General features: G+C 56.0%; 3 protein-coding genes and 1 non-coding gene across 6 annotated transcripts in view; 2 read left to right on the top strand and 2 right to left on the bottom strand.

Annotated features, from left to right (window-relative positions):
* Positions 1–2,774: 2,774 nt before the first annotated feature.
* On the top strand, positions 2,775–25,232 carry WARS1 (tryptophanyl-tRNA synthetase 1; the record flags this gene model as incomplete). Its single annotated transcript, NM_174218.1, is given in 10 exon segments — positions 2,775–2,944; positions 8,467–8,680; positions 9,813–9,921; positions 15,847–15,966; positions 16,919–17,101; positions 17,915–18,015; positions 19,843–19,955; positions 20,122–20,295; positions 22,730–22,870; positions 24,481–25,232. Coding segments are annotated over 10 exon segments (1,431 nt in total). The 3' UTR covers positions 24,643–25,232.
* A 5,062-nt stretch (positions 25,233–30,294) lies between these two features.
* SLC25A47 (solute carrier family 25 member 47) lies at positions 30,295–35,533 on the bottom strand. Its single transcript, NM_001205829.2, has 6 exons — positions 35,506–35,533; positions 33,235–33,278; positions 32,883–32,954; positions 32,058–32,240; positions 30,938–31,268; positions 30,295–30,623 (listed from the first exon to the last, which is right to left on the bottom strand). Exons 1-6 carry the CDS (start codon positions 35,531–35,533, stop codon positions 30,343–30,345), a joined length of 939 nt encoding a protein of 312 aa, NP_001192758.2. The 3' UTR covers positions 30,295–30,342.
* A 10,484-nt stretch (positions 35,534–46,017) lies between these two features.
* MIR345 (microRNA mir-345) lies at positions 46,018–46,108 on the bottom strand. Its single transcript, NR_031357.1, has one exon. It is a non-coding gene; the product is annotated as a microRNA mir-345 (primary transcript).
* Positions 46,109–47,511: 1,403 nt separating this feature from the next.
* The window catches only part of SLC25A29 (solute carrier family 25 member 29), a 13,248-nt gene continuing 3,811 nt past the window's right edge, over positions 47,512–56,948 (top strand). Inside the window, exons 1-3 of one of the 3 annotated variants that reach the window (XM_005222162.5) lie at positions 47,780–47,825; positions 52,936–52,979; positions 55,979–56,948. The exon at positions 55,979–56,948 is cut by the window's right edge and continues 1,057 nt beyond it. Coding sequence is in view for 1 of the 3 variants with exons in the window: in NM_001077871.1 (NP_001071339.1) it covers positions 47,792–47,825; positions 52,936–52,979 (78 nt within the window). In the remaining 2 variants the exon portion in view is untranslated. 3 annotated transcript variants of the gene reach the window in all.

Raw genomic sequence — 56,948 nt, 5'->3', positions numbered from 1 at the left:
TTTAAGAGGCCTTCTGAAGCCCAGATTGGGGGAATCTACCTTAAACTGGAATAAGTGCTTGCAGAGATATTATAAGAGGATATAAACCAGAGGGGGAAATTGAACTAGTTGATTTATGAGATTTAGTCAGTAACCTGTACTCATAAATCGTCAGTCCGTTTGATAAGCTACTCTGTACCAGGTACTTGAAGCACGTGAAAGACTAAAACCCAGGGCTTGCGCTCTCTGTGGGTGGGTTTTCATAAATTACAAATGCAGCGTGAGTGCTCTAACAGCCTCACTAACGAGTCCCAGGGATCGCCAAGGACAGAGCAGCCAACTTGGCCCTGCAGGCTCAGGGGCCAGGAAACCAGGAGCCAAGGTTTGAATTAGTGAGACAGCGGGCAGAGGAGGGCGGGAAACACGCCAGGCAGGGGGAGCAGTAGAATTTGAGGGAGCACGACACGGTCGAGGGGCCTTTGGCATCAGATCCTGGCTCAGCTGCTCTGGCGTGGAGCCTCAGAGGGTGGTTCTCACTTGCCTGAGCCATCTGCCTCTGGGCGCTAATGCAGAGCAGATTCTGTGCCAGCCAGGTTTGCAGCTTGGGAGAATTGGGGATCCCGTGTAAGGCATCTGGACATGGTGTTTGGTCATTTGTGCCTTGAAGTCACTTTGATTGCTCTTTGATATGGGCCTGAGAGTTTCTCCTCTCCAGCGCTTGTCCACGTTCTTTCTCTTTCTTACAGGCCTCCCTTTCCGGGAATTGAGGCAATTCTCGGAAAGGAAAGGAAAGAAACTGGCTGCTGTCCCACCCTGGTTTCAATATTATGGTTTCATTGACTTTAAAGATTGGTTTAAATATTACATATTTTTAAACAGATACTTAACAAATGCAAAGAGTCGAACATGACTGAGCAACTGAACTGAACTGAACTGAACAAATGGATAAGTAAAAATAAATTATCCCCTCAAATTTGTGTGTTTTGTTCATAGAGCTCCTAGAAAGAAATTTGTAGTGAGTAAAGAAACAAATCAGGGACTTCCCTGGTGGTCCAGTGGCTAAGACTCTGAGCTCCCAGTGCAGGGGGCCCAGGTTCGATCCCTGGTCAGGGGGCTAGATCCCACATGCTACGACTAAGACCCAGAGCAGCCAAGTAAATAAATTAAAAAAAAAAAGAAACAAAATCATCCTTCATTAAACCTCTGCTCTGCGGCTGATGCTGTGCTAGGCTGTTTACTTACCCGCGTTATCCCACTTAATCCATGACACTTAATCCAGTGTCATTATTGTGCTCCCATTTCACAGTTGAGAGACTGAGGCTCATGACAGGTAAGTATATAGGGTAACGTTACAGAGTGTGGGCTCTAGGGTCAAACTGCCTGAGTTTGTGTCCCATCTCGACTGCCTACTTAACTGTGTGGTCTTGAGCAAATATTTTAGCCTCGGTTTACTGGTCTGCACACCAGAGACAACAAATCTGTCCCATAGGATTGCTGTAGGCATCAGTGAATTGATTATCAGTGTTACATAAGGTGCTTGCAAGGGCTTCCCTTGTGGCTCAGCTGCTGAAGAATCCGCCTGCAATGCAGGAGACCTGGGTTCAATCCCTGGGTTGGGAAGATCCCCTGGAGAAGGGAAAGGCTGCCCACTGCAGTGTTCTGGCCTGGAGAATTCCATGGACTGTATAGTCCATGGGGTCACAGAGAGCTGGACACGACTGAGTGACTTTCAACTTCACTTCTCACTAGAAGAACACCAGACGCAGGACTTCAGTTCTGGAAGTTAGCTGCTCTGGCATAGCCTTGTTGTCACTGGCATCCTCCTTGTTCAAGGTGTATCAGCAGGTTTCAGATGGGGCTGGGGCTCAGCCGATCTCTGGAGTCCTGACATGTAACACTTGCAGTGGGTTTGTTCCTTGCTTTACAGTCTGTAAAATGCCACCATGTCACTTTTTCCTCCTTTCTTCTCATAACAGCCCTTGAGGTAAGTGGGTTCTGCTTCATAGATGAGGAAGCTGACACTCAGAAAAGGGAAGTAACCGACCCAAGAGGGGCTGATCCTGGCCAGCCTCAGCCCCAAGGCGACCTCAGGTAGCCTGCCCTTGCCCCACCTTTTCCAGGATTAGCAATAAATAATGACTAATAGGAGGCCCAAGGACATCTTCTTCAAAGGTTTGCAGTTAACTAAGGCAGCCTGTGGAGTGAACAGGCTGTACGTGGTTCTTGCCTCACTTGCAAACCAGAAGGGATAAGGCCCTGCCTCCTCCCCAGGCTCCCCTTCTCCTGAGAACAGGACAGCTGGCCAGCAAAGGAAGCTGTTTGTTCAGTAGCATGTGGGTTATGACTGCAAAGGCCTAGGAATTCAGCCCCTAGAGCAATTAAGATAAAGAGGAATTGCAGTTTGCCAAGTGCTTCTAGCCATGGTGGACTCAGGCTTACTAAAGCACTTTGGTATCTGAGTCCTTCCTGCGTCCTGGACACTGGTTGAGGCACACGGACACGTCAGCACATGCTCACTTGCCCTTGGTGGGGAGGGGCCTTTCTTTGCCCTCCCTAAGCCTATAAATCAGCAGTTCTTTTCAACCCCACCATTAACATTTGTTCCTCCTCTTTTCTCCTGTTTCCTGGCTCCATATTTCTGTTTATATTTTTACTAATGTTATATTATCTATGCCCTTTATCACAACTCATCTCCAGCCTTTTTGGAAAGAAGAACCAGGTAACGGTAAAGGGAAAACAGCTGCCGTGGTTTGTTCATCTCTTTCTGTCCCTCTTCTCTGCCCACAGTCTTGTCTGGACCACTGAGCAAATCTGCCAGCACCCCAACCAGCTGTGAACATCTTCCCAGAAGATGGCAGACATGTCCAATGGCGAGCAGGGCTGTGGGTCCCCCCTGGAGCTGTTCCACAGCATCGCTGCTCAGGGGGAGCTCGTAAGGGACCTCAAAGCCAGAAACGCAGCCAAGGTAGGTCATTTTGCCAGTCCTCCACACGTGTCCCAGCCAGTCTGTAGGACAGTCACCTGTTTCTGTTCCCTCATCACCTGAAGTATTTTGGCTCTCGTGCTAAATGTATTTTCTCCTTACTCGGCATTGATGCCTGTGGTCTGAAGGGAAGCCGCTGGGAAGCACAGCCGCTGTCCACCCTTCCTCTCCACATGTCCTGCTTGCGGAAGCAACCACTTTCAATTCTGTTAGCCGATTCTTTTGATATGCAATGCCCACATCTCTTAGAATCACACATCATATTGCTCCTTATGGATGTTCAGGTTTGGGGCTTCCACTGTGAAAGACAAAGGAATTAGCCGTCTCGGAGCACTGCCCACCCGCCAGTCCCCGTGTAAACGACGGCTAACCCCCCTGAGAACAGCACACGTGCTGCTCCTCTCCTGCCCAACTTTTGTTTTTCCCAGGGTTGTTTTAATTGCTCCTTGCTCGGTTTGTCTTTGTTTTGGCCATGCCTTGCTCCCCGTGGGATCTCAGTTCCTCAGTCCCTGGTGGGGGACTGAACCCACACCATGGCAGTGAAAGCCCAGAATCCTAACCATCAGGCCATCTGGGACCTCCCCTGCTTAGCTTTCTGTGTACTGATGCTCATGGACCTCCAGGTGCTCCCCCACTTGGGTCAACCCCCTCTCGAGCCACAGCAGGCCGCTGATCAGGTCCATCCTCCCGAGCACTCTCTCCCAGGATGCCCTGCCCGCTTCTGTCCCGGTGGTGACCCGCCTCCCTCACAGCCCATCTCCGGACCCGCCCTCCCTGTCCATGCAAGCCTTCCACGCACTCTCTTTGGGCTCCCTGTTCCTGACCCCATGTCTCACTCCTCCTTAGTTTATTTTGGCAGAGCAAATCCTCCAGAGGTTTCTGCAAAAATTAGTGCTAAGGAAGTGTTTTTTGAGCTTTTGCCTGGTCTGCAAGCATCTTACTTCATATTTGGCTGAGAGCTAGGCTCAGTAGAGAATTCTCAGGAGAACGTGACTTCCCTCGGAACTCTGAAGCGCTGCTGCATCCTCCCAGCACCCAGGGCTGCGATGGAGAAGCCGGTGCCACTCCTTTGCCCCCTCTCCTGGGCTTTCAGGGCTTCTCCAGCTCTGAAACACCCTGTGTTGGGTGCCCAGGACTCCTTTCAAACTAGAAATACATGCCCTTTAATTCTCAGAAATTTATCATATTTGTTTGATTTATTCTGGGTTGGTTTTTTATTTTTCTGTTTGTGTATTTTCTTTTTAGTTGAAAGACTGTGTCCTCTGAATTTCTTAGTTTTTGATTTATTTTCCTTTTATTTTTATTTTTTCTTCTTTTAGGTATGTTTCCTCAACTTCTAACCCTGCTGTTGTTTTTCACTCATTCTGCCCCTTTCAATTTCTAAGCGCTCATTTGTTTTCCACATGTTATTTCCTCGAGGCTCTCTGTTCTTATTTCACAGGCGCCTAGCCTTCTGCCTCTGAGCTCGTGGTGACAGCTTCCCCGTGTTCTCTCCGCACGTTATGCACCAATCTCCTCCAGCTTAGCTTGTGTTCCTTCCGCCTCTTGTAGTGGACGCCACTGGCAGGTGTTCGGTGACAGCTGTGCACTCAGGCTTTGGAGGGCGCACTCGGAGCCAGGGGGAGCCTAGGGTGTGGCCTTCCCTTCCCTGGACAGCGCCCACAGCACTCCTCTGCCTCAGGAGGTCTCCAGTGCGGGGTCTTTAGAGCTGCTCTTTGAGGCCAGTAGAGTCCCCAGAGAGGACTCCTCGACTTCGCTCTCCAAAGGGTCCCGGTGTGGCCGCCCACGGTGTGAGCTGAGTGGGGCTGAGGAGCTGACCACGTGGTCCTTCGCTGAAGCCCCTGTTCGAAGTGTGCTGCCCCCAGCCTGTCTCCCTCACTGTGCACAGCACTTCCACATGGACACTTGGTTCTCCTTGTCAAGACACTAAACCTCTGGATGGGGCAGGGGACGTGTACCGGCTATGGGTGGGGGCTAGCCTGGAGATCTCAGTAGCTGCTTTTTAGACTTCCAGCTAGTGCTCCTGATCTTAGAGCCCATTCTTACCCTCACTCGTGTTAGTATCTAGGGCCACCGGTGCCCGAGCCTCTCAGGGATCCCAAGCGATACGAGTCCAGCTGCCGCCCCGACTCCCGCGTGGTCTCAGCCTGTGTTGCTCTCCTGTGCTCGCGCAGGCCGCTCACACCTCTACTCTCCAGCTGCTGAGGCTTGTCGCTGCCAGCCTCTTCCTGTTTCCTTTATCTTTGTGGGTTATGCCTTTTTTAAAGATCTCTCTGTAGTTTCTGCGTTGGGTTTCAGAAGCATAACTCAGTCTACATCTATAACCAGCCCTTGCTTTCACTCTGGGTCACCCAGCTTCCTCAGCTCCACAGCTTTCTCATCCATCACTTCCAACCCCTGTTGTCGTCTTTTCAAAATTCTCTTTCTAGGTTCTCACCAGATGGGGTCAACCGTCTCACACTCGTTTCAGTAGTTTACTTTGACTCTTGGGACCCTAAGTAATCCATTACTTTTTAAAAGAAATAGTGATGTCCAAAAAAGAGTTGATTATTCACAGAAAGAGGTTTACACAGCAGATAGGGCTCAATAGATAAGGCTGAATTATTTTGTTTTTTTAATCTATAAACCTACAATAAATAAAGAACTCATTACTCTATAAACCCATCTTAGGAACCTAACGGTGATATTTTTGTCATCTAACATTAAATTTGAATGACATTAATGAATGCTTTGAGTTAGTAGTTCTTAGTGACCCCAGAGAAGGCAATGGCACCCCACTCCAGTACTCTTGCCTGGAGAATCCCATGGACGGAGGAGCCTGGTAGGCTGCAGTCCATGGGATCACTAAGAGTTGGACACGACTGAGCGACTTCACTTTCACTTTTCACTTTCATGCATTGGAGAAGGAAATGGCAACCCACTCCAGTGTTCTTACCTGGAGAATCCCAGGGACGGGGGAGCCTGGCGGGCTGCCATCTGTGGGGTCGCACAGAGTCAGACACGCCTGAAGCGACTTAGCAGCAGCAGCAGTGACCCCAGTCACATTCTGCATTTTAGCAAACAAACAATACTTGATGCAGTTTAGAGTTAAGTCTTCAAGCATAGTCTTTGACTAATGCTAAGTCAGATGGCGTTCAACAAAAGACAGCAGAGGTTACATGATGAAACCATGTGAAGAGTCAAGTGAAGTAAACTTGTACCAGTGTATCATACTAGAAGCACCTGATGTTTTAGAAATTCCCTTTAGGCAAAATAGATGAGCCGCTTGGGCACGGCTGGTCCAGTGAGGGTGCCTTGGGCTCTTCCTCCGCATCTCTGTGCCATCGAGGTCACGGTCCTCAGTGTTCTTCCTGCTCCGTGTGCCGAGAGAAGAACGCCCATGGCTTTCAGAAGTAGCAGCTCAGTAGAGGTTCTCCTGGAGGACAGGTCAGAATCTGGGGGCTCTGACGGGAAGACAGTTTGAGCAGGATTCGAGAGATGACACTGGACCGTGGGGCTGAAGACAGGGAACAGAGCCTTTTTTGTTTTCCTTTCAGTTTAAATAAACTTTTAAAATTGGAGTACACCATTCGTTCAGAGAAGTACGGAGATCACAGACAGGCAGCTCACTGAGTTTTCACAAGATGACCAAACCTGTGTAACCAGCATTCCCATGGAGACACAGCCCAGAAACCATCTCAGGCCCCTCTGCTTCTCGCCTCTTCCCTCCTGAGAGAGGCCTCTCCCTCCCTCTCCTTCCATGGAGAATTCCTGTGCAGGAACTGTATATAATCACCCATAGTGTAGATAGTCTTCCGCGTCTGGCTTTTTTCAGAACATCAACTTTTAAAATCTGTTTCAACGTCCAGGTCCGTGTTAGATTGAGAACAGGAGAACAGACAAGGGAGCCTGCTTGTCTTTTCGGTCCTATTCCAGATGACAGGTGGTCCTTGAGTTGGGACTCTGGTTAGATGTTTGACTCTCAAAGAGCCACCTGGTTGGAAGCTGGGTTAACCAGATAGAGTGTGAACTGTCACGCCACTGGCGACTAAAGGGCGGTGGCAGCAGGGCACTCAGATCAGGGCACTTCTTCCTCAGATAATGGCTCACAGAGCAATAGATCATGCTCTCAGAGCCTGTGTTCTGCTGCAAGCGCTCAGCCTAGGCAGCGCTGAATGAGGGGAGGAGAACACGCCTGCCTGCCTAAGGTGGGCCAGCACCCAGCCTCTTGCATGAGCTATATCCATGGGGCCACTGTTTGCACACTCTGACTCATTTAAATGACAAATTCCAGATGGGTTCAGCTTGAAACACAAACCTGCATCTGAAATCACCCCACAGTAACAGCCCTCTGTGGCCCAGGCGTGCCTGATGGAAGGGCTCTCTGAATGCAGTCTGGGACTGCGAGCGTTGTTCCTCCACTGGGAAGCCCAGCTTATAGCACGTATGTCTAAAGTCTAAATGGAAGTGTTTGTATTTCCCTTGGCAAGCAAATTGGGCTGTGTGTATTCTTTGTTTGCGATCAAATCCAGCAAGGCCAATTATGGGAGTGGAGCTTTAGGGCATAGCGTGACTAATCTGCTTAATTAGGTTTGCTCTTTTAAATGCCAGGCTTCCAGGGATGGCTAGTGTGGGCTCCTGCAAGAGGAAATCTTTAATAGGTTTCCAGCGGACCCACAGATACACTTTATGTTTGTTTGTTTGTTTATCTTATTCTCATTTTAAAACACTAAGTATGCAAACACTTTGGACAGCTGGATAGGACTCCAAATGCTGTGGTATAACTGTTTCCCAGTGAGTCCCCCCTTGTTTTCTGAAAGTCTGTGTTTTTTCCTTGCCCTTATCTGTTAAGTTCCAATGTAGAACTCACTATAATTGATTAATGGAGCATGTCACATATGTTCACTGGCATCAGTGAAGTTTAATATTCAGCCATTAACTGTCATAAATTGTGCAAATTGTGTCACTACACATAGCCTGTAGTGTTTGTGGTAGGAACCCATGATACTTGACCCCCAGATAAAAATAAAATACATTCAGGCCCACGACTTGCTGTGTGTGCATGGGCAAGCTCCTTCACATCTCTGAGTCTCAGACTCTTCAACCAGAAAAGGCCAGTGATAACACTGCCATCCTTGTAGGATTATTCTAAGAGTAAGTGTGAGAGCGTTTAGCACACCGCCTGCCACCCAGTAGCAGTAACGTTCAGCAAATGCTGCTGCTGCTGCTAAATCGCTTCAGTCCTGTCCGACTCTGCTCGACCCCATAGACGGCAGCCCACCAGGCTCCCCCATCCCTGGGATTCTCCAGGCAAGAACACTGAAGTGGGTTGCCATGTCCTTCTCCAATGCATGAAAGTGAAAAGTGAAAGTGAAGCCGCTCAGTCGTGTCCGACTCTATCGACCCCATGGACTGCAGCCCCCCAGGCTCCTCCGTCCGTGGGATTCTCCAGGCGAGAGCACTGGAGTGGCTGCCGCTGGTGGTTGTAAATATTTTCCACCTTCACCCTTAACCCCTGTGTACAGGATGAAATTGATTCTGCAGTGAAGATGTTGTTGTCCTTAAAAACGAGCTACAAAGCTGCCACAGGGGAGGATTACAAGGTGGACTGTCCTCCAGGGGACCCGGCGCCCGAGAGTGGTGAGGGCCTGGATGCCACCGAAGCAGACGAGGACTTTGTGGATCCCTGGACAGTGCAGACAAGCAGCGCCAAAGGCATTGACTACGACAAGCTCATTGGTACGTTTATGGGGAAAACCTCAACTCTTAGAAGTGATGTTATTGATGTTTTCTAATTTGAATTAATCATAAATCCAGTCAAACTTCAATGTCAAGGGAAAAAAGATCCTTAAATCTTTTGGTGGTCCATTATATTCCCAGAGGTTTGTTTTTAATTAACGTAACAATATAAAATATGTTTTAAAATAATAATCTATAGTAGACAGCTTAATGGGCTTCCCTGGTGGCTCAGACGGTAAAGGATCCACCTGCCAATGCAGAAGACCTAGGTTCGATCCCTGGATGGGAAAGATCCTCCGGAGAAAGGAATGGCAACCCACTCCAGTACTCTTGCCTGGAGAATCCCATGGACAGAGGATCCTGGTGGGCCACAGTCCACGGGGTCGAAAAGAGCTGGACACGACTGAGCGACCGAGCCCAGCACAAACAGCTCGGTGTTAGCTTTTTCCTTTTCTTGAGCAGGTCAGAATTCGGGGAAGGTCCATTGCAGCGAGTATTTTCACAGTGGTTTAAATTGTCTTTCACTGAGTGGGTACAATTCAGGCATGGATTGTGTAAGAAGTAAGCCTTCTCACAGGTGGCATGTCCTCGCTCCCCAGCTCTGCCCTGGAGGGCTTCCTGCTCAGGAGCATCCTTTCCCTGAGGTCATTGGTGGCTGTCGAAGAAGAAACAGAGCTAAAGCTCTCTCATCTGAGTCTAAGCCGTTTTCCATGATTTATGCCCAGACCATCAGGGAGAGAAAACTCACTGGAAGACAAACATTAATTTGGTTATAGGCTCTAAAATGATGGTTGTGAGCATATATAAATTATACTGCAATAAGTAATAAGCAGCTGTGTGTAGGAGGCGAGGTGGGGGGCTGGGCGGGTTATCTGGAGTTCCTCACTAGGCTGCATTCTGGATCTGCCCCATCAGAATCCAGTCCCAGACCAGAGAGTCTTTAGCCCTGCATTTATTTTGTGTTCTGCTGGCGGTGACGTCTGCTCTGGACTGATGGAAGGGACTAGAGCCAGTAGCCCAAAGAGGCCTTGTTCTGCTGAGACGGCACGTGATCATGAGTCTTTCCCTCTGGTCTCTGCAGCGTCCCCAAGCCTCCCACCACCTAAGTTCAGCATCTCTTCTTTTCTTCCAGTTCGATTTGGAAGCAGTAAAATTGACAAGGAGCTGGTAAACCGAATAGAGAGAGCCACGGGCCAGAGACCACACCGCTTCCTGCGCAGGGGAATCTTCTTCTCACACAGGTCAGGCGCTTCTCGATGCAGGACCTCCCCCGTCCTCTTGTCTTAGAGAAGGAAGCGATCAGGCCGTGGTCCCTCCAGCCGCCGGCCCTCGGGGGACCTGGCTGCCAGTTGGCAGAAGGCCGGTCCCGCCTCCTGTCCTGCCAGTGACTGCCTGTGGGGTCACACCTGTCCCTTCCCCTCTGGCCCGAAGTTTATTCATCTGTAAACTGCCTGTCTCACAAGGTGGAGGTCAAGTACACACCAGAGGAGATTCATGCCAGATTATGTGCTAAAAGCCATAGCATGTCACAAAACAAAAGAGATGAATGTGTCCAGGCTCAGCATTTCCCGTGAGATAAGCAGGAGGCTTCCTGAAGTTACATACTTCTTCCTCCTATTGTACTGGCCTGCTCATAAATCGTGTCCAGAGAGAAACTAGTAGAGCGAACAGGACACAGAGTATCCCTACCTGAGACCATAAATTCAGAGAATGGGCAGGTTTGGAGCCAGCTTCTGCCTCTCCCACCCCACACACCGCCTCCCGCTGGATTCGAGAGATCTTGGAGCTTGTAGTCCGAGGCAGGGCTGGTCTGTTCTGCCCACACCAGGGTTACGGACAGCACACACAGGACAGAACTCGGCACTCCACTGAACATTTGATTTTATTTTTTTAATTTGAAGGATAATTGCTTTACAGTGTTTTGTTGGTTTCTGTGGCGCTAGTGCTAAGGAGCCTGCCTGCCGTTGCAGGAGATACAAGAGACACGAGTTCAGTTTCTGGGTTGAGAAGATCCCCTGGAGGAGGAAATGGCAACCCACTCCAGTATTCTTATATGAAGAATCCCATGGACGGAGCCAGGCAGGCTGCAGTCCGTGGGGTCACAAAGAGTTGGACTCGACTGAAGCGACTTAGCACACATACAACACTGTGACTCAGCCACGAGTGTGCGTGTGTCCCCGCCCTCCTGAACGTCCCTCCGTCCCACCCCTGGGTCATCCCAGAGCACCAGGTTGAGCTCCCTGGTTACACAGCACACCCAACACTAAATTCTACATGGGGAGAAGGGCCCCCACTCAGCCCTCTTTCCGGGCAGAGTACGCTCACAGTTTTTTCCTTAGTTGAGATTTAGTTCACATGACATAGAATTCACCTTTGCGAAGGACAGAGTTCAGTGGGGTTTTCGGTCTGTTCCAAGGTTGTGCATACATCGCCATGTCTGGTTCCTTACATTTTCATCACCCCAAACAGTAGCCCTCTACTCATTAGCAGTCACTGCCTATTCCTCCCAGCACCCCACCCCACCCTCACCCGAAGCCCTGGCCACCAGCAATCATCTTTCCATGTCTGTGCATTTGCCTGGGATGCAGCGTGTGCCAGTACTTCATTCCTTTTTACGCCTGAAAGCTGTTGAGTGGATGCAGCCCCATTTAACAGCTGACGGGCTTTGGGGGGTTTTCCCTTTGGGGTTAGCACGAGCGCTGCTCTGAATGTTTGTGTACAGGGTCTGGTTTCTCTTGGGTGTGTACTCGGGAGTGGAGTTGCTGGGTCCTGAGGTAACCTTAACAGTTGTTTGGAATTGCCATTGTTTTCCACAGCGAGTGCATCATTTTGCATTCCCACTAGCAAAGTGCAAACAAGGATTCCAGTTTCTCCACATCCTTGCTAGTTGTATTTTCCAGTTTGTGTTTTTCTGAAACCATGCTAGTAAGTGTGAGGTGGTATTTCATCATGGTTTCGATTTGTATTTCCATAATGACTAATGATCTGAGCATCTTTCATGTGCTTACTGGCTGTTTTATGTATTCTTTAGAGACATGTCTCTTCTGATCCTTTGCCAACTTTTTAATTGGGTTATTTACCTTTTTATTGTATTATAATAGTTCTTTATATACTTTGGATACTAGTTTCTTATCAAATACTTGATTTGCAAATATCAGCTCTTTATTCACAGTGTCCTTAGAAGCATTTAGAAGCTTTAATTTTGATGAACTCCAGTTTGGTTTGGTTTGGTTTCGGTTGCTTGGTGTCATATCTAAGAAACCGTTGCCTAATTCGAGGTCGTGAACATATCCAGGTGTGTTTTCTTCTAAGAGTGGTATTTTTTTAGCTCTTACACTTGGGTCTCTGATCCACGTTGAGTTAATTTTTGTGTGTGTGTGAAGGGGGATCCAGCTTCCTTCTTTCTCATGTGAATATCCAGTTGTCCCAGCCCCACTTTTTGGAAATTGTTGTTGAATTTTCTTGACACCCTTGTTGAAAATCAATTGAAAATATATTTAAGGATTTATTAAATATACTACATAGTCCTGATGTCTGTAGCTTTGTAGTGAATCTTGACACTGGAAAATGTGAGTGCTCCAACTTTGTTCTCAAGATTATTTTGGCCGTTAGAATTTAGAATGTTTGGATTTTAGAATCAGCTTGCTAGTTTCTGTACAAAGACAGCAGTCAGGGTGTCGATAGAGATTGCACTGCGTGTGTCGGTCAGTTTGGAGAAGTCTGCACCCTAAGATGGCGTCTGAGGTGGAATACTAAAGCTTCCGGCCCGTGCACAGAGAACATCTTTCCTCTCATCGCTTTGGTTTCTTCATGCAGTGTTTTGCAGTTTTCAGTGTACAAGCCTTGCACTTCTTTTGTTAGGTTTAGGTTTTGTTCTTTCTGGTGCTCTTGAAAAGAGTATTTTCTGAATTTCCCTTCTGAACATTTCACTGCTGTTTCTGAAGGGGAAGCGTACCCCTGCGTGTCTGCTCTAGCTCAGCCTCACTGCAGCTCTGCTTCACTGCTGACACCAGAGAGGTAGGGTTTTCACACATCAGGGGGTTGGTTTTTCACCCATCGGGGGTTCTGCAGCATAAGTTGGGTCTCTTACAGTTTAAACCAATTCTGACACTGTCCACCTGGAGATAGTGTCCAGTCCTGTCCCACATGACTACCCCCAACCCCCTACTTCAGACACAGATCAGAGTCTAGGTTCTTACCTGTGCTTGAAATCCCACAACTGATCTGGAATTAATTTGCTCAAGCAAGGGAAACATTTTACTCACTAGATAGCCAGTTTATTGTAAAGGATGTAAGTCTGGAGCAGCCAGATTGGAGGAGGCATGTGGGGACGCTCAGAGCTCCCCGCCTCCCCGGGCACCACGCCCCTGTCTCCATGTGCTCACCAACCCAGAAATTCTCTGACACTGTCCTTTGGGTTTTTATAGAGCCTTCATTACACAGATTATTTATATCACTGGCCATTGATGGTTAAACTCAATGTCCAGCCCCTCTTCCCTCCCCAGAAAGAGGGACGGGGGTTGGGAGCTGAAAGTTCCAACCCTGTAATCAGAGCTGGTTCCCCAGCAACCAGTCCCCTTCCTTAGGGTATCCAGGGACTTTCCCAAAGTCACTTAAATAACGTAAACTTTGATGTAGTTGAAAGGGGAACTTTTTATGTGAATAACACTCTATCATTCTTATCGCTTAGGAAATTCCCACAATGGTTTAAGGAACTCTATGCCTGATAGAAAATAAAAACAAAGACGAAATATATGATATTTCTTATTATCAACCACAATATTGCTCTACTGTACAGAAATACAACTGATTTTTGTTTGATCCTACATCCTGCAACTTTGCTGAGTTCATTTATTCTTATGAAAAAAAAAATTCAAAAATATAAATTTGAAGATTTAATTGTATAAGGGACATTGGTCTGTAGTTTTCTTTTGATGTCTTTGCTTTGGGTATCAAAATAATACTGGCTTTATAGATGCGTTGAGAAGTATACTCTCTTTCAGAAATTTTTTGGAAGTTTGTGAAGGATTGTTGTTAGTTCTCTTGAAAATTTGATAGAATCCTCTAGTGAAGCCATCTGACCTTAGGCTTTTCTCTCTGAGACTTTTTTTATTACTAGTTCAATTTCTTTGCTTGTTCTAGATCTGTTCAGATTTTCTGTTTCTTTTTGAGTCAGTTTTGGTGGTTTGTTTCTTTGGGAATTTTGTCTGGTTCATCAAGGTCATCTCGCACACTGGCCTGCAGTTCATATTACTCACTTATAATCCTTTTTATTCTTGTAAGTTGTTAGTTGTTCAGTCACTAAATCCACTCTTTGCGACCCCATGGACTGCAGCGCACCAGGCTCCCCTGTCTTTCACCATGTCCCTGAATTTGCTCAGACTCATGTCCATTCAGTGATTCCATCCAACCATCTCATCCTCTGTTGCCCCCTTCTTCTCCTGCCCTCAGTCTTTCCCAGCATCAGGGTCTTTTCCAATGAGTTGGCACTTCGCATCAGGTGGCCAAAGTATTGGAGCTTCAGCATCAGTCCTTCCAATGAATCTTTAGGGTTGATTTCTTTTTTAAGATTGACTGGTTTGATCTCCTAACTGTCCAAAGGACTCTCAAGAGTCTTCTCCAGCGTCACAGTTTGAAAGTATCAATTTTTCCGCACTCAGCCTTCTTTTTGGTCCAACTCTCACATCTGTACATGACTACTGGAAAAACCATAGCTTTGACTAGACAGACCTTTGTCAGCAAAGTGATGTCTCTGCTTTTTAATACACTATCTAGGTTTGTCATATTTTTTCTTCCAAGGAGAATCTTTTAATTTCATGGCTGCAGTCACTGTCCTCAGTTATTTTGGAGCCCAAGAAAATAAAATCTGTCACTAATTCCATTTTTTTCTCCATCTATTTGCCATGAAGTGATGGGAGCAGATGCCATGATCTTCGTTTTTTGAATGTTGAGTTTTAAGCCAGCTTTTTCACTCTCCTCCTTAAGGACTTGATGAGATCCTCTGTGCATTGTCGGGCAGCAGCACCAGGCAGGTGACTAGATCCCTTGGAGCTGAGGGGTCCCTGCTGGGATCTGCCTTCACAAAACTGCACTCAGTGAGGGGGCCTAGTCAGTGCCCTGCCCTCAGGATAGCACCTCGAGTGCTCAGAGACTTCCTGCAAAACCATCCACAGCAGCTTACTTGACAGCCGCACTCTTTTTTCCTTCCATAAGCTGATAAATGTTTGATTTGTTATTTGTAAGAACCGAAAAAGGACTCTTTTTCTTCCAAACTCAGCCATTTTCATCTTTCCTTATTTCAGAAGCAGTGTGTCACCATCAAATCAAAGCTAAATACAAAATCCAGAATAGCCCTAATCCTGTCAGCCCACAGATAAGCACTACTCACCCCTGGTCAAGAATAGAAGTCACTTTCAGAATACTCTTGTCTGGGTTCTCCTACCCAGGCCTCTGGGAAAGGGAGCCAGTCCTCTTATTTGGCACACTTTAACGATACAGACTCCCAGATGCCACCCCAGACCCTCTGGATCAGAGGCTGGGAAGGTAGGCGTGGGCAGGTGTGATGTGGAGACGGCTGGTCAGGTGACTCTGATGCACCGCCCCGCAGGAGGCCCCTTGGTGTGCGCTGGGTACGGGCCCCAGTCCTTGTGGTGGTGCACGATAACTCCCCAGATGGAGAGCCCTGGTCCCAGTGTGGCTGAGGAGCCCAAAGCAGATCTCCAGCTGGGGACATCCCCCGCCACGCCCTGCTGAGTCCTGACTGCGGGGAGCCCTGCAATGGCCCCCTCCTGAGCCAGCGGAGTTGGGGCTGCGTGGTTCTCAAGAAGGACTGGTTGGTGTCGGCCTGGGTCACTCCCAGGAAAGCATGTGAAGCAGACAGTACATCAACATCGAAATTTGGAAGAATTCCGAAAGAGGTCCAGGGGCTGCCCAACCATACCCACCCTTTAAACACGTTGTTCCCAACCTGCACGGCTTACACTTTTCAGCAGGCACAGGAGGAGCCATTCAGAAGCAGTTTCCTGTCGTCCTTACAGCAGGAACAGCAAGGATAACACGCTCTCGTGGCTGGATTGTCTGTCTCGTTTTCATTCCCAGTTGAGCATTCACACCCTGACTCTTCTCTCAGAACACCTCACTGTTTTCTTGTCCCCTCTGTCCTTTAGAGACATGCATCAGATTCTGGATGCCTATGAAAACAAGAAGCCGTTCTATCTCTACACGGGCAGGGGCCCCTCTTCTGAAGCCATGCATGTGGGTCACCTCATCCCATTCATCTTCACCAAGTAAGTATTGCACCGCGGGACTGTGCTCACCGTGTCGGTGAGTTTTGAAACATGGAGAGAACAAACCAGCAATATATCTGCCAATTATAGGCAATAAATGTATTACTAGCATTATTATTTCCCCCCCCTCAAAAAAAAAGGAAAAGAAATGTTAATCACAAACTTTGTGCAGAGCTGAGGAGACAGTGCCAGATCACGTCTGCCTGATAGCCAAGGTCTCGGGGAGCTGGTGCCCTTGTGGCTTCTCCCCACCCCGTCCCTAGGGTCACTTTAGCAGGACTGGGTGGTGGGGAGAGCACTGCTGTGGAATCAGCGGACCTGTGTCCTCCTGTCCCTGTCCGGGTGACCATAGAAGCGTTACCTCTCTGGGCCTTAGTCTCCACTTCTCCCAGAGGAAGTACCAGTGCCCCGCCCTGCCGTCCCTGTAAGACTTCAGAGTAGAGTGCAGAGCGGCCAGCTCGGAGCCAACATGCATCGCCCTCCAGGCTAAGCAGTTGTTTTCTGATCTCGCCGACGGCATCCCCACTTCGAATTCCCTGGATTCACCGGGGCTGGACCCCAGCAGTAGCCTGCAATGCAGGAGACCTGGGTTCAATCCCTGGGTTGGGAAGATCCCCTGGAGGAGGGCATGGCAACCACTCCAGTATTCTTGCCTGGAGAATCCCGTTGACAGAGGAGCCTGGCGGGCTGCAGTCCATGGGGTTGCACAGAGTCGGACACGGCTGAGGGTTAAGCACACATTGCACAGCCCTTGCTAACAGGAACTCACACAGAGTCGAGCTCAGGGTGTTCCTGTTTATAGGAGCTGAGTTCACAGTATGGTCAGAGGGTGAGACTTCCTGGGCAGGGGAGTTTTGAAATACACTGTTAGTAGGACCTGTGGTTTCAGAGGCACAGCAGTATTTCTCTGCAGAAAAATAAGGCGTGGGCCTCCCTCCCCCGTGTCTCCCAGGTGGCTGCAGGATGTGTTCAACGTCCCCTTGGTCATCCAGATGACTGATGACGAGAAGTACCTGTGGAAGGACCTGACCCTGGATCAGGCCTATGGCTACGCCGTGGAGAACGCCAAGGATATCATCGCCTGCGGCTTTGACATCAACAAAACGTTCATCTTCTCTGACCTTGACTACATGGGGTAAGGGGCAAACGCCTGGCCACCTTTTAAATGAGTGAACGCAGGCTGTAGACAGGCCATCGCAGCCAGGGCTGCTTCAGAAACAGCTGAAGGATCTTGAGGTCTGCAGAGTGTTTTCTTCCTTTATTCAATGTTATGGTCTGGTTTCCAGGTTTATTGACAGCTAAGACTTCCATCCTTAGCTTGTGGAGGGGGTAGCGATGACCAGATGCAGGCCAGAGCAGCTCACAGAGACAAACCCTCCTTCCAGGGCCCATCAGTTTCTACCCAGATACTCTGTGCGGCTGCAAGTTGCCAATACCCTTGAATGATGAGAAGGTTAATCTGCCTTTAACTCACCACTGGCTCTCTCTAGCCATGGTTTCCCCACTTCCGCAGACTCAACCAGCCGAGCCAGTGCAGCACTGCAGTACTGAAAAGTACCACGTGTAAATGGACCCATGTTGCTCCAGGGCCAGCAGTAATCTCCCACAACAAAGCACACAGTCCGTCCCAACAGATAGACTGCCCTGGAGCCCCCAAACTTGAAGCCCCGCACGCTCAGCCAGTGATCCCGGCAGAGCTGACACCCTTCACATGAGCCCCTGAGTCTGCATCGGCTGTGCTCCTGCCTCCTGTGCTGCTCAGCTTCGAGCTGACGTCCTTCCACAGGCAGGGGTGTGTCCGCCTCGCCTGCCCCCGGCCTCTCTGCCCACAGCGGGCAGCAGAGCGCCTTCCTCCCAGCTGACCCGGCCCCATGTGACCGTGCTGTCTGCTGCTTTGCCCTCGGCCACCACCCTCCAGTTCTGGGTTTGACTCTGACCTTCTTCACAGGATGAGCCCTGGCTTCTACAAGAACGTGGTGAAGATCCAGAAGCACGTCACCTTCAACCAAGTGAAAGGCATTTTCGGCTTCACTGACAGCGACTGCATTGGTAAGCCCACACTGCCCACAGCGCCCGCTGGCCCCTCAGAGAGGAGCCGAGCACAAAGGAGGGGGGCGCGTGCCGGGTGCCTGTGCGAGGCTGCACTGTCTCTGGGGTGGTTTGCAGTTTGTCTCTTTAAAAAGGTGGGTTTTCCCTGAACGTAAAGTGATGCATTTGGCCCCTTTCTGGGCCACGTGGAGTATCCCCTCAGGTCACACCCTGTCCCTCTCCTGCCGCGTCCGTTTTGAGGTTAGAAGGAAAAGGAGGCTGTGGATGACTTCGACCCTCCACCTGTTCCTGGGAGCCCGTCGGTGTGGAGGCCTTGGCGGGACCCAGGTTGCAGGAGGGCTGCTCTGTGGCTAGAACCAGCCATCTTTGTCTCCCTGGGCCTCACTCCCCACCTCCGGGAGGAGCCACCCTGCCCACCTGCCTGCCTTGCTTTTCTGCCAGGCTCAGTGCCCAGCAGACAGGCCTCTCTGCACACACTGACCTCCCTTTCCCGCGTTTCTGCACCCCTTTCAGATGCAGTGACCATCTCTTCTTTCAGACCCTCAGCTCCTTGAGCTAAGAGTCAGTCCTAAGACTACTGGCTGGTCTCCTGACCCCTCCCTTTATTTTAGGCGCCCAGCCCCTGGCCCACTAGCTGCCAGCATGGAGCTCCCAGGATGTATCTGTGGGCGCCTGTACCAGGCATGCCCCACTGTGGGGGAGCACGTTCTGGGGGGCCTGTTGGAAGAGAAACACCACAGAGGTCCTGCTGGGAGGCTTTTCACAGGAGCAGAACCCTTTGATGCCTCAGTCAGATTCATTCCTGACACTTGAGGCATAAACCTTTTGCTTTGGAAATGGTTCTCGGGGGTTTGTTTGTACTTTTTTCTACTTTGAAACAGTGTTTTAATCCTGGAATCCAGGCAGCGAATGGGGAGACTTCTCTGAAGCTGCCCCGAGCCAATGTGGAGATGGGGCTGTGGCGAGTAGCCGCACATTCTGTGCTGCTGAGACCCAGTTGTGAGTCTAGGCTCGGCCTCTCAGAGCTGCACCCTAGCTCTGGGAACCCAGTGGTGATCCGGGCTGGTGTCCAGTACATAAAATGGGGACGCGGTGACACTTTTCTGTAGAGTCGTGGGGTGTAGACAGGAGGCCCCGAGCCCAGGATGCTCAGTGCTGTAAAGGAGACACGGGTGCCCACGGAGCTGCTGCGTGGACCCCCAGAGACAGGCAGGAGCCCAGAAATGAGCGGTGTCTTTCCGCAGAGGGGAGAAAACAGCTGCCAGGAACAAGCGTCACAGAGACAGGACTCCAGGCCGGACCCACCCCAGGCCGTCCCGGAAACGTCCTGGCCTGGCCTGCCTCCACGCGTCGAGGGTCACACCAGGATCCGTGCCCTTTGACCCCAGAATTCTGCTTCCTCAGGTCTGAGCAAATACAATAGCAGTGTTAACAGCAGCAGCATCCAAAATATTAAGAACAGTTTTACATCCCAAAATGTCATAATTAGTTATACTAATTGACACTGAGGAACAACCTGGACACCCAGTGGCTAGAGAGTGGCTGAGGCACAGGAGAGAGCGTGGGTAAGCGTCACGAAGTGGAAGCTGTGAAGAGCAGAGCAGAGGAGAAGCTCACTGAAATGGGGGGGAAATGGATGAGAAAGGCACGAACTGGCACTGCAGATTTTTCTTCCTTCCTCCCAGCAATCCTTCTCTGTAGGTTTCAGATTTTCTTTAACGAGTGTTACTTTTCCAGGGGGGAGAAAAGCCCGTTTTTGTTCATCCCTTCTACAGTTCCAGGCAGAAACCAGTCTCAGGTATAAAAATGTTTTGTCCTCCCTCCCAGGGAAGATCAGTTTTCCTGCCATCCAGGCCGCTCCCTCCTTCAGCAACTCATTCCCTCAGATCTTCCGAGACCGGACGGACGTCCAGTGCCTCATCCCGTGCGCCATCGACCAGGTTAGGAGGCAGAGCCAGGGTTCCGTCAGCCTGGATGTTAGCAGGGGTCTTCACCCGCTTCAGGGGTGGGAAGGAGGGTCTGACGGTGGTGCAGGGCAGAGTTACTCGGGAGGTGCCCGCCAGCTGAGGGCAGCCCTCGTCTCCCCCTGCCCCTGCCTCCCCACAGGACCCGTACTTCAGGATGACCAGGGACGTGGCCCCCAGGATCGGCTACCCCAAGCCAGCCCTCTTGCACTCGACCTTCTTCCCTGCCCTGCAGGGGGCCCAGACCAAGATGAGTGCCAGTGACCCCAACTCTTCCATCTTCCTCACGGACACGGCCAAGCAGATCAAGACCAAGGTGAGCGCGGCCCAGGCCTCGGGGGACTCACGCACTACCGCTCTGTCCTTTGGCCACCACGGGCACCCTGAGTTCCAGGGTCCAGGCAGCCTGCCCCGTTCCCAGATACGAAGTGAATGTGCTTGTGTCTTTTCATGTAGGCAAAACTTGGGAGGTTTTTTTTGTTTTTTCTTTTTTTTCTTCTCTGATTTCCTCACCAACATTGTTCTGAAAACAAAATCATGGCAATTTTCTTTGGTTACAGCTAAACAATAGAGAAAATTTAGTGTACTTCTGAGCACCAGTTGTATTCCAGGAGCTGGACCACGCACTCTCTGTATGTTTTGGTTTTTATTCTCACTGATGTGTCCCTTTAAGATGAGAAGGGTGAGGCCCAGCGAGGATGACCAGCTTGACCCAGTTTTCCCCAGAAACCGAAGGTGCCCTCCTAGCCCACGCACCGTGTTCCCGCGCCAGGGTGTAGGGGCTGGTTCTCTCCGGAGCGTTCCCGCTGAGACTCAGTATTGACAAGTGTCCTTCCACAGGCCAGTCAGGTCCTGGCCAGGAGTGCTGCTCCCAACCCACGTGCAGCAGGAGCTCAGTAAATATTTTTCAAGTCACCAGAGAAACGAGAAATGGGAATTCGTTTGAGCTTCCTTACTTTTCAGGCCCGCACTTCGTTGCTCGGTTCTGAGCTGCCAGTGTGCATACAGACCCCTCACTGTTGCACAAAGCTGTGGACATTTTAGTTGGAACTGTGTGTGTGTTTGTGGTCTGGAAGATTACAACAGGAGTGACCGAAACTACATTTGGGGCGTGTAATGCCACCATGAGTCAGTCCAGGCCCCTGCCCCTCCTGGAAAGTCCCGCTTTCTGGTTGACAATGGGGAGCCCTTAGTATCAGAACAGTCCTCCGGGAAGTGGCAGCCGCCAGCTTTCCCAGCCTCAGGTGGAGGCTGGTGTGAACAGGGCTTTTTCTTTCTCTTTCACTTCTGGCTAAAAATTCCAGCACCTGGAATGCAGAAGAAGGGGAGGGACACTCCTGTTCCCTCCTGCAGAGAAGTCATTTCCTTTCATTTTTTTGAGAAGTTGTTATAAAAGAAGGGGCCAGCAGAGACCCAAGCGTCAGGAACCACCCTGGCTGCCAAGATTGCTAGCACCTTGGGGGACAGGACAGGGTCAGGCCAGGCCCTTGTCCCCAATCCCTAAGTCCCACTTCAACTCCAGAAGCAGAGTCTTCAGCCCAGAGAGGGGGCATCTGCTCCAGCCCCGTCCCAAGAATTAAGAGTAGAGTGCTAGGAACACGGCGGCCTGACTGTGGTCGCCTGCCACACGCTCACCTGCGTGAGCTCACGGAGTCCTCAGACCCTCCTGGACGCTGCGTCCACTGCCTGCGCAAGGGGATAGGCCTAGAGTGTCTGGCAGCTTCTCTGCGTTCACACAGCCGGGTCGCAGAGGGCCAGCCGTAACCCAGGTTGGCCCGTGGCCTGGCGTCGGGCTCCTGCCACTCACCTGCTGTTGGTAAGGGACCACGGTCATCAGGTATCACTGTCCAGCGGGAGCCGCTCTACAGAACTGCAGACTAGAGGCAAAGCTCACATGAGATCGTGTGTACAAGTGGTTACTGCCTGTAGAGTGTGGCCCAGATTTGAGATTTCAGTCCCAACATGGATCACTGAACAGCTGCCTAGTAGCGGGGGCCTTGTCAGAGCTTCCAGTGTTTCTCGGAGCCGTTTAGCATCCCCACCAGAAAGGCCTTGCCCGCCAGCCTCTGCCCCCACATTCTTCTGGGCGATCCAGTCAGGAATCTGCCCGGAGTCCTTCTGGGAGGCTTACCAGACATCTCCTTGAGACCACTGACTCTGCGCACTCTTCTCCCCACGGGAAAATACGTTTGTACATGGAAGGTTTCTCAGACACTCGCTAAAAGAACATTGGAGGAACTCTCCACTTCTGGGCTTTTCTTCTCTCTGCTCTTGACCCTGACTTCTCTAAGGTTATTTTCAGTCCTACAAGCCATTTTGTTAGTTTCTGAACCTGTCTGTTGTCAGCTTCTGGAAGTGCCTGTTCAGGTGGGCGCTGCCCGTGGCCCTGTCCACCCCCCACTCCACCCAGGCCCCGCACGGGCTCTGCCTCCCTGTGGCTGTCTCTGTGCCTCCTGTCCTTGTCCCCAGGGAGGGGCGGGTGGCTGTGTCTGTCATCTAGGTGAGCCTGCGGACAGGTGAGGACATTTGCCCAAGCTTCTGCAGGGGCAGTGCTGTGGTTTTTCTGATTCTGTTCTGTCTCTGTGGGTCGGGGGAGGGGTCAGAGCTCACCCACCCTCTGGAGCCCCCTTCTCTGCAGTGAGCCCCGCAGTGGCCAGTCCCCAGGCTCCACAGGAAAGGGCGGTTTGCGGGCTCCCCTCACCACACAGGGGGCCGCCTGGCGAGCATCCGTGTGCCCTCTCCTGGTGCAGGTCAACAAGCACGCCTTCTCCGGAGGCAGGGACACCGTTGAGGAGCACCGGCAGTTTGGGGGCAACTGTGACGTGGACGTGTCCTTCATGTACCTGACCTTCTTCCTGGAGGATGATGACAAGCTGGAGCAGATCAGGAGGGTAAGGCGGGGCTGTGCCTGTGAGGGCCCTGGAATGCCCTGCAGCCAACGTTCCCAGGGCCTGGGTCTACAGGGCCGGCGCTCAGCTGAGACGAGATCAGAGCTGAGTAGGTTGGTCATCTTCATGACCACGTGCCTGGAAACCTCGTGAACGGATGGTTCCCAAAAGAGAAAATACAAACTAGTAGTAGCCACACTGTAAGATTAGATCCTCCTGGTCATCAGGGAAGCAGAAGGTAAAATGAGACCCGTCAGTGCTGACACCGTCCCCGAGCCTCCCCAGCGGGTTTGTGTCGTATTACAGTGATTGTAATTCCGGGGCGCAGTGAGCCCGAGAGCCCGGGGAGCATTCGTAGCCTCTGCCTCAGGATTTCCAGTCCTTGGCATCTTTTCCAAGAAACTAATCCTGAGTAAGAAAGAGCTCTGTATGCAAATATGTTGAAATGGTGTTAGCAAAAAGTTCAGAACAGACTGTATAGCAGAGGAAGCCTTAACTAAGAATCGTCAGGAGGGATTCTCAGGCAGGCGGGAGGCTTTGATCACGCAGGAGGATTGGCCAGTGCTAGTGGCAGAAGGACCCCAAATTGGCCGCGCGGCGAGACCCACCGAGTCTAAATACACCGCAGAGAACAAATCTGACAGAAAGCAGGCCGGGACGCTCGCGCGGGCTCAGCCTCTGGGCCCGGAATCTGCAGGGGAGTTTACAGAAAGCAGGCCGGGACGCTCGCGCGGGCTCAGCCTCTGGGCCCGGAATCTGCAGGGGAGTTTACAGAAAGCAGGCCGGGACGCTCGCGCGGGCTCAGCCTCTGGGCCCGGAATCTGCAGGGGAGTTTACAGAAAGCAGGCCGGGACGCTCGCGCGGGCTCAGCCTCTGGGCCCGGAATCTGCAGGGGAGTTTACAGAAAGCAGGCCGGGACGCTCGCGCGGGCTCAGCCTCTGGGCCCGGAATCTGCAGGGGAGTTTACAGAAAGCAGGCCGGGACGCTCGCGCGGGCTCAGCCTCTGGGCCCGGAATCTGCAGGGGAGTTTACAGAAAGCAGGCCGGGACGCTCGCGCGGGCTCAGCCTCTGGGCCCGGAATCTGCAGGGGAGTTTACAGAAAGCAGGCCGGGACGCTCGCGCGGGCTCAGCCTCTGGGCCCGGAATCTGCAGGGGAGTTTACAGAAAGCAGGCCGGGACGCTCGCGCGGGTTCAGCCTCTGGGCCCGGAATTTGCAGGGGATTTTTTTCCTTTTCTTTGCTGCTTTTTGTCAGCTTTAGGTACTTTGTTAAGTTTGTTCAACAAGTACATTTTACTATCACAATCAGAAGATGAAAACAAATTCAGCGAAGATTTTAGAGACGCCAGTAAGGTTGAAAGGCTCAGCCATGGCTTCGGGTCTTGGACTCCGCTGACCTGGCGCGCAGGTGGGGTGCCCGGCCCTGCTCTTCGTCCTCATGTGTCAGCTGAGTCACAGCTGCCCGCAGAGCCCAGAGGCTTTTTCAGAAAAGGGTGGTTTAAGGCCCTTATGTTTCCGTGTGGCCAGTGTGCCAGGCTCTGCGTGGGTGCTGTCGAGGGAGGGAGGTGGCCGGGCACGCACAGCCGCCTCATGTGGCCTGTCTCCTCCCGCTCAGGACTACACGAGCGGGGCCATGCTCACCGGCGAGCTCAAGAAGGAGCTCATCGAAGTCCTGCAGCCCTTGATTGCTGAGCACCAGGCCCGGCGCAAGGAGGTCACCGACGAGATCGTGAAAGAATTCATGACCCCCCGGAAGCTGTCCTACGACTTTCAGTAACGCTCACTTCCTCTATGCTTACTCAGAGATGTAATTTACCCATAATCCCAACTCAGTCAAATCAGCACCCCCCTGCTGCTGCCCTAGGCTCTATCAAATGGTAATTATTGGCCCAGGTCTGTAAGTTCTGTGTTTCTCTCAGCGCTGTTTCTTCCCTTGAATGTCATTCCGGCCCCTGTGGGTAACTGGGTGCCGGGTAGTATCGTGTGGTCACACAGACAAGTCCAGCTGGAGTTCCTCCCACAAAGCAGCCCCTGGGGCTGGATGTCCACCAACCAGCCTGTTGTGGTCCACAGGACAACTCCCTGTTTGAAAGCATCCTGCGTCCAAACACATTCTTCCACCTGCTGTATAAAAGGATATATAGTCCATCTATATGTACCTGGAATCAACATGGTGTTGCCATAAAACTTTTTTTTAAGTGCTTTGAAACAGTAATGTAAGAAAGCTTAATGGGCACAAGAGGCATTTCAGCCCATGCCCCCCTCCCATCTTATTGAAGACGAAATGATGGCCAAAGGCTTTGCTAAACTTTAAATTCCAAGATCTCACAGCTTAAAAGCTGCCTTTAACGTTTCTGAGTATTGGCCTGAGTTGGCCAATTTTTACTAAATTGAGTCTTTATGGGTGAAACTTTCCAGTTTACTTACTAAACTCCAGGCCATGCATGTACTGTACTCCAGAAGTGACGCGCCTTTCCCTGAGCGAACTAATGCTCTATCCACCGAGTAATCCTAGACACTCCATCTGGGGAACCAATGGCTGTTCCACTCTGACCGAGCCGGACACTGAGGCCAGTCTGTTGCCTTTGCACATCCTTTTGTTTTGACACCTGACTGGTGTGGAGGTCTGTCTGCACACAGCAGGCCCTGCCTGTGTCCCCAGACGGGCGGACGTAGCTAGATGCCGCCAGCAGCCCTCGAGGCCGCGGCCACGTGTCCGTGGGAGGCCTGCTTGGTGGAGCGCCCTGTGCAGCTGTGGAAAAGCGCAGACCTGTCCCAGGGAAAGCCCTTGGTCCAAGTATCTGTCCCTTCTGGAGGCACAGGGTCCATTCCTGGGCACCCTACTCTGGTCTCTCTCATGACAATAAACTTCCTATGGTCCCACCTGTGTCACTGTGCTGTCTGGGGTTTGAGGAGCGAGCAGGGGCCTCACTCTGGCCCAGGGCCATGCCGTGGATGCCCTTGAGCCTGCAGAGGTCCCCCTGGCACGCGTGCGGGATGGGATCACAGCCCTGCGTGGCGCTGGCTCCCACACTCACTGGATGTTCCTGACAGCCTTGGAGAACGCAGACAGATGTCCGCATTTTGTGGTCGAGGGAAGTGGCCATGGGGGTGGTCTGAAAGGTGCTGTGTAGACAGTGGCCCCAGGCCATTTGCAGGGGTCTCAGAGCAAGGGCCCGGCCAGATGAGCCCAGGGCTCGCGCTGCCTGCCCGCCTCATACTGCAGGCGGGAAGACTGAGGTCCACCAGAGAGCACAGCGGCTTGTCCAAGGCCGCCCCGTGAGGTCGTGTCAGACGGGCCTACCCTGTCTTGTGCTGTGCCCGCACGAGGTTCCCACCTGGGCAGCGCCAGGATCGGGAGCACGTCCCGTCTCCTCACCCAGCCTCTACTCCCTCCGGACTGGAGGTGAGCCCCCAGCAGAGGGTGGGGCGGTGTGGCTGGGCAGCTAAGGTGATCTCTCTGCTCCCCTGTGCCCATCTCTCAGGAGGGACCACAGCCAAGGCCCCAGGGAGGGTGGGCGTTGTTCTGGGTCTCAGAGGACAGGGCTGCAGCCCCACAGTAGCCAATGACGGAGGCGGGGGGCAGGGACCTCACCCCCACCCCCTGATGTAACAGAAGCAACGACAGACACCTCATGTTTGGGTCAGCTGGGTCTTGGGTCAGAGGTCAATGCCCAAAGTCACTGCTGGTAAGGGCCACAGACACTCCCACCCCCCACGTTTTGCTAAAAAACAGAGGATTCTTACAGTTCCCGAGAGAAGCCCTGAATCAGGATGGGCAGGTGTGCAGCCCAGCGCTGTCTGAGGGGTGAGGTTGGATTCGGTCCCCAGCTGCCATGACTGTTACTGTCCATCCCCTCAGACCTCACGGCACCTCAGGGGTGCCCAGTCTGGTGGACCCGATGGAGCTGGGTCTGAGGGGCAGCAAGAGCCCACGCAGGTGGAGAGGTGGGCCGGCCCCAACCCCGCGTCCCCACATCTCCTGCGTCGGCAGATGGGATCTTTACCACCTCGCCACCTGGGAAGCGCCCTGTGGACTCTGGGCCAGCCCTTCTCCCCACCCTTCATTTCCACGCTCCAGAGGACCTCACCTCTCCACGGCTGTGGCCCGAGCGAGGCAGAGCCGCTTCCCCAGCACGGCAGGGCCAGTGCCCGGTGACCACCCCCTCCCCTGGAGGAAAGCACCTGGGCAGGCTAGCAGCGCTCTCGTCAGGAAGATGACACAGGGCTCGATAGCGGTTGAACCCTTTTGTGAGCTGACCCCTTCTGCCAGCACCTGGCCAGGACGCCCCAGCATCTTCACCAGCGTACCAGTGAACCCCCAGGAACGCTCTGCGGGGCCTCGCTCACGCACGCATTCGTGCATTCCACACACACACACCACCCCTAAGCCCTGGCTGTATGCCACACACACACACCACACCCTGAGCACCAGCTGTATACTACACACACACCCTGAGCACCAGCTGTATGCCACACACACACCCCACACCCCGAGCACCAGCTGTATACTACACACACACACCCTGAGCACCAGCTGTATGCCACACACACACACCACACCCCGAGCACCAGCTGTATACTACACACACACACCCTGAGCACCAGCTGTATGCCACACACACACCCACACACCCCGAGCACTGGTTGTATGACACTGGTATCACACACACACACACACACAAGCACTGGCTGTATGACACTAGTTTCACACACACACACACGAGCACTGGCTGTATGACACTAGTTTCACACACACACACACGAGCACTGGCTGTATGACACTAGTTTCACACACACACACACGAGCACTGGCTGTATGACACTGGTATCACACACACACACACACACGCACACACAAGCACCAGCTGTATGACACCGGTATCACACACACACACCCCGAGCACTGGTTGTATGACACTGGTATCACACACACACACCCTCAAGCACCAGCTGTATGACACCAGTATCACACACACACACACACACACACACACACACACCCGAGCACTGGCTGTATGACACTAGTTTCACACACACACACACGAGCACTGGCTGTATGACACTAGTTTCACACACACACACACAAGCACCAGCTGTATGACACCGGTATCACACACACACACACACACCCCGAGCACTGGTTGTATGACACTGGTATCACACACACACACCCTCAAGCACCAGCTGCATGACACCAGTATCACACACACACACACACACACCCTAGCACTGGCTGTACGACACTGGTATCACATACACAAACACACACACACCCGAGCACTGGCTGTATGACACTAGTTTCACACACACACACACGAGCACCGGCTGTATGACACCGGTATCACACACACACACACACCCCGAGCACTGGTTGTATGACACTGGTATCACACACACACACCCTCAAGCACCAGCTGCATGACACCAGTATCACACACACACACACACACACCCTAGCACTGGCTGTACGACACTGGTATCACATACACAAACACACACACACCCGAGCACTGGCTGTATGACACTAGTTTCACACACACACACACGAGCACTGGCTGTATGACACTAGTTTCACACACACACACACGAGCACTGGCTGTATGACACTAGTTTCACACACACATACACACACGCACACACAAGCACCAGCTGTATGACACCAGTATCACACACACACACACACCCCGAGCACTGGTTGTATGACACTGGTATCACACACACACACCCTCAAGCACCAGCAGCATGACACCAGTATCTCACACACACACACACACACACACACACCCGAGCACTGGCTGTATGACACTGGTATCACACACACACACGAGCACCAGCTGTATGACACCAGTATCACACATATACACACACCTGAGCACTGGCTATATGACACCGGTATCTCACACACACACACACACACACACACACACACACAAGCACAAGCACCGGCTGTATGACACCGGTATCACACACAAACCCTCGAGCACCGGCTGTGTGCCAGGCTCTGACCTGAGTATAACCCATACCGAGCCTGCTGCCCATAGGCAGCTTGCAGTCTCGGGTGGGGTGGGGGTGGGGGCAAGAGATGGATAAGTGACCAGACGGTGAGCGGGGGGCCTAGGGGGGCAAAGCAGGAGAGACCTTCCCGCAGCCGAGGGCAGGCAGGGAGAGCTTCCTGGAAGAAGTGCCATCTGGGACCTGTGGTCGTCCAGGCAGGGGCGGGGAGAGGTGCTCCCATAGAGAGCACAGGGGTAAGCAAATGCCTGGGTTTTGGGACAGGAGAGGCCAGAGGAGGGTCCACCCATGTTTTCTGGGAACAGGAAAGAGTTTTCCGTTCAGCCAGAACCCTGAATGTCCTTCAGTCCAAAGTCACAGTCAAGGCTGGTGTCCGAATGAGTGAGTGTCCAGGCAGGGGTCGCCTGGCTTTATCAGAGGGCTGCTTCAGTGGGCACCTAGCTGTTCATGCTGGACCATCCCTGGAAGCCACGTGGTGCCTGAGAGAGGGCTGGGATCTCAGAAGTGCGGGTGTGAGGTCCCCCGTCCTCCATGCTGTGTGGCCCTGGGCAGGCCTGGCTCCCCCTCTGAGCCGTCGTGATGACCTGCCTGAGGACCCAGCAGTGCTGAGGATACATGGACCGCCCCTCCTCCGGGCCCTGTCTTGACTCAGAAAGCGGGTGGGTTTGGGACGGGGTAGAGGGGTGAGGAGAACTGGCTTCATGCTGCGGCAGGCTCCTCGCACAGACCAGGGGAGTCAGGGGGAGCTGGGCTGGGCCTCCATGCACCGTCCGCCTGGTGGGCACCTCGGCCACTCAGTTGGCGAGGGCCTTGGCCTCTGAGGACCAGCTGACAATGGGGAAAACCAGTCACCAGCCCCACAGACCACAGAGCAACATGCCTGAGCAGCCTGAGAAAAACATTTTATTAGCAACAGCTCCCCTCTGAGTCCTGCTTCTGCAGCAGAACAAGGGGGACCAGACCTCACACAGCTCCCGGGGCTGCCTGGTGCAGGGACCAAGCAGGCAGGCGCCCGACAGCTGTGCCCGGGTCCCAGGCCTGAAGGGCGGCCTGCACAGCAGGGCGAGCTGACTGAGGAGGGGTGGGGTGCAGGAACGGTGTCAGGCGGACTCAGGGGCGCCCTGAGGACACGAAGCATCGGGGAAAGGCTGAAAGGGAAGCCAGGGATGGCCCCACCAACCAAATGCACAGACAGCCCCAGGCCAACACATCCTCATCCCTGGGGGCCCACCTGCCCCTCCCTGGCTTTGACCCTCAGGTCAACTTGGCCGTGGCCGGGCGGGCCCCCGGACCTCCCCTCGTGGTCCATTGCCGGGCGGGGAGGCCCTGGCCGTGCTGGGGGGTAGTAGTCCCCTGGGTCCAGAGCCTCGCACTCCCCTCCGCCGCCTCTAGCTCCTGCAGGCCCCTCTGGGAGCTCTTGGCAGGTTGGCGCCCCACCCCCGGAGTGGGTGGCAGGCAGCAGCTATGTGAGCAGGCCCCGCGTGAGCCTCAGCACGGCCTCGTAAGCCACGAACACCACCATGTTGACAGGGAAGGCACGGCAGCAGTTGAGCAGCAGCCCCTTGAAGAGCACACGCAGCCCCTCTTCCCGAACGCTGGTCAGCACGCAGTGCAGGAGGCCACGGTAGCGCTGGCGGCCCCGGCCGTCCGCCTGCAGGCGCGCCTTGATCACGTCCATGGGGGTGGCCACGGCCCAGGCCAGCGCCCCGGCACAGCCACCGGCCACCAGCACGCCCGAGACATCTGCGGGGAAAGCGCACGGGCGCCTCGGTTAGAAGCTGCGCCGGGGAGACTGGGCAGGGTAGGGCAGGCACCTGAGGCAGGGCCTCCTGGCCGTGAGGGTGCCCTGGGCTCTTGCCACCCATGTGACCTGTCCACCGCCACCCGGAGCAGGCCTGTTCTGACTCGTGTTGGGGGCCACGAGCATCCCACCTGGGGGCCCCGGGGCCAGCGTGGCCTCGATCCGTCTCCTCTCCAGGCTGCAATGCCGGCTGGGCTGACCACCCCCCTACATACCCTAACCTGCACCATCCCAGGCCCCAGGCCCCCCTGCTCACCTGGCCGGCTTTGGCCAGCAGGAGTCAGCCACTCACAGAGGGTGGCGTACGAGAGGAAGTAGGTGGCGAAGGAGTGCCCGTCCCGGAAGAGCAGGGCCGAGCTGCCCTTGTAGAGGCCGCGCAGCCCCTCCTCCCGGGCCACCGTGGCCAGGCAGTGCAGCGGCCCACGGTACCTGGGCCCGGGCAGCGGACCCGCGGGGGGCACGGGGCAGGGGGGAGGCGCGGCCAAGGGCACCAAGGGCCCCGAGGCCGAGGGCCGCCGCCGCTGCTGCGCCTGCGTCTGTGTCTGCAGGCGGACCTTGGCCACCTCAGTGGGTGAGGTCAGGAACACCTGGGGGAGGGGGGCACGGTGAGGAGGCAGCGCCACCTGGGAGCCCTGCCCCAGGGATCCCTTAGCCTCCGCGGCCCACAGTGCTCTCCAAAGGAGCGTGAGTCCTGGGAAGCCCCGCGCTGGCCCATGGGCCACGGTGGGGCGGGCTCGGGCTCGAAGCCAGCTCTGCCCACCCGGCCGGAGCCAGCCCTTCCTTCAGCTGCACATCCCCTGCTGGCAGAGCACCCGCCACACAGTAGGTGTCGGGTCAGTGTGACTCCAGTTCATGACAGTACTCAGTCACACCATTCATCTGCTCACGACTGCCGCTGCTCAAGCGCTCAGTCGTGTCCCATTCTGTGAGACCCCACAGACTGTAGCCCGCCAGGCTCCTCTGTCCATGGGATTCTCTAGGCAAGAATACTGGAGTGGGTTGCCATTTCCTCCTCCAGGGGATCTTCCTGACCCAGGGATCGACATATTGATGTGTTATTTAACTAATGTTAAGAGTAATGCAACCCTTAATGTGAACACTGACAATACTAACATATATTATAACACAGGATCGTTTTACTCATACTATGGGCTGCCATCTCGTAGGTGCTCCCACAGGTTAGCCCCCCGGGCTGGGGGCTTCACACGTGTGACCTTAGCACACCTCTTACAGATGAAGAGACGGAAGCTCAGACAGGCCCCCTAGCCTGCCCTCGGTTACCGAGTCAGCTGCATCCTCAGCCACAGTACCCCCGCCTCCATCCACCTGTCCCCCAACTTGTGTGCCCCGGACTGCCTCACCCCTCCCCTACTCACGCGGACGAGGCCAGAGGCAAACCCCGAGAGCGTGATGTCGGTCTTGGCGGGTTTGGCGTCAGCGCTGCCGTAGCGGACCCGGCAGATGTGCGCGAGGCAGTGGCGGTAGGTGCCAAAGGACACGGACGAGACCAGGGACACGGTGCACACGGGCAGCGAGAGGCCCCTGTAGAAGCCCCGCACCTGGCGGCAGGGGCAGAGGCCCCGGGGCCCGAGTCAGGCCGGAGGCCCAGCCAGCGGTGGGGCAGGAGGGCCGGCTGCCCGTGGGGCCCCTGGACCAAGGAGCTGGCTCTCACCTCACCCCCCCGCTGCGGGACCTCAGCAAGGCGGCCTCAGCTTCCTCAGCTGTACAATGGGGCTTGTAACACCCCGGAGGCCAGGCCCTCCTGGGGGCTGCTGCGACCATAGTGGTGCTGAATTAGCAGCGTGGCCACTGCTCTTTCTCTTTCGCTCCCCTCTGGCCAGCACCGACTCCCAAGTTCACTTCGGCAAGTGTCCCTGAGGCCCCTCCTCCAGATGGGGCTCTGAGCTGGACCCCTGATGACTCCACCCAACATTCTTTGGAGGGGTGCCCCGCCTGGTGGGTCCTCCTTTGAGCTTTGAAGTCCCCAGATGCCCCTTCCAGACCCTCTCCTGGAGGCAGGACCTCACTCTGAGCGCCTCCTATGTGCCAGAACCCCAGCTCTCGTCCTCAGAGGAATCCGGGGGCCTGGTACAGCTATTCCCACTTGGAAGGCTCGGAGAGGAGCTCAGGGTTGCCAGGCTGGCTGCTGAGTGGTGGCCCCAGAGTCCACCCCCTGCCCATGACCCTGGCCCCAGGCCTACCCGCTCTCGGTGATACGTGTCCCGGACGCAGTCCCAGATGCCCGTGTACTTGGCCTCTGTCTGGATCCTGACCTATGGGAGAAGCGGGCTTCAGGAAGGGGTGACTCCAGGCCTGGGGTGAGGTCGGCAGGCCCCGGGGAAGGGCAAGAGCCAATCCCTGATGGTCACAGCCATGCTGTGACCCCCTTCACGGTAAGCGACCTGAGTCTCAGCAGGGAGAAGGGGGCTCTGATGGTCCTGAGTACACGAGGGGAGGTGATGGGGAGAGACAGGGTCTGCCCAGCAGGCTAGAAAATTCTTCTGGCCATAGATGGGGACCTAAGCCCAGGCAGGGGCCTGGCAATGACCGTACCTTCACCGTGTCCAGGGGGTAGCCCACAGCAACACCGCAGACACCTGTCAGAAAACCAGGGAAGCCGGTGAGGGGAGCAGGAGACTGAGCCGCCTCAGCGAGGGGAGGGCCCCGACCACGCTCCTGCAGAGAGACCCCACCAGGCTCTTCTTGTCCACACCACATCTCAATAGAGCAGGAGTGTGACCCCCATTTTACAGATGAGGAAACTGAGGCTCAGAAGGGTAACGTGATGTCAGCCAGGCTGCCAGTGGTCTCTCCTTCCGAGTCTTGGCCCCCTGGACCCTCCTTCTGAGAGGCAAGGGTGCTCCACGGCCTCCCCTCCAGCATCAAGTTCCAGAAGAACTGGTCCATTTGCTGGGCCCTGTCTCCTAGCCAGGCCGAGCTCACGCTCAAGCCTCAGTCTGTGAAGGGTCTGTCTGCAAGCAGGAAGCCACTGCGCCTCACAGCTGCGGGGGGTGATGGAGGGGCCATGGCCCAGGCAGAGGCTGGGGACGGAGAAAGCCCGGGGCACCAGGCCTCCAAGAGGGATTGCTGGAAGCACAAGTTTGCATGAAACGGAGTAGAACTCGAGACTTCAGGGACCAGGGCTCTCTGCCTCCTGCCAAGAGGACAGGTGCCAGCTTCCTTCACTTTCTCCTCTCCTAACACCAGGGTCTTAGCCAAGCCCCTGGCACTACCACACGGAAGACAGAGAGTGGGCAGGTCCCTGGGGTTTCATCCGGGGGGAGGAGGGGCTCATGAAGACCACCTGAAAACAGGAAGGTGTGTGGGGGCTGAGCCCTATTTATTACATATCCCAGGACTCAGTAAATATGCACGAATGAAATAATAGTGAACGAACGAGTGAAGGAACAAAAGGGGGGGAAGCCAAAAAATGGCTCACTGACTTGAGAATTACCTTCCTCGACCCTTACATATGGCTTCCCAGGTGGCTTGGCGGTAAAGAACAGGCCTGCCATGCAGGAGACGTGGCAAGAACCATGGGTTCAGTCCTTGCGTTGAAAGGTCCCATGGGGAAGAAAAAATGGCAACCCACTCCAGTATTCTTGCCTGGGAAATCCCATGGACAGAGGAGCCTGGCGGGCTACAGTCCATGGGGTCGCAAAAGGTCGGACACGACTGAACGACTAAGCACACACGCAGGCACAACCCTTACGTTATACCACACCACGCTCCTGCTCGTCCATCAGAACCCTGCCACACCATCACCTCCTCTGTGGAGCCTTCCCTGACCCCCATACTCGGGGCTGCCCCCGAGCCAGAAAACCGTTGGTCACATGGCTGTCACAGGGCTCTGCTGCTATCCAGAGCTCAAGTTCTTCAAGGAAAAGGCCCAGGTCTGCCTCCCTGTGTCCCAGAGCCAGGCACAGAGAGCAGGAGCCCTTTCCACCCAGGCCTTCCCAGGGCCCTGGCGCGAAGATGTGGGACTCAGGAGCCCTTCCTGCTATGAGATCCAGGGCAGGTCAAGCCCCGGCTCCTTAGGGGGCTGATGACCAGGAAAGCCTCAGGCCCGGCCCCCAGCGGGAACCTCAGACAGCCCACTGGTAAGGCCTGGGCCGGGTCATTCCCATCTCAGCACTGCCCACCCCTTCTGAAGAGAACACCCCACGCTATTCCTAGAAGTATTGATGAGCAGCCCCTGCCATTTCACAAGAGGACAGAGGTCGAGGGCGCCTCACCCAAAATAGCCTGTGTGAGCTGAGCTGGGAGGAGCAGATCCCCTTCCTGGATCCGGCTTTCACAACAGCCTTCTCTCCAGAGGTGAAAACAGCCCAGCCAGGTGGGGACGGGCCCACGGGTGCACACAGCCAGGGAGCCAAGGGGGTGCCAGGCTCATCCGGGACCCTCCCCCACCACACCTCTGCCCTCGCAGTTGGTCCCCACCGTCCAACCTCTCCTGGAGCCTCTCATCCCATCCTTCTCCATGCGCGTGGCTCCCAGCCTCCCCCTGGCCAGGCAGAGAGAGCACCCACCCTCTGCACCCTACCCCTGCCCGCCCCTCGGCCTCCAGGCCGAGCCCCCCAGGCCAGAGTAGAGTCGCCCCCACCCAGCTCCTCCTGGGCTCTGGGCCGCCTGCCCCGTCGTCTCCCGGGAAAACTCCTCTCTCCTCCCAGCACCTGTGCCCCCCCGCCAGGCACCAGCCACCTCCTGGAGGCCTCAAACCTCACTGCTGCCCTGGGACAGAGAGCCTCCTTCCAGCACCCCCACCCCACCCAGGTCCCCCGGGAGCAACGGCCCCCTCTGAGGCCCCACGGTGCCCACTCTTACCTCCGATGGCTCCAGCAACAAAATCCATGGAGAGCGCGGGTGGCGGGGGAAGGTGCAGGGGTCAGGCTGCCTGAGACGTCGGTCTGGTGCCACCACCAGGGTGGCTTCCGAAGCTGCCCGCGGGCTCCTCACAGACCTTAAATAACCGCGGTGGGGGCAGGGACAGGACGCGGAGCCTGCTGACCAGTGGCCCCAGGGGCAGAGGCCTTGCCGGGCCGAAGGCAGGTCAATGCCCACCTGGACTCCCTCCCACCTACCCCAAAGGACCCTTGTCCCAGTGCCCTCGGGATCCAGGTGTCGAGAAGTGTGTGAGAGGCCACGGGTGACGTCAGATTCAGAAAGTATGATCGCTACCACCACCTGCAGGCCCAGGTTTCAGACCACCCCCTGGGGAGGCTCTGACGCCCCCACTTCTCCAAACCCAAGCTCAGCCCTTATCCATCCCTGGGCCTCCCTGACTCCCCCGGAGTTGCTCCTGCCCGGGTAACCATCAACGTTCCCTCACTTATTCATTCAATAAACACTCTCTGAGTTGAGCCTGCGCTCAGGCAGCCCAGTCCCATCCCCAGGGAGCTCCAGCTAGCAGGGAGGGAGTGGGGATGACGGGCCACCAATGACACAGCCTCAGGGAGGCTGGCCAGGGCCCTCCTGTGAGCAACCCAGCCACAGACCAAGGTCTCCATGTCCTTCGTATCACCCTGGGCCCCACTCCGCTTGCTGCTTCCACATCCATCTCCGTGTGCCCAGGGCTCCAGCCAGATCCAACTCTGAGTCCCCAGCACCCAGCACGGACCCAGCTCTGAGCAGGGCTCGCTGAGGAAGGGGACCAGGGGCCAGGGCTCCCGACCTTGCCTCCAACCAAATCAGGGCGCTCCTAAAGGGGAAGCCACTCCAGTGAGAGGCTGGTCACTGGGAACCACTGTAAAGGATGGTGACCTCTCCCTGGCTGTGCCCTCGCTTTAGTTAACCAAGCCCTCCTTCGCCATCTCAGGGCGTCCTCGTCACAGCCCCAGGAGGAGGCAGAGCTGATGGTCCCATTTTACAGATGGAGCCACTGAGGCCCAGAAAAAGGACTCATCCAGGGCCATGCAGGCAGCAGGGCCGGATTTGATCACTGGATACTTACCCAACCAGACGCTCTCTGATGACGCGGGCCAGGCCCTGAGACCCATGGGCCCTGCCCTCATGACTCTCACCCCCCATATGACACCGGAACGCAGCCCTTCACGGACACTGAAGATTAAGGAGGCTGTGCACTTGCCCAGGGAACACGGTGCGTGTTTTGCCAACCTGGAAGCTGGCAGGACTGGGAGAGGTGTTGGCACAGCAGCACCCAGGCAGCCCCCTCTAGGCAACCCTGGGGCAGGGGTTGTGTGTGGACCGCAGGCTGACCCTGAGCAGGTCGCATTGACAGAGGGGGATCCCCACCTCCTGCCCAGGTGTTTGTGGGGCGGGTGGGGGACACAGGCTGGCAGTGGCCACTGCCACAACAGAGGACAAAGGGCAAGAGGCAGCCCGTCCAAGGCCGGTCCTGAGGCCAACCTTGACCTTTAGAGAGATGCAGGCCAGCATCCTGTTAGGAGCCAGGCTGCCGCCCTCAGATCCCAGCCCCGAGACCTCGGGCGAGCTCTCGACTCCTCCGTACCCCAGTCTCTGCCTCCACGAGAGGAGGACGGCACCCACGTTGTGTCGGGGACCACTCGGGGCACGCTCTGGGTGTGTCCCTGGGGGAGTGGCTGGCCAAGCGTGCAGGCTGCGTTAGTAGGAGCGCAGGTTCCCGAAGCAGGGAGTGGACAGGCCTGTTCTGAGCAGGCCACGTCCAGCTGGGACGCTACACTGCGGAGGCCAGTCCTCTGGATGGTGAGGGAACTTGAGGCATGCAGTCTAACTGAAGAAACAGGGAGAGGTCGAGTTCCATGTTTCCTGCAGTGTCGGCCCCGGGCACCCGAGCCAGAGCCCAGGAACCGCCCTGGGTACCTTTCCCCCTGCACCCTGCATCCTGTGAGGCACCCAGTCCTGAGGGCAACCCCTTGATGTTCACATTCAGATCCACTCCTCTATCCACCTCCACAGCCCCCAGCTTGGTCTCCCAACAGCCCACCCTGCCCATGCCCCCCACCATCTCACCCAACCATGCCCCCAACCACCCCCCAACCATCCCCCAACCACCCCCCAACCACCCCCCAACCATTGCCCTGCCCATCCCTCCCACCCACGCCACAAACATGTTGTGCCTACTGCATGCCACATCCTAGGCACCGGGGCCACTTCAGTGAACACAGCAGTAAACACAGGCAAAAGTCCCTTCCCTGTGGATCTTATGATCCAGGGGAGGAGACAGACAACCAACACAAAAAATAACCTAAATAATGAGTCTGCCAGAGAGCAGTCTGTGCCAATGAGAGTCGGAGCAGGAAGGGCTGGGATGGGGGTGTTAGGGCAGCCCTAGAGGTGGCATTTCAGATGAGCGTGCTTTCTCGGTCACTGTCGCCAAGTTTCACGCGCCCTTTGCCTCCTGAACAAACATGCCCAAACTACCCTTCGCCGCAGCAGAAACAGAAAACCTGCCGCCTCACTGTAGAGGCTGCCCCGTGCAGGTCTGAACACGCCCCCAGCCAGCTCCGAGCTGCATCTGTCTCTGAGACCACCGTGCCCGGCCCGCGGTGGGCACCCTGGGAAGAGTGGATGAATAAATGCGTGAGAAAAATGAGTCAGTGAGTGTATTGGTGGATGGACGGACAATGGTCAGAAGGACTGACAGACGGAAGGACAGACAGATGGATCGAAACGTGGGTGGATGGGTGGGTAGATGCTGGATGATGGTTGGACAGACAGATGGATGAACCCGGGGCAAAGCCATCTGCTCGCACCTGACCCAGGACAGAGCAAGGAAGCCCCCTGGTGGCAGGTGGGGGTTTGGGCTCAGGAGGAGTTGTGGCTCACCCCCCACCCCCACCGCATGGTTTGGGGGAGACAACAGGAGGCCGTCTTAGCCTGGGTTTGGCTCCTGGCTCCACCCCTCCCAGCTGTGTGACCTTGGGCCAGTTGTGCGACCTTTCTGAGTTGCATGCTTGGCAGGAGTCAGAGCCCAGGGCACCCGCTGGGGCCACTCCAAAGGGTCACTGTTGGAGCAGCAAGGTCGGCTTTTGGCTTTCGGCTTCCTCCTCCAACAGCAGGGCCCACCCCGCGCGGCCCCAGGAGGCCCAAGCGAGGAATTCTGAGCCATCCTGTAAGGGGAGACAGACACGGCACAGACACCAGGGGCCCCCGGGACAAGGGGAAGTGGGGCGCAGGCCTCACCGGACATGGTGGCGGGGGAGCTGCAGGCCGAGGTGCCGGGGAGGAACCTGATATCCTAAAAGGCGTGCTTACGCTTTATAACAAGAGGGATAACTTCAAGTTACTAACAAGACATCCAGACCAAAGAGACGCAGCCGGCCTCGAGGCGAAGGCCCCGCCTCCCGGCAGGATGCAGGCAGACACCTCTGTTTTCACTATTTTGTCACTTGCTGCCTTTCCTTCTCAACCCCTCTGGGATGCCGCGCACCCGGGGACTCACTTCTCCTGCGCGTCCACGGTGCCCGTGGGGTGGACCAGGAGGCTGAGCCAGGCTGCCTGGGCGTGGCCCTCACCCTGAGGGGCTCTCTGTGAGGTCCCCTGGGGCCTTAGTGTCCTTGTCTGTAAAACGGCAGCTCTGCTGCTGTCCACCCATAAGGCTCAGGGAGGACTAAAGGGTCAGCAGGCCCTAGGCTCCTGGAGCCAAACTTGTAGCTCTGAGTATCACAGTTATGGGATTTCACAGGAGGCCCAGGGGTTAAGACTCCCTACGCAGGGGGAGGCACAGGTTCGATCCCTGTCTGGGAAACGAACATCCCACAAGCTGCATGGTGCAACCGAGATAAAAGAATAAATATCACTGTTACGATGTAACTTGCGGGTGATGTCAAGGACAGGCAAGTGGGATACGCCTGTAAAATACAGAAAGTGCTCCAGGAGTTATGCTTTGAGGTCTTTGTGTTTCAGTGGGTATGTTCTCAGAGGGGAGTTCACTGGGTCAAACCCCCCTGAATGAGTCACATCTGTTTATTTCTTTTTGGCTGGCCTGGGTCTTTGCTGTTGAGCCCAGGCTTTCTCTAGTTGCGGCCTAGTCGGGGGGACTCTCCCTGTGGTGTCTTTCCATTGCGGTGGCTCCTCTTGTTGCGGGGCAGCAGCTCCAGGTGCACAGGCTCCTTAGGTGTGGCTCACCGGCTTACTGCCCTGCGGCACGAGGGATCTTCCTGGACCAGGAACCTAACTCGTGTCCACTGCATTGGCAGGCAGATTCTTAACCACCAGACCACCAGGGAAATCCACCTGAACTATTTTTACCTATCATGCACTTTGCCATTTTGGCAGGATTTGGAAGGGCAGGGATGGGGGCAGTGGGACTTCCAGGCAATGAGTCCAGAGTGGGACACTGGGCCAGCTCCAGAGATGGGCATTTCCAGAAAATGAGGCTCCTTGGCAAGACTTGGATGAGTTCAGGAGACTCCGGAGTCACCTGGCTCACTCTGTGACACTCTAAGCCTCCGTCTCTTCATCTGTAAAATGGGACAGGAGACAAATTTGTACGCTCAGGGGCTTGGCGCCTGCCACGCTCTGCCTGCATCCCACGACGCCCCACTGGGGGCTGCAGCCCACACAGCCACAGGCGGGAGCTGAGGCTGCACCCACCTCCGGGTGGGGGAGCATCTCTAGGGTGTAACTGGTTTGCAGGGTGGATGACCCCCCACCTCAGACCTCCCAGACACCCTGGCCTCCCTCTGACATCCTGAGGGGTTAGGGCCCTGGCTCCCAGGGTCTCAGGGTTGCAGAGCATACAACAGGGCGTCCCCAGCCTGTGCCTCCACTGGGGCAACGGGGCCAACAGGAAGGGCTGCCCTCAGCTCCCCCGCCCCCATCCCCCCCAGGAGCGGTGTCTTCATGTCTGAGCTCAGCACAGAGCTCCAGGCCCCTGGAGCCACCCCCGTGTTACAGACGAGGACACCGCGGCCAGAGAGCAACAGTGACAGTTAGGGGAAGGCCTGGAATTTGAGCCCAGCGCTGCCACGGGGGACACTGATTAACGTGACCCCGAGACTCAGTTTCCCTATCTGCAAACAGGGACGACAGCCACCTGAAGCAGGGCTAACGCAGGTAAGGACTATGAAGGCTCCCCGGCACTGGTCATCAGACGGAGCAGAAGCGACCCTTGGAGTGCCAGCCAGCAGCCTCAGGCCTGGGCCAGCGGTCAGGTGCCTCCAGCCCTGCCCTGTCCCCACCCACTCCCTGGCCCGTCTCTTCCGTTCCCAGATGCCCAAGCAGTAACTTAAGCCCTTCTGGTCACTTTGTGCAGCCCCTCCTGTTTTCCAGGCCCCTGTGACCCCTTCAGCGATGCACAGGAGGCATCCCTGGGGCCCACTGGTTGGGAGGTTCTCTCCAGGACAAGGTAACCTCTGACACCACGAGATCCAAGGCCCCGGAGGGTGGAATTGAGGAATGAGGCTCTCGTCAAGGCAGGGCCTGAGGCCTATCGGATCTGCTGATCTGGGAAGGGAAGCTATTGACCGCTGTCAATAATTCATTCCTTCATTCCAGCACACACCTTCTTGTGCAAAGCCCACGCAGGCATCCAACAATGATTCAGAGGCTTGCCCAGCCTCCCTGCAGCCCTGGCCTGCCTGGGGAGTACATGCCTTCTCTGGTACTGCCTGAGAAATTATCCCCATGAGGAGAAGCCTCTGACATCAAACATTCATGTCTCACAAGTTCTGCAGGTCGGGACTCGGGACCAGCGTAGACGTGTGGCTCTGGCTCAGGGTCTCTCATGCTGAGGCCATCTTAAGCCATCAGGGGGGCTGGAGGAATCCCCCGTCCAGAGTGACGCACTCACAAAGCTGTTGGCCAGAGGCCTCAGTTCCTGGTCTCATGAACCTCCCCATGGGACTGCCCGCATGTCTGCACAAGAGGCCCAACGTCCCCCGCAGTCAGGGGTCCCAGAGAGAGCATGGTGCAGCTATGGTGTTCCTGAAGGGGGAGACCCCAATCACAGGCAGAACTGGAGCGCCCGCCGTGGGGTGGGAGGCCGTTCCCAGCATGGCCAAGACCCGCAGGCGGGCAGCACCAGGTAAGGCTGAGAAGTAGATTGTCGGGACTGGGGGAGGCGCCTGGAACACCCCGGCTGGAGCATGTGGACACGGCTCATTGGTGCGGGCACGGCACGTCCAGCGGAAGCGGTGGCTGGGTGGGGCAGAGGCTGGGGAAGGATGGGAGGTTGGGACAAAGTGTCATGGAGCCAGCTGGGAAGCAAAGGCAGGCACTTCTTTTTAATTTTTATTCTTTTTGCTACACCGTGCAGCATGCGGAATCTTGGTTCCCTGACCAGGGATGGAACCCGGCACACTTTAACAGGAAGTGCCTGAGGGCAGACTCACTCGGGACCAACCCCCCCACACACACACGCCCACCCCCAGCGCCAACAGACACTCAAAGGGGTGGCAGAGGCCTGCCTGTGACCCTCCCTTTGGACAGCAAAGCCCCGAAAGGGCTTCATCTGGGAGGTGAGCCTAACCTCCCCCCCCGACCCCCACCGGGAGCAAGGCACGGCAGCCAAGAGTCAGGCACCCAAGGGGGCCGAAGATGGGGCTGTGGTGGGGGCTCCAGGGAGCAGAGCCCAAAGGAACAGGACTGGAGATCATGGTGTGGGCAGAGGGGTCCATGCCCCCTGCTGGGCCACAGATGACTGCCCGAGCCTGGGTCATCATGAAGCCACAGGAGGAAGGAGGAACACAGAGCTAGCGAAGGCCTGTCCCACCAGAGGGGTTCTGGAAGGGGAAGCTTGGGCTTGGGTTCCAAGAACCACAGCGGGCTCCTGAGTTCCAGGAGGCCCTTCTCTCAGCCCTTTCTCTGTCCCCTCCATTGCTCCCCAGGGCACCCGCCTGCCATCCCAACACACATTCCCTGCCCGGGGCAGCGCCCCGCCCACTCCTGCCCTGCTGCCAACTGCACCCACACGGCCTCACCCTGGCGCCCCAACCCCAGCCCTGAACAGGGGCACACTGCCCTCCTCTGGCCACTGCCCTGGGTGCCCGCTCACGCTGCTCGACAGCCCCGGACCATCTGCTGGTCCAGCCATCCCCCCACCATGACAGCGGGTGCCCCCAGAGGGCACTGCCCTAGGCCTGGCCGCCACCCCACCCCGCGCTGACCCAGGGGCATGACTCCACGAGGCCCGTGGGCAGCAAGCACACCCCATGTCCGCGCTTGGCCGAGCCCCTCTGCCCTGACCAGTCGAGCCAACCCCAGCTGGGGTCCACCTCTGTGGCTTTCTGGGTCTGGGGCACCCCCAGGCTGATCCCGTTAACTCTATTTTTACACCAGAAGCACTTGCCGCATGTATTTATATCACGCTCCTTCTTGAGTTTCTGGTCAGATCTCCATCTGGCCAGAGCCTCCCTCGCTTCGGCCTCTCGGTCCACCCCCTCCACGGCCAAGTGGGTGCCAAGCGAGTGGAGGCCACACCCGCCCTGGGGACTCCGCCCCGGGGACCACGGTGACTGTATCCCACTGAACGAAGGTGCCAGAAACCCACACGGCGTGGTGGCCCCTTTGGGGCTGATGAAACTCAACTGAGAGACATGAACTCTGTAAAATCCACCCAATAGGAGAGCGCTGAGCATCTCAGACTCGGGAGGGGCCACCAGGACAGGGACTGGCTGTCCCCAGGTGGTCTCAGGCCCTCTCCCCTTTGAGGCACAGAGCCGACTCACTCACCAGGGAGGCTGAGTTACTCCCAGAGTGGACCAGACCTGAGGCCGGAGGGACATCCAGATGGAAGACGTTTATCGGCAGGGAGAAAGACTCGTGGGGCGGAGCCAGCTCATCAGCACCCAGTGCTGGGTCCAGGTGGACCCCCTGGCACAAAGCCACCCCCACCCCGCCCCACCGTGTTCCTTGCAGGGTCTTCCACGCAGCCAGGAGGGGTGCAAGTGGAGACTGGAAAGCAAAACTGAGCCAGAGATCCCTGAACCTGTCCTGGGAGAAGGTCTCCATCCCTGAAGAGGCCGGTTTCAACGCAGGTTTTACCCCCACCTGCTCCCTGAGGCCGAGGTGGGGCCTTGAAATCTGCACTTTTAGCTTGTCCTGGGAGACTCCAATTCCAGAGGTCTGGGGGGACCCGTGGCCACAGGGCAGGACAGTCCAGAGCCCAGGTCCCCTCACCCAAGGGTGCCTGCTCACCCCCTGCTGTGTGCCAGGCCAAGTTTAGTGTTACTTAAAGATGATAAGGTCCCCGCCCTGGTGGAGCAAACATTCGAGAGGAAGAGAGATGTTAAACATTTAGAGGAACATGCAAAGTCATTCTAGGAGCTGGGGCAGAACAGGGCATGGGGTGGGGTGGGGGGCTCCGCAGCCAAGCCCCTTTTGAGGAGCTGAGAGTTGAGCAGGGGCTTGAGCCCTGGAGAGGACTATACCAGGCTGGGAGGAGGAGCGCACCCCGCCCCCACCCCGGGTTGGGGACACAGCCAATTCAAAGGCCCTGGGGCAGAATGAGCTTGCAGTTGTAAGGGTTCGGCCAGGTACCTCGGGCTCTGAGCCTGGGTTTTATTCCAAGTGGGGGGTGTGGGAGGCAGTTAACAGCCCCACCCTCCCCACCGTCTGTGCCCAGGAGCTTTGGAACCTGTTCCAGTGGCTCCCATCCTAAAACTACACCTGCCCTGGCTCCCAGGCCCACCCTGCACACCCTCCAGCTGAGCCCAACCCCCCACAAGGTCTACAGACCACCCCCTACCCCACAGGCCCTGAGACATCTCAAGCTCCAGCCTTGCTCCCCACCCAACCCCGGGGGCCAAATAGCCTCCCACCACTGAATTCAACAGATTCCAGGGTGAGAGACTGCTGTTATTAATTTTCCCACACCCAATCTGTCTTGTGTCAGGAATTACAAACGCCCTGCAAAACAAAATCTTTGTCACACACTCCCAGTGACCCGGCCTGTCCCCTGCTGCCCCGTGGCATGTTTCCCCTCCCTGCTGTTCCCTACTGCTCTGGCCTTGGGCCCCTCCCACTTCTTAAAGGCTGGGGTCTGAGTCCCCCTGCAAGGCAGCCTCCCCAGGAAGGGTGGGAGGGACCCGGGGCCCTGTGGAACCTGAGAAGTTTGAAAAAGCAGACTGTTGTAATCTCAGGAAATGAAGCAGAACAGATATGGACCCCAGCAGCTGATGTAATGACGCAGGCCCATTGCCTACAAGCTCATTTCCTTGGCTAAGGCATCTTCACTTCTTTCGGGTCTCCCTGCCAGCTGCGTGGGAGGCCCTGGAGGCCAGGGAGGTGGGTCTTCTCTGTGCCCACTCCAGGTGCAGAGCACCACCCAAGTGAATGATTCTCAGGCAGCAGGAATCACTTTTTTTTTAATGCATGATTCTTTTTTTTTAAAAAAAATGTTACTTGGTGGCGTCAGGTCCTAGTTGCGACTCTCGGGATCTTTCTTTGAGGCACATGGGCTAATTGCAGCGCGCCAACTTGCTTGCCCTGCAGCATGTGGGATCTTAGTTCCCCCATCAGGGATCGAACCTGTGTCCCCTGGGTCTCAAGGTGGATCCCTAACCACTGGAACCAAGAAGTCTTTGAACGATTCTTTAGGGAGGGACGGCTTTCAGTGGTTTAGTAAGCCAGCAGTACACACACCCCCGTGACCCCAGCCCCTACCAGTGCCTGCCTTCGCCGCTTCCTCACTGCTTCCCCAAACGCTGTTTCCAGCAGATTCTGGGATGCACCAGCACCTGCCCTGGGGTGCTCCCGGTTGGAGGTTGACCCCCAGCACCCACCGTGGGCACACCTGCCCCAGAGCCCACCCTTCTACTGCTCACCACTTGCTGGACCTCTGTCCCCAAAGCCAACAAGCCTCAGCCTGAACACTGGCTCCCCCAGTCCAGCCCCTCTCCAAGTCCTCCCTGCAGGGTGCACAGCTCACCGCCTGCCTGAAGTGCAGGATCCAGGATCCATCCCACTGCTACCTCTGCGGATCCCCCGCCCGGATGCCTGCAGGGTCTGCCCAAATGCAGCTTTCCCCAAGGAGCTTTCTAAATACTGAGTGCTCATTGTGTACCAGGCTGCTGGGCTGGCCCAAGGACAGGAGTCAGGGCTCATGCAAGCTGCCCCAAGCACAACATTAACTTAAAGGCACTTGTGTTCTCTTTGTCTCCTTATTAATCGGTCCATAAGAATTTTCTGACTTACTGCCCTGTTAAGGTTCTTGACTCTCCTTCTCAAACCTCCAAAAACAGATACGGAGGCTGCAGGCATCTGTGCTTTCCCCCTTGAGGCCTCAGCAACCCAGGGACCCCTGTTCCTAGAGGTGAGTCACCTGGATGTAGGTTGTCCAGTTTAATCACTGTGACTTCAAGGCCTCCGGCCAACTCCCACCTGGGTTTTGGGTCTGGGCTTCTCCTAGGGCCCACACCCTTTCCTGGCTCATGAGTCTTGTCAGAGGCTGGTGATATTCAAACCCAGGCCTCCAGACCCCTAGTTCAGGGCCCACCAGCCATCACAAGCACTGGACTAGGAGTCAGCAGACCTGGGTTTGGGTCTCAGATCAATGGATGTTCTCTTTAGATTCTAAGAATAAAAGGAAACCATGCGGAACCATTGGATTTAGAGTGGCCTCTGATCACCACGATAATTAATGCACCGGACAGGTATCCCCTAGTAGCGAGTATATATAATCTTTAAAACCCGTCTGTGAGGTATATATCCATGGTAACCTCATTGTCGATTTCAGAAATAGTAACATGCAAATAAAAGAACTGTGTGATCTGCAACCCGGAAACACCGGACTGTGTGTCCTGATCGCAAGAGCATGAAGGAAGTTGGGCGAAGGCCTGAAGTTGTCATCTGACTCACGGTGAGGGAGAAAGCGCCCGGCCAAACCGAGTCCAAACCGTACAGTCCGGACTTCACGAGGTGCTGGAGAAGGGCAAGTGGGAGTCTCCGACCCGGACGCTCCCCAGGGAGGGGTCCTTGGCCGCGGCCAATCCCAGGGATGGGGGAAAGCGGACGCGGAGCAGAGTCGGATTCTGCTCTTTCTTAATCCACCCCCACCTCCCGCCGCCCAGCTACCTGCGTAGACCGGAGCCCAGCGCCCTCCCACTTGGCCTTCTCACATACCCTCCCCTCCGCCAGGCGGTCCAGGCCCCGAGGCCTTCCAGAGCCGCGGTTTCGTGACCACACCGCGCCCGATCTGGCCTCTCTCGCCCCGCGGCTCCAGGACGAGTCCAGGAACCTCCCCTTCGCACAGCTTTCCACGGCTCCCCAAGTTTGCACCCCGAGGTCCTGGCCACGCCCTTCGCCCCGAGCGCCGTGGGCCAGGAGGCCGGGAGCCCCAGGCCCACCGGCCGGAGGGCGCACAGACAGGAGGCGTGGGGGTGAAGACTCCCCCGAAGGGGCGTTCCGCCGCTCGAGGAGTGTTACAATTAGTGTTCCAGCCTGCAGGCCTTGGAGGGTCCCGGCGCTCCACCTCCGTTAACCGCGGCGCGTCCCCATTATGCAAGCAAGGACCCTGAGCTTGGGCGGTGGAGTTGGGATCTGAACCAAGGCCCCAAGGATCCCAGGCTTCCGGTCCAGAGCGAGGGCACGCCACCTCCCGCCCCGCTGATCCGCGTCACGCACGCCAGGAAGTTCCCAGGCTGCGCCGGCCCGGGACTCCCCGCAAGCACCAGCCCCACCGTCCCGCCGCGGCGGCGCACGACCGCCTTCCTCTCCGCCCGGGGCGGCGCGGGCGGGCGCACGAAGCGCATTCTTTGTCTGCAGCGCCTCCGCGCCTCCCCCGCCCGCCGGCCGGCTACGTGGCCCCGCCTCGCCCGCACCCTAGGTCAGCCCGGCCAATGAAGCGCCGCGGCGGCGCGCGGGGCCCGGGGCGTTGTCCGCGCCTCGCCCGCCCATTGGCTGAGCTCTGCCCCACGCCCGAACCCCGGCCGGCCGGCCGGAGGGGCGGGACGCGCGGCCCGAGGTGAGGGACCACGGGCGGCGCACGGAAGATCGGAAAGGCCGGCGAGCCGGCCAGCGAGGGACAAGCGCCCGGCAAGGAGTCGCGCGCTGAGCCGCCGCCGCCGCTGCCGCCAGACCCCAGCCTGCGCGGGGCTCCGTCCCAGAAGGCAGCGGCCAGGCCGAGTGCCAGCCCAGCAAAGCACGGAGGGCCCCCGACGGCGACCAGCCCGGCGAGGGGCCAGCGAAGGAGGACCCGGAGGAAGGCGGCTTCACCGGGGACCCGGCAATGGCGCTCGACTTTCTGGCTGGATGCGCTGGGGGTAAGGAAGAGGGCGGGTCCTGCCCGGGCGCGCGCGGGGGCCGGGGACGCCCGGTGCCCAGGGAGGAGGTGTCCGGCCTGGGAGGCCAGCTCACCTGCGACCTCTTGGTCCCGCGGCTTGCCCTGTGGCTGAGATTTCCTCCTGTGTAAGATGGGTTAGCTGTGCTCCTGTTTCACGGGATTCTTGTGGGCGTGAATTGACATCAGGCCCGAAGGGCCCCTAGGGCGCTGTCCACCAAGGCAACTGTCTTTTAAGTCTTTCGCAGCTCGTTCGGACGAGCGATCTGGGGCTCGGGGACATTACCGTGGCTGCCAGGGGACCGCCAGAAGGATGCCCCACCACCCTCCTCGCCGAGGCCAGCGGACAGCGAGGCTCCGAGCCCATCTCCCTCATGCCGTCCCCCAGCCTGCGCCGACTCGGAGCAGGGTCCCCTCCCTGGGCACAAGAAGTTTGAAACTGGCTCCACCCCGTTTCCCGCATCCGTGTGGGTGGGCTGGGGCCGGGGGCCACCGGACGACCCCCTAGTGAGATGGCTTAAAAGGCGTGGGCCTGATCCCTGGCGCCTAGTCACGCCTTGGCGTCCCGCCCCCTCCATGCGCGGCTCTTCTGGGGAACAGACTGGGGGCGAGGGGGGGGGCGGGGAGCGGGGAGCCGTGAAAGTGAAAGTCGCTCCGTTGCGTCCGACTATTGGCAACCCCATGGCCTATACAGTCCATGGGATTCTCCACACCAGAACACTGGAGTGGGTAGCCATTCCCTTCTCCAGGGGATCTTCCCAACCCAGGGATCGAACCCAGGTCTCCCACGTTGCAGGAGGATTGTTTACCAGCTGAGCCACCAGGGAAGCCCCTGGGAACGGGCAGAGTAGGCTTGAATCTTCGCAGGATCTACGTCTTGGGCTCACGCGTGCATGTCCCCGATGTGGGGCACCTTCCCTGAGGCCGGGCTGCCCCACAGCGCTGAGGCCCTGTGTGTCCCCCCACCCCACCCCCGCGGACCTTGAGTCCGCGTTCTGTCTGGGCTGGCTGTGGCCTGTCCGTGGGCATCCGGCACTGGCACTTCCCTCTTTGGCCTTTAGTGTCTCTGTTTTTTCTTGTAGAGTTAATTTATTCAACAGGTATTCACTGGGAGCCAGGTTTAGCTGTCAGGGACTCAGCAGGAAGAGGAGTGTGGAGAGCAGCCTTAGGCACATAAACCTGTGTGGTGCTAGCTTCCTGTGAGGCTGATGCAGAAGGGAGTGTGCTGGGAAGTGACCCAGACGCTTACCCAATCAGGCCTCCAGGCCCCAGGGCTTTCCGTCAGGTTTCTTCCAAGCCCAGTGCCAGAGGAGACAGGAGGGGCCGACCTCGATGGACCAAGCTGTCCGTTTCCCCCTGTCCATTCCCCTCTCTGCTGTTCCCGCCGCCCTGCGGCCCCCACCCCCCACCCCCGCCACCTCCAGGGACCTCCCCTTGTGTCCTGCCACCAGGCCGTGGGCTCCTCCGGGGTGGGGGGTGGGCAGACCCTTCTCTACCCCTCCCCCAGTGGGCGCTCAGTCCCAGGGCCAAGGCCCCTTTGCAGCTTCTTGAGGAGTGTGGGTTCTTCCCCCAGAGAAGCAGGATTCCTTCTGTATTCACACAGGTGTGCTGGGAGCCGTGGGGTTTGGGGCGGGAACACTCTTGGTAAAGTCAGACCCATCCCTCCAGACACACACAGTCAAGTCACCCTGGGCTCTTGCTCACCAGGGCCCCTGCCCATCCTCACCACGCCCAGCCGGGAGAGATCCTGGCCGCGTCCTGGGTTGGCGAGCAGAAGGTACTCCACGGCCGCCACACCTGTGGTCCTACCTGGGCCCAGGTGAACGCCTGGGGCTAGAGGTGCCTGTGCTTCCCCCGTGGTGTGAACGGAGATGGGCGAGGGTAGAAGGGACCCTCTCTCCTGGTGTTACTTGACCCAGGAGAAACCTAGGCCCTGAAAAGTGCAAGGGGGCAGCCAGGCTCGTCCCTTCTCCCAGGCTCAAGGCGCTAGGGACAGTGACCTGACTGTCCCAGGCTCAGCTTTCAGAGCAGAGGGGCCGTCCAGGAACCATGTCCGGGTGGCACCCCGAGCCTGGGCCCCAGAGGTTGTCTGGTTTCCTTGGGTTTGAGTGGCTCTTCATTCAGTGTCCCGGGAGGAAGAGGGTAGATCCCTTCTGATTGGCTGCGTGTGAACCACGTGTCCAACCTCCCCCTCTGGGAGGCGGGGTGGGGCCTTGATTGACAGCAGCCCTGAGGCCTTGCAGGGGACTGGGTTAGAAGGGTCTCAGTACCGACTTCCACTCCCCCAAGAACTAGAATTTCAAATTCAGAAAATTCAAAACATGAAATGAAAACGGGGGTGGGTCTCAAACGATCAAAACAAAGTGTGTCTTGAAGACCGGAAACCCAAAGGTGGAAGAGCTGAGGGAAAAGACAGGCTGGGGTATGTTTTCACCCACCTGTGAATGTCAGGGGTTCCAGAAGGAGGAAGAGGTCTGGAGGTGATGAGTAGGATGAATAAATAATAGTGGAAATTTTCTCTGATCAGAAGTCTGCTGCGTGAAAGGGCTGAGGGCGTACCAGCCAGAGTTCTTTAAAGAAAAAAAGACACACCCTTGGTATCTCCTGGTGATATTCCCAAAATCTACAGATAAAAATCTCAGTGGCTCTCTGACAGAATAAATAAATTATTGACAAAGGTGAACAGACACGCTGCCGGCGGATGTCTCATCTGTGGTGCTGGAAACCAGAAGATTCGTGGCTGTGGCCAGAGTTAATGGCCTGGGCTCAGTCCTCCCGAGAGCTCAGGACTGTCTTTCCTGATGGCATTAAAGAAGCAGGTTTTGCAGATGAGGGGGAGTTCAGATGTGTTACATCTGAGGGTCGTAATCAAGAGAGGCTCCAGGGATGCGAGTAGAGACCCCAAGATGGAATAGCCCTGGGTCTCGTGGGTTTTGAAGGTGAAGGTCAGTGGAAGATGGGCAGGGTGGGAACGTGCTTGGGGGTAAGGTGGGGAAGTAGGGTGAGAGAAGGCCTCCTACTCTCACCCCATGGCGGGGCGGTGATAGTTCTTAACCCTGTTTCTACACGTGGGTTCCCTGATAGCTCAGTTGGTAAAGAATCTGCCTGCAATGCAGGAGACACTGGTTCAGTTCCTGGGTTGGGAAGATCCCCTGAAGAAGGGAAAGGCTACCCACTCTAGTATTCTGGCCTGGAAAATTCCATGGACTGTATAGTCCGCGGGGTCATAAAAAGTCGGACATGACTGAGCGACTTTCACTTTTAAGGTCTGAAGCATTAAACAAGGTGAAGAGGACATTATATAAGGATTAAAAATACAATATGTGAAGAAGCATAAAAACTCCTATTTACTTGTGGACATCCACTAACGCTGGTAACCAGCTCTGATGGGGAGCAGGAGAGATGAGTGGTTAAGGAGGGCTCCAGGCTCAGAAGGTTTCGGTCCAGATCTCGGCTCCACTACTTACTGTGTGGTGTGGACATACATCACTTTTCTGTGCCTCAGTTTCCTCATCTGTAAAATGGGCTAATGGTCCTTTATTTACATAAGAGGGAGGGTTGGTACACTTACAAAGCTAAGAATGGTAACCAGCAGGTAGAAACGTGACTGTGACCCAATGAATATTAGCCTGTTTAATTGCTCTATTATACATTGAAATATAGCAATAAATACAGTAATAAATCACCAGTGCAATGGACATGAACTTGGGCAAACTTCGGGAGATGGTGAGGGACAGGGAAGCCTGGCGTGCTGCAGTCCATGGGGTCACAAAGAGTCGGATACGTCTGGGCGACTGAACAACAACTTAGCAATAAAAGCAGTGCTGTAAGACGCACACGCGTGCAGTTCCAGGGAGGACAGCATGCGAGTCAGTCGGGCAGTTTCCTGACCTCTCTGAGCCTCACTGTCCTTCCGTGAAGTGCCTAACAAGACTGCCTGATTCACAGGGATGTTGTAGCCCACACAGCACACAGGACGCTGACAGGTGCTCGTGAGCCATTCGGGGTGGCAGGGGCGGCGGGGCTTGTCCTTTTTTGGGAGGGTGAATCTTTACAGGTCTAGACTGATACATAACCAAGCGAACAGGGTCACAGGCTGCCACCACGGGCACAGCGTGGCTCCCGTGCAGGGCCGGGGAGCGGTCAGCCAGCAGCCGCGATGCCTCATGTCCGGGCCAGCACTCTGGGACCGGGGGCAGCCCTGGGGAAGTTTAACTCTCAATCCTGTACAAGTGCGGACAGTAAGGCTCAGACGCTGAGTCCTATGTGGGCTCAGCCAGCTGGTAAATGACAAATCAAAGACTGAAAGCTGGGTAAGGGGCTGACCCCAAATTCAGAACCCCTGGAGCGCCTGACCACGCCAGGCATTTGGAGCGATGGGAACACCTGAGAAATGGCATTGACAGCCTCTCAGGGGGCACCTTCTCTCTCTTTTTTTAACTTTTTATTTTATATTGGAGCATAGCTGATTAAGTGTTGTGAGAGTATCACATGGACAGTGAAGGGACTCAGCCATACATATCCATGTACCCATTCTCCCCCAGACCCCCTCCCATCCAGGCTGCCACGTAACGTTGAGCAGAGTTCCCTGTGCTCTACAGGCGGTCCTTGTTGGTCATCCATTTTCAATACAGCAGTGTGTGCACATGTCCATCCCAAACGCCCTAACCATCCCTTCCGCTCACCCTTCCCTCCGGCAACCCTAAGAGCATTCTCTAAGTCTGTGAGTCTGTTTTGTAAGGAAGTTTATTTGTATCATTTCCTTTTGGATTCCACACATAGGGGAAGTCATGCAGTATTTCTCCTTCTCTGTCTGACTTACTTCACTCAGTTGACGCTCTCTAGGTCCTTCCACGTTGCTGCGCCAAGGGGCACCTTCTGTTGTCCCCTCCCACGGGCAGCCGGGCGGAGAGAGAGTCACCAGCTTTGAGTCTGACAGATCCTGGCTTGACCTTGGGACGGCCACCCTCCCCTCGCTCCACCCAAAGGATCAAGGGGCTCCCGGGATGTGGCAGGCACATCCTTGCTGGACCCAGGCCCCACATGGTGGTTTCTGAGGCGTCTGGGTCACAGGCTGTCCTTTCTCCCCCCAGGTGTGGCAGGCGTGCTGGTGGGACACCCGTTTGACACGGTCAAGGTGAGTCTCATCGCCGTTTTATCCTCAGGCCGTGGTGGAGGCGCAGACATTGGAGGGAGGCTTGCAGGGTTGGGGCAGCGGGATACCCCTTTCTGGTGACCATCTCAGGAGCCCCTCAAGGTCCTCCCACAGGTCAGAAGGTAGAATCAGGCTTCTCCCTGATGCCCAGGTGAGCAGCGGCCTGTCCAGCGGGCCGTCCCGGCCTTTCCTCCCGGTCTGTTCCTCCATCTCCCAGCTGGGGCTAAACTTGGAGGTCCATCCTGACACTTGATGGAGGGACTGCCCAGACGTGGGGGCATCCACCCCGTCCTCACCCAGAACACCTCCAGACTGCTTCCTGCAGGCAAGGATTCAGAGAGAATTGTAGAGAAATCACACATCAGCCTTTCCCGTGACTGCCATCCCCGCAGAGTGGTGGGCCTCGAGGCTGACACATTGCCTGGGCATTTCCCGGGGGGCTGCAGAGTACAGCTCTGGGGAGGCGCCCTGCTCCCCCCTCCGCGAGCCCATTCCTCCGCACGGTGTCGGGTCCCGGGTTCCCCGACGCCTCAGTGGAAACCAAGAGTTCCGGAGTTCAGGATTCCCGGTTAGAAACTCCCAAATAAGATCTGCCCTCTGTTGTTGGGGGTTTTATCCTTAAACTAGCCAAGTCAGGCCCCTTCCTTGCGGGCTTCCCTGGGAGCCCAGTGAACCGCAAGCAGTGGGCCCTAGGCCAGACCCTGTAGCCCGCTGAACCCTGAACTTGGCTCCTCTTCTTCAGGGGCGAGGGTGGAGCAAAGACAAGGATGTCACCCTTGTGTAGGCAGGTTTGAGAGACCCCCGTCTCCTCCTTTTTCAGGAACCCAGGTGTCCCTGGGCTGATAATAGGTCCTGTGAAGTAGGGCTGCGTTTCCTCCAGCACAGGCCCCAAGCACTGTGCTCTGACCTTGGAAAGGTCTGTGCCAGGAACTCCCTGGTGGCCCAGTGGTTAGGACTCTGCGCTTTCACTGCTGTGGGCTGGGGCCCCATCCCTGATCGGGAACTAAGATCCCCCAAGCCACTCCAAAAACAAACAAAAAGAGGTCTCTCTCTGGGCCTTGCGCAGCTAGCTTCAGGCCCCCTGGCAGCCCACCTGCCGGTCACTTTACCTCCGGGCCAACTGTTCTTCCTGCACAGTGAGGGGCTGGCGAGATTTCCCAAAGCCTTTGGGCCCGGCACTCAGCAGTGTAGTTTGTGCTGGATTGAACTGTTAGTTCCAAAGGGCATGGGATTCCTTCCATCCCAGAAGGCAAGGCCTGGCTTTCTTGCCATGCAGCGGCCCCCGAGTCCCTCCAGGGCTGGCCACCCCTCTGCCCAGCTGACCACCCCACGGCACCTGCCCAAGGGCCAGAGCAGCCCAGGATGGCCCTGCAGGGTCCACATTACGCTGTGCTTCTGCACTGTGGTCCTGTGCTGTGCGTGCCTCTCAAAGCTGCATCTAGCCAAGAAGTGTCTCTGATTCACTTCCTCTGCCCAGCTCTGCAGAGGCTTCTTGGGGTGCCCGTCCCACCCCAGGTCAGTCCCTCCAGGCTGCGGACCACTTTGTTCGGGTGCCTCCAGCTCCCTCTGAGCTCCTGAGCCATGGCCAGCGCCCCAGGGGTAGCCTGAGCTCAGGAACCTGTCCACCGCTGGGTTCCTGCCCTGTCCCACCTTACCTGGCACCTGGAGGTGGTCTTTGAGGAAATCCATTTGTAACTGTTTTTGTTTTTCCCACTGTGGCCAACCAGCATCACCTCTGCGCAAACCTATCTTTAAAAAGCCAAGCCTTTTATTCCGAAGGGGGAAAAAACCCCACCCCTCGCAAGTCCCCACTGTCACCCAAGCTTGTGACCCTTCTTGTCCACCGCCCCCCGCCACGCGCTCAGACACTGTGACCTTGTTCTGATTGGACATTGGTTTAATTTAATGCCAATGGCTTTTTTTTTTTCCTGGCTGTTGTCCATTATAAAAGTTAAGCATTCTTGGGACTTCCCCGGTGGTCTGGTGGCTAAGCTTCTAGCACAAGGGGCCTGGGTTTGCTCCCTGGTCGGGGAACTAGACCCACATGCCACAACCAAGACCTGGCACAGCCAAATAAATAAATATTAAAAAAAAATAATAATAATAAGCATCTCAGTCAAAGAAAACTGGAAAACGCTGGTTTTTTTTTAATGTGTTCTAATTAAAACACATACATACACACTTTTTTTGGTTCGCTTTCTATTACAAAAGTAATGTAGGGTGTAAAAGAATGTTCACCATAACAAACACATAGAAACAAAACAAAAACAAAACTAGTCCTTTATGTAGCCTTTCCCCCAACCCTTGTTAATGGTTTCTACCAGAAAACAGACATGCACACAGGCCCATATATATTCCTGGTTTTTGGCAAAAATGGGATTTACCTGCCAGCTCTGCAAGTGGTCCTACCGCTGAAGCGGACCACTGGGGAAGTCCCAAGAATGCTAAACTACACGCCTGGGAGGAGAAACAAGGCGCCCCTCACCAGAAACCCCCTTCCCCTCCTAACACCTCCGCCCTCCCCTCTTCTAGGCGGCCAGCTCCCTAACTCTCATCCACGGTCCAGTTTTCCCTGTTTATAAACCTCGTGAACTTGGACCCGGGCTTCCAAGTGCGTGAGGGGAACGCCACGCGGCAGTGCCATCCGCACATCTCATGACTGCCACCTTGGCAGTGTGTCCCCCCAGGTCCTTGGAACTGAAATTTGAGTCCAAAACGTGGTTCACCTCTGTGGCGCCCAGAACCGCAGCCACTGCCCTTGGGCACAGCGCCTTCACGTGTGTTTCTCTGGGCAGGTTGTCTCCTGTCCCGTGGATGCCACTGTGGCAGTCACCAGGGGCGCCTGAGCCCTCTCTCACCAGGGAGCAGCCGGCCCCGGGTGGGCGGGGGCGGGGAGGCTGGGGGCTGGCCTCGGGGGTCCCGGGCCTGGATGTGATGTTGAAATTTTGTGTTGCTTTAACTGCCTTTACTTTCTGAGCTAGGGGCTGTCTCCGTCCATAGCAAAATGTAACTTTGTTGTAGATGAGCGTAAGCCTCATCCCGGAGAGCGCTAGTAAGTACAGACCAGGGGAACCCAACGCTTCTCTTCTCTGTCCAAACCAGGCCCTGGGCCTGGACCCCGCCCCACCACCCCCACCCACCAGACTGCCCTCCCAGACTGGTAGGGGCAGGGAGGGTATGAAATGAGCTTGGGTCCAAGCACAGGTCCCGGGGTGGGGGCCCTGGGGGCTGGTTGAGAAAAAGTAGCCCCGTCTCGATCAGGGGTTCTTTGTGCAGGGTCTCCCAGCCCTGGGGGGGAAGCTGGGAGCCTCCTGGGGTTGGTGTGTAAATGACCAACTTTTCCAGGGGTGGGTCCGTCAATCTTCCAATGAGATCCTGCTACCCCCAAGTGTTAAAAACCTCAACTCTAGATTCTGTAAGGCTCGGGCCACATTTTACCCCACACTCCCAGATGGCGGGTGCCCATCCCAGCCCCTGGGGGTCAGACACAAAGGGGAGATCCCCTGCAGCCTCTCGTGGGACCCGAGCTGGCCCAAGCCTGGGCATGAAACCAAGTCCAGCCTGCTAAGATGTCACCAGGGTGTCTGAAAGTCTGAGCCACGGAGGGCAGGGCCCAGCTCCGCTTCACATCCTCTCTGCTGACACGGCCTCCTTGGTGCCAGTGTCAGGGGCCACAGGAGGAAAAGCCAGTCCTCCAGAGACCACCAGCCGTCGAAGGGGAAGTGGGAAACCTCCCATCACAGAAGCAACCCAAGGCAGAGCTCATGGTGTTAAGATGCCCTCGGTGTTCTTGAGTGGCTGTGCCTTTCTCCTCCGAGCTGGCAGCCAGGGTGAGGAGGGGTGCTGGGGTGGGCAGCGGCCTCTCAGAGCGGTGGTCGCCAGCGTTGAGGTCCCTGTGTGCAGACGTGAGATTTCTTTTTTGCTTACAACACATTTTTTTTCTATAAGTGC

This window comes from Bos taurus, chromosome 21 (assembly GCF_002263795.3).
Source record: "Bos taurus isolate L1 Dominette 01449 registration number 42190680 breed Hereford chromosome 21, ARS-UCD2.0, whole genome shotgun sequence".
In the NCBI taxonomy this organism is placed as follows: Eukaryota; Metazoa; Chordata; class Mammalia; order Artiodactyla; family Bovidae; genus Bos; species Bos taurus.
Note: the sequence above shows the minus strand (reverse complement) of the source record. Positions and strands in the feature narration are given on the sequence as shown.

Excerpts from the sequence above, each read along its gene's own strand:
- SLC25A47 (NM_001205829.2), bottom strand. The coding sequence starts at position 35,533 with ATGGATTTTGTTGCTGGAGCCATCGGAG. Across the intron at positions 33,279-35,505 it reads TGTTGCTGGAGCCATCGGAG|GTGTCTGCGGTGTTGCTGTG; the intron begins GTAAGAGTGGGC and ends GTTTTCTGACAG. Across the intron at positions 31,269-32,057 it reads TTGCCTCTGGCCTCGTCCGC|GTGTTCCTGACCTCACCCAC; the intron begins GTGAGTAGGGGA and ends CCCCTCCCCCAG.